Here is a 70,715-nt window from a genome sequence, read left to right as displayed (position 1 = left end):
GATTCTTACCTTGTTTCCTTGTGAGTGCTTTTACTTCACCATTAAGTATTGAAAAATGTTTCCAGGAGTGTTCTGGGATTTTTATTTCAGTAGTTCAAGATGTTACTCCATTGTCTTCTAGCTCGAATTGTTTCTGATGCAAAATCAGTTGTCATTCTTGGTTTTTTACTCCTTATATGCAAATGTATGTTTTGTAGTACTATTATTATTGATTTTTACACTTGAAAGAGCTTTTTCTTCCTTTAATTTTTCACTATTTGGCTCGTGTGGAGTAACGTAAAGGTTTTATGTTTGGTGTTCTATGAGTACTTAGGTTATAGTTCTTCACCAAAATTGGGGGAGGAGGAGTGTGTTATTCATGCTTCAAAATCTTCGACTGCCCCATCTCCATCCTTCTGGCCCTGAACAATTTAGTTGTGCAACCGCTCCCCACTCACTGCTATTCTTACTCTTTTAACATTTTTCCATTCTCTACTTCCTTGTGTGTAACTTGTAGTGTCCTATTTATCCCTTTGTGTGTGTGTGTGTGTGTGTGTGTGTGTGTGTACTCATGCACACATGCACATATACCCATGAGCACATACTGTGTGCCATGTCATGCTTGTGGAAATCAGAGGACAGTTCATGAGCGTTGGTTCTCTACCTCCATGTGGGCCATGGGGGATGGACTCATAAGGTCAGGCTGGGAAGCAAGTACCTTTACCTGCTGTCTCATCTCTTAGGCCCCCACTGCGACTTTTTTAGAACTAGAATGCCTATTATTGTCATTTTTCTTCAACACTGTATTTCTTCATCTGTTATGTCCTTTTCTTTCTATCACTGGAGATATTGAGCAGAACTATTATGACATATATTAACATGGGAATCCTAGCTTTCACACTACTCATTAGTGGCAAGAGAAACAGAGAGAGTAGTTAAGAGACTATTGAAATGATTTGTGCAAGAGCTGTTGGTACCTGAGACCCATACAGCAGTCAAGAAAGGAACAAGTGACAGTGACAGTGACAGGCATCTCACATGGTGAGCTGGGTGGGATGACAGACACCTGATCAATACGATGGCAACAATCCCCTAAAAGAAAGTTTTGGCACAGCGCCAAAGTGGGACATATCTAGGGGTCTAAAAAGGTTGATATATAAAAGAAGTTTGGGACTAAACCAAGATTATGTATTCTTGCACTACAGACATGAGAAAGATCCTTGGAGGGATTGCTCAGAGTAACCTCCTCTTACCACTGAGGGGTTTACTCCAATCCATATGGCAAATGTCCACACTGGGAATTAAACCTGTGGTTCTACATTAAATGCAGAGGCTCCAAGTGTCATTTCTTCCTTGCTTCTAGGGTGCCAGGCCCATGGGATGCCAACACTCCGCTCAGAGGAGGCAGTCTAAGTTGGGGTCTCAGCTCCTGTTTCTCTGGGTGAAAATAGTAGAGGCTGGAACAGAGGCTGTAACCCCAGAGGCTGTCAAACTCTGGACAACTAGATGCCACTGGGAACCTCTAAGAGTTGGGAACAGGGGCTCCCATCCTCCTGTGCACCCGGATGCCGCTGGGAACCACAAGAAGTTGGAAATGGGGGCCCATGGGCCTTTGATGAGCCCAGGGCAGGGGTAATCCACCTTAGTTCAGAGTGAGTGTCAGGAACACAGACAGGCCTTCGACAGTACAACTAGGCAAGGCTCTGTAAGATGAAGGCCTCCCCATCCCCAGCAGTCCTTGATAAAGGAAACAGTCCTTGGTTGTCCAAACTGCCTTATTTATGGTGGACGAGGATGCAAACAGCTTACACAGGGTGAACCAGAGTTTAAATATCCTTTTGTAGAAAGGGATGCCTAGGAAGGGATGTTCATTGACTAAACACACGGTGCCCCTAGATACCTCATTAACATGGAGAACTCTAGGCTCTATGCTACATGAGAGGTTCTTATGGTTCTCTTAGCAGGGTGTCATGATCATGTGCTCTAGAACAGGAATCTGGTCAGGAGCTAGTTCGAACTCCTGCCATTCTCAATTAAGAGTTTTATCGGGATTCTGAACTTTGAAAGTTCATCTGTCTGATGGCATGGTCCATTGCCCCACAAAATCTACGTGACATGTATTTCCTTCTATGTTGCCATGGGACCTGGGAATTAGAGTAACTTAGAAGCAATGAGGTCTGGAGGGGAATACAGAAGGAGTGCTGACTTCACATTACTGCCAACCTACCACTACAGAGTCACCTTGCATATATTTAACACTTTGCTTTTGTAAAGTAGGCACCACCAAGAATATGTACCTAGAAATGGGGGTAGACCACAGAGCTATCTAAAGCCTGATTACCAGTGAACGACTTCTGCAGGAGCTAAGATCCTTCTGCAGTGGGTCCTAGCTGGAGTGCGGACACAGATGAAGGACGAGCGCTTTTCAACTATGGTCTTATGTTTGTATAGGAAACAGACCAGACCTGCCTAGTGAACTGAGCTCAATTTCAACCCTGGTGATTCCACTGCAGACGAAGCTGGCAGAGTAGAGCCTTCATTTCCTCTCTATGGGTAAGGAGATTTTGTATAGCACAAGCAGCGTGTCTTAAAGAGGGCTTCTAGGTGAAGAGGTGGCTCAGTCAGAGAAATACTTGCTATGCAAGCATAGGGACCTGAGTCTGAGCCCGAGCATCCACATGAACAGCTGAGCATGGCACAGAATGCCTGCAACTCCAGCACTGGAGATGCAAAGACAAAGATACCTGGGAGTTTCTAGCTAGCCATTCTTTCCAAGACCACTGAGAGATCTCTCTCAAAAATGCAAGGTGCAGAGTGGTTGACAAAGATATCTGATGCTGCCCTCTGGCTCCCACATATACACATGAACACACACACACACACTCTCACACATACACACACACATTCATACACACAAACATACACACACTCACACATATACACACACTCACACACACACTCACTCACACATACACACACTCACCACTCACACACACACTCACATATACACAGTCACTCACACTCACTCACACATACATACACACACACCACACACTCACTCATACACACACACTCACTCATACACACACACTCACTCATACACACACACTCACTCATACACACACACTCACTCATACACACACACTCAAACATACACTCACTCACACACACACTCACATATACACACACTCACTCACACACACACACACATTCACATATACACACACTCACTCACACACACACACACTCACAAAGACCACACAGCAGTTTAGACAGAACCAACCTGGGCTTCCTGACCACAGAGAGTCATAAACAATTTCTAACCAATATAGGAAATTTCTATCCAAGGATCTCTATTTCCCATTCTTTTACCTCCTACAGCGGCCCACCAAACCCTGGCCTCGAAGATCTTCAGTTTATGCTGCTGGGACTGTGAGGAACCTGTTATTGAAAGCACCAAGGTTCCAAGCCAAGAGATCCAGCCACCAACCTTCAGTAGGTATCAGACAATAACACCCTGCCTGGCCTCCCTGAACCTCAGTTTAACACCTTCCTCCTAAGACCCCAGATTTCCTTCTTTTTATATTTATTTTTATTTTTTGAGATAATTACACCATTTTCACCTTTCTTTTTGTCCCTTCAAACCCTCTCCATAGCCCTCCTTGTTCTCTTTCATATCCATGGCCTTTTTTTCATTGTTACATATAAGTATGTACATATATTCCTAAATACGTAAGTAGAAACTGCTCAGTCTGCATTCTACTACTTCTATGTATGTTTTCAGGGTTGATCACTTGGTATTAAATACCTTTTGTAGAAAGGGATGCCTAGGAAGGGTTGTCTCAGGAAGACTTATTTCTCCAGTCCTCAGCATCCCCTAGTTGCCTATAGTTCTTAGTGCAGGGTCGAGGCTGTGGACTTTCCCCCATCACTTGGATATGGTTACTGGTGTCTTCTTTGTTCAGCCATGTTTGTGTAGTCATGTGGCAGAGACTTTATCATGTAGCTTCTGACATTACTCAGAAACACAACCCCACAGCTAACCCCCTGAACTCTGTTTCTTGGAGTCTTTTCATCCCGTCTTCCATGATGCTCCCTAGCCTCAGGTTCACGAGTGGTTTTATAACTATTCTGTTCAACTTTTGAGTGAAAGAAAGTGCAAGCTAAAATGAGATGAAGGATAGGTAGCTAGTAACATACCCGACAGACAAGGGAGCTCAAGTTTGCTGCCTAAAGTGTGGACTGAGGTCTTGCATCACCTGAGAGCTTCTTGGAAGGCATCCTTAGGGCTGAGGATGTAGCTCTGTTGATAAGAGGGCTTGCTTAGCAAGCCTGAAATCCTAGGTCCAATGCTAACACCACGTTAAAAGCAAACAGAGTGAGGTGACACATATCTATAAACTTGGGAGGTGGAGTAGGGAGATGAGAAGTTCAAGACCATCCTCCACTACTTAGTGAGCTGTAGATCAGCTCAGGTTATATGAGACCCTGCCTCAAAATAAAATAAAGTGCATCTTCGAACCTTGTTGCTGACCTGTTCAATCAGAAGCTGTGTTTTGGCATGGTCTCTAGGTAAATCTGGATACACTTTGTAATTTAAGGAACAAGGCTAATGGCATATAAGATGACATTAAAGTTCTCTGCCTTTGGATCTGACACACCTCTTTGAGTCTCAGTTCTGTCACAGGGGTTGAACAAGTCACCTAATCTGTCTGTGCCTCAGCTATCCAATCCTTTAAAACGGGAATATACACTTTATAATAATACACTTGAGGAATCAGAGGAGTGGTGATAGAGTAGGAATGGGTGGGCATGGGAAGACTAGAATAAAATCTTCTGCTAAGAAGCCTTGAAGTTCTGATGGCTTACAAAATGAATGTGTATTTCTTCCTCACTGAAGTCCAGGACATACCACCATTCCTTCTCATCTCATCCTCTGAAATAAGAGACCCCCATGATTCTGTATCAGGGAAGGAGAGGAAAACAGAGAAGGTATCTCAGCCCCCAGTTTATAACACAGACTTCTTTGGTGGCCTAGGACAGAAAAGACAGGGATCAAATCCAGTGATGTCCAAGGGGAAAAAAGGATTATTATCAAAAGTAGGCAAAGCTAAGACTCACTGGGACACAGTAAGACAGAGTTATGGTGGAAATCTGTCACAGTCCTACTCAGATGAAATGAAACAAGAGGCAGAGGCGAATCCTCTTGGTAGGAACATACGGAAGCCCATGGGAGCTTTTAAAATGCTTCTGAAAATAGTTTCATGCTAAAAATGAAGATCAAAACCTTAAAAATGCAACCTCCCTTTCCTAAGAGTGACAGTGTTCAATCTCTGATTCGGCAGCGTGTGGGCAGCACTGTTCAACTCTAGGTGAGTCCCCCACCATGCCTCAGTGGGCTTAGGACGAGCATCTCTCAACCTGCACTGCAGCTCTGAGGTGGGCACTATCATCCAAAACAACTGTGCCATAAGCAGAGTCAGTTCGCTCATTATACAGCCAGGGACAAAGCTGTCACACCTGCCCCAGAGGGCTTAGCCTGTCTCAGATGTTCTGTTACTGCTCTGGAAGTACATAAAGGCTCTCACATAATGCATTCCTATCTTAATAGGAGTAAAACTTGAAGGAAAATGTCTACACGCACACTAGTCAATTGGTGTCTTTTTTTTTTAGAATTATTAATTGTATGTATAGGAGTACACTGTAGTTGTCTTCAGACACACAAGAAAAGGGAATCAGATCCCATTACAGATGGTTGAGAGCCACCATGTGGTTGCTGGGAATTGAACTCAGGACCTCTGGAAGAGCAGCCAGTGCTCTTAACCACTGAGCCACTCTCCAATGCCAACAAGTCTTGACTTATCCATAAAGGTGAATACAACTACTACTTTTTAATGTACTGACATGGGGAAAATGTATATAATGTATATGAAGGAAATGAACCACGTACATAGGACAGGCAATCCAATAAGCTACGGTAAAAATATGCTTAAGGAAAAACTGTGTGTCTGGGAGGAGAGGAGTTGGAAGCATTTTTCCTTTTTGAAACAGATACACGTGTTGAATTTAAAAGTAAGAAACAAGAAAAAAGTTGATGCTTTAAAAAAATACATATTTTTAGGGCAGGCGAGATTACTCAGTGGTTATGAGCACTGGCTGCTCTTCCAAAAGACCCAGCTTCAAGTCTCATTACACACATAACAGCTTACAACTGTTTGTAATCCAGTTGCAGGACTCTGACAGTCTCAAAACAGATATACATGCAGGCTAAACACCGTTGTGCATAAAATACATGAATAAATAAACCATTTTTTAACAATATGTATTTTTTAAGTTCAGCATCTGTTCAAAGAAGAAACAGATTCAGATTTTTCCCTATCCCATAATATCCACCATTCACCTATGTGGTGCTTCAGTTGGTTCAATACCCTCACTTCTATGATTGGCTCAGCCTTCCCATACGACTTCCATGGAATTCTCTTGTCAGATTTGCTGAAGACTGAGAAGAATGAGCTATGCGAACAAAACCTCAAGGGACCTAAGGCACAGGCCTTTGTTGGCCAAGAAAAGAACTTCACCTCCACCAGCAATGATTATGAAGGTGAGTCCCCAAAAGAGGTCTTGCTAGTGACCTCTGGGAAAGGGGGCTCTGTCCTGATGACCAGGTCCTAAGGGTATGTGAGCCAGCTGTGTTCACACTCCAGAAGATGCTGTGGAGGCCACAGAGTCTGAGTCTAGCCATTCTTTTCCAAGTTAGGCACTACATTAGAAGGTGCTGGTCTGGAAGGAAAGACATTCCACGACCATGCACTCGTACTCTTATGGGCACCATGCTATGGTCTTGACTCTGTATTTCGTGTGAGTCTACTTAATTCCTACTTTGGAGGCTACACACTGAGTTCTAGAGTGGCAGGTCCACACTGGTACTGGTCTCTGTTTCCCCAAAACCAACCGGGTACATGTCAAATGAGCAATAAGTTAAAATGCTAGTGGGCTGAGCAGAGCTCACTTGGGCTGACATGTCTCTGGGTCACAGAAGAACAAATGTCCAACCTTGAACAATGGCACAACCATAAGAAAAAAGATAGCCATATTGAGGGAAATTCATCCTGGACCCAGATGGTCTGACGCAGCCTCTATTCTCAAGGGGCCGTTGATAGACAAGGATCACTTAGACCTTCTCACTGTAGAACTTACCTATAGGTCAAGCCCCTGTCGCAAACATGAGTCCATTGAAGGGTAAATTCTCCTACAAGAGCACACATACCTATTCTATTTAAATGGAGGGCAAGGAGCTGAGATCCTCTCTGGTTCATCCATGATCAAGTAGATTAAGATCCACACTGGGAAGGGGACTTGGCAGCAGCCTACCAGGGGACACCATCTAAGCCAGGATGGGCCCAAGTGTCCTGTGTTCCTAGGTCTTGTGCTTTGCAAGACCTTCTGTTGACAGTGGCTCCACCATGCAGAGTAATACCAGGCCCAGTGACTAAGCTGCAGAGGGCCTGGGTGCCCGTGGAACTCATGCAGTTCATCCAACTCTAGCTCAAAGGCCTTCACCCAACAGCATGCTTTCCTTCTTTCAGAGCTGACTGCATACAATATACAAAAAGGATACCCTAAAAAAAATCTAAACCGCTACTACCAGGAACACTGGGCCTTCCAACCGTGCATCATCGGGAGACCCTGAGGGTTCTAGTGGCACCACACGGGCTCTGAGCTGTGCAGCTGCTGGAGGGTCTCCATGAGGATGAAGAAGGCAGTGGACAGGAGTCATGAAGACTGATTCAGAAACTCCACCACAAGGAGGGAAGAGGTCTGAGCCATCCCTGTGCCACCAGCACGAGTCACCCCAGCTCCTGACAGCCAGGGAGGGGGGCTGCCTGCAATTAAAGTCCTTGTTTGCATCAGAGGACATGTCTCTCCTCTCTGGTCCTTCTCATAGTTTTCTTTTATTGGATATTTTTTATTTAAATTTAAAATGTATTCCCTTTCCTGAACATAAGCCCCCTATCCCATCCCCCTCCCCTTCTTCTATAAGGGTGTTCTCCTCCCCATCCACCCTCCCTCCCTGCCTCTCCTGCCAACATACCCCTACACTGGGGGGTCCAACCTTGGCAAGATCAAGATCAAGGGCTTCTCCTCCCACTGGTGCCCAACAAGGCCATCCTCTGCTACATATGCAGTTGGAGCCATGGGTCAATCCACGCATAGTCTTTGGGTAGTAGTTTAGTCCCTCAGAGCTCCAGTTGGTTGGCATTGTTGTTCTTGTGGGGTTGCAAGCCCCTCCAGCTCTTTTAATCCTTATAGTTATCAGTTCTTATGTTGTCGCTTCTAAATAACTTACAAAAGATTCAACTTTGTGAGTAACTTTTGAAATAATTTCAAACGTACAAGAAAGTTGTCTCAATAGGAAAATAATTAGGGGAAAAGGGGGAAAGAAAAATTATTCTCATACTATACCATATTTATATTTTTTTCTGTGAATGGTCTGAGAGTAAGCATCTTGCCCTTTTGCCTAAATCCTTCATAGAGAACTTCTTATAGGCAAGAACATCCTCCTTTAATTCCAGCAAGTACCAAACACCAAAACATCTCCTACTAAAACAAAGTCCAAAGTCCATCAATTGTCCCAAAATGCGCCCTAGCCTTTTCTCCCAGGGCTACGGGTTCCACAAAGTCCTTATGAGTTTCACACATTTCAAAGATTCAGGCACAAGTGTGTCTCAGTTCAAAATGCTCTGATATTTTTATTGAATCAGAGTCAAGCTTCCCATCTGGAGTCCTCCCCAGTAGTTGGCACCAGCAGGCACTGGGCACACAGAATCCCACAAGACTGAAAATTCACATTGCTTGCCATAAAGATTCGGTGTGGAGCTCAGTGACAGGTCACTGAGCCAGTGTGTAGAGGCCTTGGAGTTGATTAAAACTAAAGTCACTTGTTTGATTCAGTTCCTCCTATCAAGTTCTTCCACTTTATTGGTCTGTAATTTTTCTTTCCAAAAGATTTATTAGTTTGCCTTTGTTAACTTTTGTTCTCTAGTGTGGTTTCTGGGTTTAATCTTAGACAGTCTTTATTACTGTTGTAGTATTTGTCTTTTAATTTTTGTTACATTCAATTGTTTGTTTAATGGGAGGGGCCATGCTAGGATCTACAAGTGGAGGTCAGAATACAACTTGCAAGAGTCAGTTCTCTCCTTCCGTGATGGGTCAGGGATTGAACTCAAGTGGTCAGGCTGGGTAGCAAGCATCACTTTTACCTCCTGAGCCATCTAATCTGTCATACTCTTCTTGCTTCTTGCCCTGGGGATTTTTTTCATTCATTCCTCATAGAAGTGTTTAAAGTATGTGGTGGGCCCTTCATCCAAGGATGTCTTTCCTGTTTCCTGGAACGTGTGAGCATGTTCCTTCACATCATAGATGAGGATTACAGCATAGAAAGACTGCTAATGTGCAAAGCCTTTGGGTGAAGACGATCCAAGTTATCTAATGGACCTAGTCCAGTCAATAGGGACTGTCTTCTAGCACCTCTGAGCATGTTCCTGACCCAGCAGAAGCCAGGACAGAATGAGAAGTGTCAACAGCAAGTTATACAGATACTCTCTGCCAGGCTGACAAAGAACTAGAACAAAAGAGCAGACAGTGCCTAACCTGATAAAATGTCCAGCCTCTGACTCTGTGTGCCTCAGTTTCCTAATTTGTAATATGAGTACAGCAATAGTGTCTACTGGAGCACGAGGCAATCCTGAGCCTGAATTCCCCTCCCTGATGTATCTGCTTCACTGCACTGTTCTGACTGGCTCTTTCAGGATGGCATGACTTTGGGTCATAAAAGGACAGATGTCCAACCTAGCACAGTGGCGCAGACACAGAGATGAAAGGCAGCCTTGTTAAGAAGAGTCCAGGTGGCCTCGCACAGAAAACTGAGCAGGTGGGCCAGTGGCCAAGACTTAGACTTGTGTTTACATAGTATATCTAGCTCTCTCAGAAGAAGAATACATCCTAGCTAGCCTACTAATCCAAGGACAGAAGATACCCCTTCCAACAACCTTACACTGTGGACAGTGGAACGAACCACTGCAGAGAACTTAGCAGGCAGCCTCCCTCCACCTTGCCTTATGGTCCAGTTCAGAACCCCTGTCATCAACATTCCCCAGTACCCAGCTCTGTGACATCACAATCTTCTGCCCACACAGACAGCAGGTGACAGAAGCTTAAAGGTAAGAGAGGGGGTGAACTTTCCACACAAAAGGAATGACAATGTCCCCACACTCCTGTACACCAATGTACTTGCCACCAATGCAGACATTAGCTCTGGGGGCCTGTACCACTGTTTTCCCTTTTGGCTCCTGGCTTCCCACCTATGCTAGATGACCCCAAAGGATTCCCCAACCCTAGAAGCCTATTGGCTTGACCTAAACAGTGACCTTGTTTCACCTGGTCAATGTGGTGTGGGGTCTCTAAAGACATCAAGCTCACAGTCTATTGCAGACAAGACAAAGGGTCTTCTCTTTGGCCTCTACATCCAACTAAGAGGGATATAGGTGGTGCAAAAAAAAACAGGTCATATGTCCCTTGTGTCGCCATCTTTTGGTGACATATGTACTTACTGTGTACAAGATGCCATGCTAAGTACTTTGGAACTGCATGCCCCACAATCTTCACATCATTGGGCACAGGTTTTATCACCCCATTGCCCAGAGAGGTAAGCTGAGCTTCAAGAAAACTGCTCTAGATCCCACAGCTAGGTGTTATAGAAATTAATATCCTATATCCTCTTAAGTAAAAAGTGTGTATGCTTAACCAGGATGTTACTCTGAGTCTTCAGGTGGAGCCTTGCTATGAAAGTTCCCCACCATCAGTTTTCAGAGGACCATGTTCTGAAATGGAATGAGAGTAATGGAAGAGAAAGTGAAGCCACTGAAGTCCTGCTATTCCTCTTGGCTGTGACACCTGGACAAGTCACAATTCTAAGCCTGGGTTCCCCCTGAAAACAGTGGGATACAATCCTGCATCACATATACAGAAGAGACAAATGAAAAACAAGCCTCAGATGTCAAAGGACCTGCCCTAGATGATCAATGGACATCAGTATGCCTGGCACTGAGACTGATTCTCTTCCCATTAACTTGAATGGCAAAGACATAAATGAGGCTGGAGTAAAAACCCACTGGCCGAAGGAAGACTGGAAAGGATTGAGTGTCACTCAACAGAGAAGGTCCAGGCATTAATTCAACAAGGAGTAGACACCCACTCTTGCCCTGAGTTATGGTATGACCAGGGATCCAAAGGTCATGTTGATTTATCCCTGTCTCTGAGAGCAGAAACATCACTCCTGTTCACTGCAGGATTCTCAGGACTTCACGCAGGACTTGGCACCAGTAAATCCTCCATAAATATTTGTCTGCAAGTACCCATGGATTCTTTGCCTGCTTTTGCACAGGACCAGAGCAGGATAAATCCAAGTTCGCTCATCCCACCAATGTCCATGAAACTAGGCACAATGGGAGCCACACTCAGAATACCACAGGCCTTGGCAGAGGGCCTGAGCTCATACAAATGACTAAATTCTAGGTGAGGCTAGAATACAATAAAGCTGTGAGCAGTGGAACAAGGGTCCCGACAGTGAAAGAAGTAAGGTGAGCAGGCCAGACAGGGTTAGAGAAGGAAGCCTGTAAACAAAGGCTTGAAGTGCTAGGGAGGTTGGGAAGGGGGGAGCACTGCTCTGTGGACATTTGCTGACAGAACATGAAGCAGAACAAGAAGAGCAAGTGTTCCTGCCTGCTGGAACTGAGGGGAAGGGAAAGAGGAGGAGACAGCCCTGGTCAGATAGGTAAAGGCAAGGTGAAGGCACTTACTTCTCCAGAGGAGACCCAGGGAAGGACAGGTTCTTACCCTGTGTGGTGCAGGAGGCTGCTCTATTTTGTTTTTTCTATTGTCATGAGAAACAAGCACAAGCAAAAGCAATATGGGGAGAAAACAGTTTATTTTAGTTTACAGATTTACATTTCATCCTCAAGGGAAATCAAGGTAGGAGGGCCTCTTCGGGGACAACTGAAGCCAGAAATATGGAGAGCTGCTGCTTACTGGATTGCTTCCCCCCACTTTAGTTGGGCTAGCTTTCTTTCACAATCCAGGATCACCTCTCCAAGGGTGGCACTGCACACACATTTGCTGGACCCTCCTACACCAACTATCAGTCAAGAAAATGCCCCAACAGTTGGCCTGCAGGCCAGTCTGATGGGAACGATTCCTTAATGTTCTGTGTTCCCAAGTATGTCAAATTGACAGCCATCACTGGAGGTACTAGCAGGTTGTGTGGACAGAAGTGACATACTCTGACTCATTCAAAGAAAACCAACTGGAAGGAGCAAGAGCAGTCAATGCAGTAACCCAGGGAGTGAGGTGAGAGGGGTAGGGGGACGGGAAAGGTAGGTGAGAAGCCAGAGCCAGAGCCCAGCAGTGATACCAGAGAATAGACCTAGTGTGCTGTGATTGACATTCAACAACTACATCAGAAATTTCCAAAGTGGATCCTGTGAGATCATGGGCCTGCCCCTTTAAGATTCTGGTCACCCAGAGGCCACATCCCATGGCTTGAAATCAGGACTGACCACCCCTACACTCTCAATCTCCACCCCTTACCTCCATCACTGTGGAAACAGAGAATTAAGAAGTCCCACTGTGCCTAATAGCCTCTAATTTCTAGTCTTGCCTGCTACCTGGTACCTCAATGTGTTTTGTCACATAGGCATAGACTATGTTGACTTCACTTTCACACAGTGTGAACCTTCCTGCTACCCCCAAAAGGATAGAAAGTCAGTTATTGGACTTTTCCCTGAATTGTCTCTGGGCCTCCCTGCATCACATTGTCCATGGTGGTGCGCTCTCTCTCTCTCTCTCTCTCTCTCTCTCTCTCTCTCTCTCTCTCTCTCTCTCTCTCTCTCTCTCTGATATTGTTCTCAATGGAGCTTCTTCCCAGGTTTTAAAGGGAAGCCTCTCTCTCTCTCCCTTTAAAGACCTATCATGCAGTATCTGACAGAATCTCTGTGCCTTTCTAATGTTCTCCCACATCAAGGCTCAATAGTAGACCACATGGTCTTGAAGCCATCTCTCCTAATACAGTCAATTCATGAAGGCATTTTCACGCCAGTTCTTTTCCTAAACCAGCCAACCTGTCTGTCATCCTTTTTCTCTAACACAGCTTATTCACAGACAAGAGGGATCTAGAACAGGACATGACAGAGAGAGGGGAGACTGAAAATAAGCTAGATTTACAACCTTGGGACATCAGAGCCTTGGGAAGATGATATAGTTAACCAGCTATGTTGCTGGTGTGACCCTTAGTTCAGAGACAGGGATGAGCTAGCCCTCAGACACATAGCAATTAACAGTGAGGCAAGGACTCTGTGAGCTTCACAATCCTGCTCCCTTGAACCTAGGCCCAATTGGAATAAAATGAAATGAAGGAGGGCATGAGAAAAGGGGACAGTGGGCAGAGGGACTGATCATGAACACCCATTGTCACCACCACAGCTTCAATGGACAAGGAAACTGGTGTTCCTCCGGATTAAACTGTTTTTCTTGCTTTTCTGATGAGAAATGAAGTCTCAGATACCACAGGCCCACCCAGTGCACACCCTTCAAAAGCAGGAGATAACTCTCCTAAAAACCTGTGCACACTCAGCATGCACTAAAGTTCTCTGTCCTCTGATCTGGCAAAATGAACAGACACGTGTCACCTAGAGTCCTGGCTCATTCAGGAAAGAGCCCAGCCAGTGAGCTGTAAGAAACACCACCCCCATCACCACCCGCTGACTGAAGGAGGAGCACCAGGGTACAGTCTTGTCACCCTTCTACAGACAGGTGAACTTTGGACAGTGAAGAAGGGTGACCGGCCCTCAGAGTGGAGGAACTGGACAGTTGGAGTTGCTTCAGGAGGCCACAGGAAACCAAAGAGCCCAGGTGCCAGTGGCTGGGTGGGGGCACCAGTGTGACCCACTGCTTAAACAACAATGGGCTTCTGGAGTTGGAGCTGCACAGCCAGGTACCCAATACCTTTTCCTCTTTCCAACACCGCCAAAGCATGGCATCCAACATCTTCTGTTGCTGTTACAAGGCCAGTGATTCAACTAGCAACAGTGCCAGTCACCTCTCTACAAGAGTGGCCCAACAGAATCACCCACTGTGGGGCAGATGCTTCATAACACCAGACAGAAGAACTGGTAAGCTTGAAGAAAGCTCGAAAACCCTGGGTAAATCTCATAACTGAGAATGGCAGGTGTTAGAACCAGATCCCTGCCAGGCTCTACCTGTCCTGGAACATGTAACCATGACACCCCCACTAAGAGAACCGTGACAACGGGTCACATAGCATAAAAACCTAGAGTTCTCCATGTTAATGAGGGATCTAGATAGGCTCTGAGATTTTAGCCAATGAGTTTCCCTTCCTGGGCATCACTTCCTACAAAAGGTATTTAATCCCTGGTTCACCCTGTGTGAGATGTAGTCATTCACATATGCCATGAATAAAGCAGTTTGGACAAGCAAGGACTATCTTCCATGAAGGATCACCACAGGGGAGGCCTTCATTGTAAAGAGCCTGACCTAAACTCCCAAAGACCTCTCTTCCAGGCCCTCTGTACTTTTGGCACTCACTTGGAACCAAACTGGACCCCCCTCCCATCCTGGGCTCAGCCATCCCTTCCTGACTGATGCATAGGGGAAGCATGGACCTGTTCCCAACCCCTCATGCTCCCCTCACGCTCCCCTCACAGTCTGGGTACACAGGAGACTGAGAACTACAGCATCTGTCTCGGAACCCTCTGTTTCTCACCCAGGAGAACATAGCCTAAGACTCCTATCTTGAACTGCATTTTGCCTTCCCTAAAGGCATGCCAGTAGCACTTCAGAATCCCAGCTGGGAGGCAGACACGCAGCCTGGCAACCAACGATCCTTCAGTAGGTCCACATGTAGGACAGTGGGCACAAGTCTGAGTTACTTCTGGGGAATTCAGTCTTCCTGGCCACTTCTTGCTAGGACTTCTTACTAAGTTTCTTTGAGACTTTGTGGGCACAGAAGGGAATTAGTTACACAAACCTGAAACTAAACTATCTACAGACTAAAGTGGGTGTTTGATATTAGCTATTGGGTCATCTTAATCAAGATCCCTGACTACCATCCGACTGAAAACTTTGAAATCTGCTACTTTGGGAACTTGAGTGTGATGCTGACAGCCTTCTTTCTCTACAAAGTGGAAATGACATCTACTGTACAGGCTGTTGGAAGGTAAACACATAAGCACTAGACTGTGGTCTGTAAAAGTATCTTTTATTCACCTGATGCAACTGTCTTCTCGGAGACCTCTCTCTGACTTAGGCTTAGTCCTGGATGCATCTAGCCTCCATAGAATCTTATCAAGGTCTAGAATGTTTTCAGCCTCTGAGACTTAATGCTGAATAAGCTCACCCTTTCAACCTTTTTCTGAATTCTGGCTAGATGGTCAACTCAGCTGTTCTAGCACAAAACTCCTCTTCATTCAGACTGATCAAACTTGACTAAATTTCTCTGCTTGGCTTCATACTAACTCTGGCAATCTGTTCTAATCTTCTGGTTCTTTCTCATTCTCTGGCTTGTTCTGTCTTTACCTGTGTCTAGCTTGCTCTCTTGACACAACCTGTCAATTGTCCAGGTAAAACTATGTTCTCCCACCCTCCACTGTTCCCTCTTAAGTAGCTCCTCTTTTTCTCTTTGTTCTTGTGAGAGTTGGGCATACCCTATTTTGTCAAATCTTTCTCTAATGTGTCACTTTGTCTGCCATTCAATTAGACATCACTTTCAAACATGGGTACTTCCTTCTACAAACTAACTTTACCTTCATTGTTTGGGATTAAAGATGTGTACTAAATGCATGTCTGTGATCCAACCAGAGGAAATAGAGGATTAAAGATTGCTGAACTAAATCCCTCTACAGTAGACCAAACAGCAAAGGCACAAGCTATTTGCGTATATATTAGTCAAAATCAGTTCGGTTACACTGTGGTAACAAGCCATCAAATCTCAAGTGTTTCACATAATTTGGGATCATTTTTTAATTCAAACCAGCAGAGTTTAATGTTTTTGTTTGAGGAATTGTTTTATTTGAAATGGGGTATCATGAAGCCTAGGCTAGCCTGAGAATCACTATTTAGCTGAGGCTTGACTTTATTAGCGTGCTTTCTATTATTGTGATAAAGACCATGGCAAAAGCAAGTTGGAGAGGAAAGAGTTTATCTCAGCCCACCGCTTACAGTCCATCACTCAGGGAAGTCAGGGCAGGAATTGGAGGCAGGAACCTGGAGATAGGAACTGAAGCTGAGTCTATGGAGGAGTGCTGCTCATTGACTTGCTCTCCATGGCTTGCTCAGTCTGTTTTCTTATACAGTCCTGGACCACCTGCCCAGCAGTGGCACTAGTGCCACTGGTTGGGTCCTCCCATATCAATCAGTAACCAAGAAAACATCCTACAGATTTGCTGACAGGCCAACCTTATGGAGGCATTTCCTTAGTTAAGATTCCCTCTCTCTAAATAACGGTAGCTTGTGTCAACTTGACAGAAACTAAGTAAGAAGATCACCTGGAACTTCTGATCCCCCTGCCTTCATCTCCATGTGTTAAGATTACAGATATGCACGTCATACCCATTTAATGCAATGGTGGTGGTTGAACCCAGGTCTTCCTGCATGCTAAGCAAGCACTCTACTAACTAAGCTGGGGCGTGATTATCCATAATAAAAGCTCTATCCAAGATGTTTGCTCCTCCATTCTTTCAGGTATGAACAGAAATGCTCCTCAAAGGGGTATTCAAAGGAGACACTCATTCAACCTCTCAAACAACTGGATTAAGCTATGCAGCCTCAGGAGACCCTGAAGGTTCTAGAGGCAGCAGGCCATGGTCTCTGAGCTGTGCAGCTGCTGGAGGGTCTCCATGAGGATGAAGAAGGCAGTGGACAGGAGTCATGAAGACTGATTCAGAAACTCCACCGCAAGGAGGGAAGAGGTCTGAGCCATCCCTGTGCCACCAGCACGAGTCACCCCAGCTCCTGACAGCCAGGGAGGGGGGCTGCCTGCAATTAAAGTCCTTGTTTGCATCAGAGGATGTGTCTCTCCTCTTCGACCACTTCTCACCCTACTTCTGAGAGGCCCATAGATGTGGAATAAGTTTGACCTGCCATCTTTTGTAGGTTTACTATTCTACAACATTTAAGTTCCTCTCAAATACCCAGGAGAGCAACATAGTTGGGCAGATGGATACCACTGTAAACATCTCAAGCCAGAGGGCACGATTCCATTCACATACTGTGAGACCCATCTGTGCTCAAGACCACATTGAACAGTGCTGCTGATCATGGAGAACCCCGTCAGCAGCCCCAGCACACTGTCAAATGCAGGAGAGCCCCAGTGGCTTCCTTCTCAAACAATACAATAGGGTAACTGTGGAAGCAAAGGAAGAAAGAACATTTTAGCCCTGACCTTGGGGTTCAGTGAAGGCTTCTTGGAGGAGTCAGTACTGGGAGTCTCTGAAAGCTGAAAGGGAACTGGGCAATCCAAGAAGAAACCAAATCAGAAAAATCTGGGGAACAGACCTGGGAAGGGTACAAGGGTCAGAAGCTTCAATGTCTGTATTGACTCAAGTAAAAGCCTGCACCAGGGTGTGGTGGTAGGAGAAATAGCCAGGCAACAAAAGCTTTGTGTCCAAGAATGCCCTGAAGGTGATGAGGGGCCAGAGCTGCAGAGGGACCCAGCCAGGTGGATGGTTTTTTACAGTAGTGGGTGTCTGTCCCTTCAGTCTCTTGCAATAGTAGATCATAAACAGATGGTGCAGACGCATGCAACAGGAATATGTGGGCTGCCCGTGATCCTGGGGTCGGGAGAGTGAGAGTGAGCACCAACAGACACAGTGGCTAGGGGTGCACTTCCTTATACTAGGCTCCTTCTCACTGTGTCCTCACGTGACAGAAGGGACAAAGAGTCCCTTGAGCTTTTATAAGGGCACTAATCCTAACCCCTTCTCAAAGGGCCCCCAACAACTATGTCACTAATGGAGTTAGGACTTGAACATGAAGCTGGGATAAGGCCCAGCAGATGGTAACAAGATGAATAGGAAGTCAATACCCTGCATTCGCACACCCGGCGCTTGTCCCGTTTTGAGAGGCAGATAAAGGAACGTACTGTTTGTGTCACTCAACTGTGTTCACATCTACGCTGAAAATTGTATGGTGTTTCTCAATGCTATAACAAAATGCCTGACACAGGCAGCAGAAAGGGGTTATCTTGACATAAGAGCCCATCGCACCAGTACCAGGATGAGGCAGCTAGCCACTGCATCCACAGGATGGGGACAAGGTGAAGGCTGGTCCTTGGCTCACTTGTATTTACCATATTTAGTCGACAAGCTCAGACCCTGGGATGCTACTGCTCACATTCATGGTGGGTCTTCCCTCCTCCTTTGAATGGACCAAGCGTGTGTTTCCCTGGTGCCTCTAAATCCATCAAATTATAGGTAGAGATTAACCATCACAGGAAGCCAGGCACTCTGCAGTGTGAATGGTGGGTTTGAGTGCAGTCATGCAAAGGACATGGAAAGCCTGACTTCAGCCCCCCTGTGCTGGGCACCCCTCTACGTGCTCTAAGATAGCAGTTCAGTCCATACAATAAGCCAACAAGGTTGGCAAACTACCCAGGTTTTACATCCTAGCAAACTGGCCTAGAGGGAGTAAATTATAGCTTGAAGTTTGCTGATAGTGAGTGGCAGGCTGAGATTCAGACTCTTAATCCCTCCAGTCATGTTGCCCCCATCAATGAGAGGATGACATCCAGACATTATTCTTGTCCCCAGATTGACTGCTCACTGCCTGCCTTCAAAAATGGAGCTGTGAGTTTTTAACAATTTTTTTTGTTGACAGTTGGTGCAATGACCTTTGCTTTGTCAACAGCTGAAGCTGGATATACTGAAGGAAAGGACTTGCTTTCCTGGTTCCAGAATGGTTGCTTGCTTTGTGGGTTCTTGCAACTTCTCCTGCTTTCAGGATGCTTCATCTTGGATGACCTATTGGGTCGGGGTTTGGCAACAAATGGGAACTGAAGACACTGGGCAAACATTTCTCCTTGTGTCCCTTACAAGTGGAGCCTCTCCAATGAAAAATCTTCCAGTAATGGTACCCAAGAAGGCATGTTTCTAAAGCATCCTGCCAATAAATTTCTCTGTCACAACAAAGGCTCTGGCTCCGGCTCCCAATTCTAGGTCTGTGATTTGGCCCTCACTCCTCAATCCTCTATCTGCTGCTCATGCATTCAAGATGTCTAGCACTACTCCTTCCTTACCACCATCTTTTCCTGGTGCTGACAGTTATTAACACTACAAGATCCCACATTCAAACTACTGTGTGGTATTAGACCTAACTAACACAGAAATAAATCCAGAGGCTGCCCCAACAGATGGGAAAACCTCACAGGCATGATCTGGGACAACAGCAGCACAGGAAGCTGGAGGAGCAGCCCAGGTCACCATGTTTCTTGGCTATATCTGACCAATTCTAACTCAGACCATGTGGGAAGGAGAAACAGAATGAGGTTCACATAGTGTTGGCATCAAGTTGACAAGATATTATTTAACTCTTAGAGGATTCTATGGGGGAAAGGAGGATGGAGGGGAGGACCACTGAAGAGGAGGATGGAGAGAGAAGGAGAAAGATGGATGAAAGAAGACAAGGAGAAAGACGAATGCCAACAATGTGAGAGTGAGGAATGGTGATATGGGCTTGTAATCCCAGTATTCCTGACACAGGAGGGGGCGATTTATAGACCAGTTTGGGGTATATAGCAAGGCCCTACCCAAAACAAGCAGGGATGTAGGGAATATTTAGAAGACAAACCAGAATAACAGCTGTAGAGAGTGTAAGTCATCGGTTTATGACCTGTGGGGAGAGCTAGCAGCTGTCTGTGGTATAGTCCACTCCCTGCGCCTCAGTGAGGACCAGCTTCCTCTTCCTCTACAGTTCTCATGATCAATCCCCTGGATCCATCCAACCAGTGGTGAGAGGCATTCTGCACCATTTCATTTCCCAGGCCATGCTTTCTCCTTTCCTCAGCACACCTCAGACCCTGTTTCTGACTTGCATCCTGCAACGGATGGTGGGTGCTCTGAACAACAAAGAAACTTGTTTCAGTTGAGAAGCCCCTCCACAGAAGGCATGTGAAAAGGTGTTCATCCTGTGATTCTGCCAAAGGGCCCTTAGCATGAGTGCTGTACATTTTTGGATTTTTCAAATAACAGTAAAAAGATTCATGGAAGTCAGAAAAGCCTGATCTATCCGATTATGGGAAAGCAACCTAAACTTGACCAAATCTCCTCACTCACAGCAGCGTACAAAGGAAGTTTCCCAACCAGGAAGCAAAACCAGGATATTCCCTCCTTCTGTCCTCCTTTGGCTTTATCCTGGGACTCCTCCTAGCTAACTCCTTAAGAAAGGAAATGGGAGGTACATAATGGGGCTGGGGATTTAGCTCAGTGGTAGAGCACTTACCTAGGAAGCGCAAGGCCCTGGGTTCGGTCCCCAGCTCCGAAAAAAAAAAAAAAAGAAAGGAAATGGGAGGTACATAAATCCTTGTTTACAGGTGGCCAAAATGGTGATGTAGAAAACGCCCAAGTAACTAACAGGGAAGCTCCAAGAATGAAGAAATCCCTGTGGCAAGCTTGTACCATAAGGCAGTAAGAGCCACAAACCCGGAGAGATATCTGCAAGCACAACACTGAGTAAAAGGACCGTGGCTTGAAGTATATAAAGAACTACGAGGATTAAACAACATGAAAACAACCCATTTTAAGAGGAGCCTAAGTTCTTTACAGGCATTCCACTGAAAGACACGCAGGTGATAAACAAGCCCATCCCATGAATATATGCCTCAACGCTGTGTGTCTGTGGAAAAATGGAAGCTAGAACAAGAAGCCAGAACACCATACCTGTCAATATGGCCAAGACTTGGAAACCAACACCACCAAATGCTGCCAAAGAAACAGAACAAGAACTCTTACCCACAGCTACCAGTGATGCAGAATGGCTTAGGAAACACAAAAGTCAGCTTAACAGCTTCTTACTAAACTAATTATACTTTTGTTACAAAATTCAACAACCAGCCATTGTTTAATCCTAGCACTCAGGAGGCAGGGACAGGCAAATCTCTGGGTTCAAGGCCAGCCTGATCTACAAAGGCAGCTCCTGGACAGCCAAGGATACAAGGAGAAACTATGTCTCAAAAAACTAAGATAGATAGATAGATAGATAGATAGATAGATAGATAGATAGATAGATAGATAGATCCTTGAGAGCCAGAAAGTTAAAATGCTGTGTGGATGTTTCTAATAGCTTTTATTCATAATTATCAAAACCCATGAGTGCCCTTAAGTAGGCAAGTGGGTGGAGGAGCATGTCCAGAAAACAGAAAATAAATCAGTTGGGTGTGGCATTTAATCCCAGCACTCAGGAGGCAGAGGCAGGTGACCTTCTGTGAGTTTGAGGCCAGCCTAGTCTACATAGTGAGGCCATCCAGGATTACAAGAGCCAGTCATCTCTATTCTTGGCCACTGTTTTAAAATAATATATAGTTTAACATTTTCATACATAATCTACATACTGTTAGACTCACCATTTTGAAATGACCCATTACATGATCATACAGCAGCCACTCCCCATCCTCCCTCTCAGCCTCTGACAAACATCAATGCACTTTCTGTCTTTGGATTTTCCCATGCTGGATATCTCATGTCTGGAATAATGCAGTGAGCCGTATTTTTGTTGTGTAGCATGTTTGCAGGGTTTATCCATGCTGTGATATGCATCAAAGTTGTTCCTTTGATGGCTGAGTAGTAGTACTCTGCACACTTGATGCCACATTTTGTTTGTTTTTTCTTTTTTTTCGGAGCTGGGGACCGAACTCAGAGCCTTGCGCATGCTAGGCAAGTGCTCTACCACTGAGCTAAATCCCCAACCCCTGATGCCACATTTTGTATCTTTGCCTTCTGTGTTGCTTGTACTCTAGCTATGAAGAGTAATGCTGTTGTAAATAATCTTGTACACTTTTATATAGATGGGTATTTCCTAATAGCCTATATTTGATATTCATTTCTATCAAGTTTTGCTTTTGTAAAAGGCTTTTTATTTACCTGTGTGTTTGTGTATATGCCACATGTGGCCAGAAGAGGGTGTTGGATCCCTTGGGGTTAGAGTACGAAGCAGTTAAGAGGCTTGTGAGTCACCTGATATGGGTGCAGGAACCATATTGGAGTGCTCTGAAAGCCAAGGGGAGTTTTCAAGTTTCTTTCTTGATGTTTATATAAATTTAAGGATGCTGCAACTTCTCCACAAGTTGTACCTTTTGACCTTGTGAAGCATCACCCTTTATGTCTCCAAAGTTTTTGTCTTTATTTTGGTAGATGACATTTCTATAGCCATTTTAGTTCAAGGCAAACTGAGAAAACAGTGATTTCTTGAGTACCCTGTGTTGAGCAGCACAACCTGAGGACCGAAATTTGAAATTTTTTTTGTTTGATTTTTTTTATATTTATGGGTGTTTTGCCTGTATTATTTCTGTGCACCACTTGCATGCCTGATACCCATTGAGTCCAGAAAAGGGTGTCAGATCCTCCGTCTGGAACTGGAGTTACAGATAGTTGTTAGTGACCAAATGGGCCCAGCACCCATGATTCAAAAGCCAGGCATAGTGCAATAGGAGGAAATAGGATTGCTGGACCTTGCTGACTCACCAAGCTCTAACTAAATTCTGTGAGAGACCTAGTCTCAAGGGAATATGGAAGAGAATGAGAAAGCAGGACACTTGATGTCCCCTTCTGACTCTGATACTCATATGCACAGGAACATCCACCCTATCACATACATGCACACACATACACACCATGTTGTCAGAAGTCAAGACGGGTAGGGATGTAGCTCAGGTGGTAGGGTGCTTGCCTAGCATGAAGAAGACCCAGTTTCACCCCAGCACTGCTCGCACAGATAATCTTGGCATCTAGAAAGTTAGAGCACAATTAGGAATTCAAGGTCATCCTCAGCTACACAGACAGTGTGAGACCACCTCTCAGTTAAATGAAACCCTAACTTTAAAAATATAGAGAGAGAAATAAATGCAAACTCTACAAGTCATGGCTGGAGTTTTCTCTTACTGGTCACAGGCAGAACAAACTAACTTAAATAACCTGTTAAAAACGTGTGTTTGTGTTGGTGTAGAAAACCATCTGGCAGCTACTAAGAGGAAAAGAGGCATCACTGAGGCCAGGATGTGGCTCAGAGACAGCATGTGCTCGGTACTTGTACGTCCAAGAGGCCTGACTTTGAGCCCTAGCAACACGGAGAGATGAAATGAAGCCTCTCAGTGGCTGAATCCACCAGGAGACAAACAGGCCTGGCAGGTTTTGTAACAATGGCTCCATCCGTCCCCTCATTACACAACCCTGTCCTGACAGATGAGGAAGTGAGAGACGCAGAGAAGGCTAGCATCTGACCCAAGGTCATCAGCTTGCTCCCAGCCTCCCTTCGCCACAACATGGTCCCTTACGGAACTTGAGATTTGATAAATCTTTATTTGCATACATAACCCTGAGGTACTGGAATAATTGAGCATGAGGCAAGAGTCAAACACATATGAGCACCTACTGTATACCAGACAACAAGAATAAATGAGAAATGGCGACAGGTTATGGAGTTCCTGCTCCGGCTTTGTGACAGCTTTGGTGTTGCAAGCACTGAAGGTTGTTGCTATTCAGGTTGAAACATCTGGAGGATGTGCTTTCCTCCCCGGTGTCTGAAGGGACAGAGACAAGATGGCAGGCAGGACTTGGCTTTGACTGTTCCTACCTGCATGGCGGTTTGTCCATGGTTCCTGCCTCTTATGGGTATTGAGCCTTAAGACTTAGGAGCACTCGGCTGTAGAGATGGTGCTGAAGTAAGGGCATAAACCACTCTTACTGAGGACCTCAGTTTAACTCCCAGACCTCACCTGCACAGGGATAGGATTAAAGATATTTTTTCAAAAAAAAAAAAAAAAAAAAGGCTGGATGGCTCATCCTCATGACGACTTTGTGAAGCAGGTGAGACACGTGGATTTTACAAATGAGGAAACCGAGGCACACACAAAGAAGGTCTACTGTGGGCTCACCCCATAAGTCCCATCCGGCAGGCAGGAAAACTGTGGAAGGACCATACCAAGCCTCCATGAGCAACTCTCTCACTCACCAAACAGTTTTAGTTTCCACCATCATGCTCAAGAGTCTGTGAACAGAGGACAAGCACAGGCTTCCCTTGATCAACTTCACAGTGACATTTTCTGTGGCTCAAAAGACAGTGAATAACTGCACTGAGCAAAGCTGCCATGACACATGGCTGGGGGACTCCTCCATCTTGGACACAAAGAATGCAAGGAAGTAGGGCATGTCTCACCCAGAAAATCTCCTGAGCTGTGCCACTGTGGTTCACTGCATCAATCTATAAAGGAATCATTGGACACACAGAGAAGCAGTGCACTCAGCCATGGTCACGCAGCCCTGGATGTGGCAGGTGTGCAACAAGAATCCAGGTTACTATTTTAGGTCAGTCCCCACCAAGGACCCCTCAGTTTGGGGGCAGGAGAGCACTTTGTGCACGGAGGTAAGAATAACAAACAGCACAAGCTGGAAATCACCAAAATCATCCAGCTGTAGAGATGGGCAAACAGAGGGTGCACAAATAGAGTGACACAGCTGCAGACCAGACCTCTGGTCCATCACGACCTGGGCCTTACCATTCAACCATGTCTTCCAGAAGCATTTGCCACAATGGGTGGAGAGGGCAAGGCGACCAATCCATGGGACTTTTCAAAATTGTTTTTTTTTTCTAAACAAGTCCAAGTCATTCCCAAAAGGAAGGTGGGTGCAGTGTTGGACCTTGAGGAGTTTACAGTCTTGATAGAAAAAGAGGTATGTACAGGAGAAACACTGAATAACATAAAACATCCATAAGGGGGGCAGTTCCATCAGAATTTCAGTGAGACAGAAAGCAGCAGGAAGGATATGAAAAGTAGGGTTTTGAAGGATGAATAAGAGTCCAACAGGAATGAATGCATATGCCAGCCAGTTCCAGGAAGAGTTCCAACTTATAATGATGATTTGTGGAGGACAAAAACCACAAAGGCTGGTTCATGGAGCAGGACCTTTACACGAGTCCAGGGCTCTGGGCATAGGGCTGTAGACAGTCTTCCAACTTTGGGAAAGTCGCTGAGTTCTTCACATAAACCCAGAGTGTCTAATCATACCTCATTCCAGAACAATGTTAGTGTCAGAAAACACCACTGCTGCTTGGCAGAAGAGAAACACATTCACAAGCAGCAAGCCAGTGCAAAGTCACTGAGTATAACAGGAGCTTCTTTTCCAGTGCCCCTTGTTGATGGTCATCTGCCAGGCTTTTGTCTCCTCACCCATCCTCCAACCCTAGCCCTCTCTAACCTTGGTGCTAACAGACAACAATCCCAGACGGTACTGTCACTCACAAGCTAGCTCACCCTTCCAAGAATCTTCCCTCACATTGAGGGCAGGTAGGTTGTGACCGGCAGACTGAGGCACCGCTGAAAGATGGGCGTCTCCTTGGAGCCTTGGTCTCACTTTCTGACCCCAGGGTCAGGCACTTGCCCTGTGGAGTCAGCTGCAGGTCCCTAGGCCTTGACAGGCAACAGACAGTATCCTCCATCCAGGCTGCAAGGCCAGCCACCAGCTCAGCCACCAGATTCAGCAAGGCCAGGACAGAGTATGATGCCAAGAAGACATCTGGTGTGCACTTGATGACCCAAAGGCCTACATGACTGACACTTGAGAAAGTGTCTCCAAACGCTGACCTCATCTGAGCTCACTGGTGGCCATGCTGGGCTCCTGACTCCTCCCCTACTTCTTAGTCTTGGAGGAAGATGAACACCTTCATCCCTAGGTCACCTGGCCAGGAATGGGCAACATCCTGTGCCCAAAATGTGTACTTCTATGAGCTGGCAGGGGCATGGGATCCTTGCAGAGTCCATGTGTCGTGTTCCCATTGGCTGAGGGAGCTGAGAGGTCACCAGGAGCCGGGTGTAGTAGCCACCAAACACTGCCAGCAGTTGCCGGGCCATCTCCTGAAAGAGTTGGGGGTTGGGGGTGAGAAGAAGCATGAGCCCTACAGGCAAACCTGAGGGTAAGGGAGTAGGCACATGAGAAGCCCAAACCATCATCCTACTCTAGGCCCAGGAAGGAAGCTCAATAGGAAGAACGAGCCAGACCTGCTGGGGGCTCTTAGAAGATGCAGCCTGGTACAGAACCCTGACTCGGAAACTCAGTGGCTCGGAGCTGTTGTAGCCTTGACTCCATCATCCCCAAGGGGGCCTCGCTAATAAGACACACAAGGACTAAGGGTTCTGCTCAGAAGCAAACCATGCATTTAGCATGCCTGATGCCCTTGGTGCCATCCCAAACACCAGGAATGTACAATTGCAGGGAACTGGAGAAATGCCACTCCCATGCCACCTGCTTTCTGAAGACCATGAGTCTGTTAAGGTCCATGAGGTCAGACCAACTCACTTAAAGAAAATCACAAATTGGGGCCAGATGGGGGCAAAGTGTCCCATGCTAGGAGACCTTCAGTCATACATGGTGCCTGATAGATACCTTTCTACCAGACATAGTAAGAGTTGCTTATGAAAACTGGTTTACCACAGTAAATGAATGAATTAATTAAAATAAAATACTGCGAATGAAGGAGGAAGTGGTCCCAGGTTCTGGAGAAGGCAGAAGGGAAGTTGGTGTGAAATGAGTGTGGGTCCAGGAGAGGAAGCATGCAGAAGACGGATGGTGATGAAAGCCATGTGACACACAACAGAGATGGCAGACCTCATGCACACATCTTACATAAATGACAAAGCAGAAAGAAGAAACTTCAAGTGGGATGCCATGCATTCTCTTAGCACACGTGGTCTCTTGAGTATCACTCACTGAGTGACCAATTGGGAATGCAGGGAAGAGGCTTAAATCCCTCACTTGTGTCCAAAACACTGTGGGCTCCCTGGAGGCTGAGCGTGAGGAGCAGGTAATTATAACCAGGTGCTGAGCTCAAGGACACGAAGAATCCCAGCTCCTCCCCCTGGCTCCTGGACAAGTCCCTGCCTGGCTGAGGGACTGTCTTCACTGCTAACATGTTCTGTGGAGAGGTGGGGTGAGGCTTAGGAGCAAAAGACTCTCAGTCCCCATAGTAAACATCACTGGATCCATCAGCGGTATTACATAGCAGAAGCCAGGCTCACTCCTACAATCTCAGCATTTGGAGGCTAAGACAGACGAGTTATTATAAAGTCAAAGCCAGCCTGGACTTCAGACTGAGTCATGGCTAGCTTGGGCTACAGAGTGAGACTCTGCCTCAAAACAACATCAGAAAAACAAAAGCAGTTCATTCCAAATTGCTCCGCAGGACTGGCCTTTTCTTAAGTCGTCTTTTACGTTAGGCTGGAGGATATTGAAGATGCAAACAATGTACTCTCACTAACCCAGACTGGCCCCATCAACTTAGTCCCAAATCAGTAAGAGAAGAACCCATGCTCTACAGTCCAGCCAGCCCAGCTGGTGAACGGAGACTGCGCAGGACGCTTCTGCACTCAGCTCTCCTGTCTTCTCCTTTGTTCTGGGAGCCTGGCAAGTCTTGCTCTCCCCATCAAAGAAGAAAAAGTGAAGCAGACCAGGAATATGCTGAAGAATGCTTTGCAAGATAAAAATCTTTAAAAATGTGAGAGGTTGTTCTGACTACACCTGTCACAGACGGGGCTCTTCCAGACACAGATGATCTAGCTGCCCACAGTGAGGTTTAAGGAGACATTACATTTTCTCCAGCTAACTGATAAGCTACTTTCAAAACATTCATGCACATGCACACACACATACTTGACAAAAAATTATGTTTCTATGGGTTTAAGCAAATTGGAAAGAATCATTTGAAAAGCCCATATTTAATGGGTTACTGCATGTCAAGTCAGACACATAGCTGCCTGAATAAAGCACATTGCCTTATCAGTCTTCTCTGCTCTGAAAACATGAAGCGATAGATACTGCCATTATTTTTTCTCTTGAATATCGTGGTGTGGAGCCCCAGACTCCCAGACATGCAGAAGAGGAGGCCCGGGCTGGGCGGGGCGGGGCCGGGTGGAGACTTTCTAAAGCCCTGGAATGGAAATGACCCTCAACACTCCGAATGTCACCTGAGGTCACTCCTACTGAATGCTCTCATAGTTTACAGGTCTGCCAGCAAGGAGCCAGACCACACACACAGCCCAAGAGCAGAGCCTGGCAGGGCTGTGGGGCTGGTGAAACCAGAACTCAAAGTATTCACATAGATCCAAATGGTGACAAGGATTAAGTTGTTGGGTCTGTGAATGATGAATGGGTGATGATAGAGATGGACAGATGGATGGGGGGGGTGGATGGATGGACCGATGGATGGACGGACAGATGGATGGATGGACGAATACATGGATATGTGGGTGGGTGGATGGATGGATGGATGGATGGATGGGAAGACAGATGGACCGATGGATGGGTGGATGGATGAATGGATGGATATATGATGGATGGATGGATGAATAGATGGATGAATAAATGGATAGATGGATGCATGCATGAACAATGTTGGATAGTCAGACGACTACATAAACGTCTCCCTGTGTAGCCTTAGACCTGCAATTCTCCAGCTCATGAGTGTTGCATTACAGGCAATGTCCAGCAATGGACATTTAAAAGTTTAGTATTTATCCAAACTGATGATAGGTTATAGCTCATCAACATGCAACAACCCTCACAGTGTAGCTGACAACAAGAATGGCCAAGGTATTAAAAATGCAACCAGAAGTCCCAGTAGGTACAAAATAATTCCCTTGACTATGTTTTAAAGTACTGGGATAAAGATGAAGCCTGCCATCCAGTCAGCTGGGAGGTTATGGGTTAACCCTCCAGGCTATATAGCAAAACTCTGTCTCAAAAACGAAAGTGTCAGCAAACAATGACAATGAAGTAGAAGAAGAAGAAGAAAGAAGAAGAAAGAAGAAGAAAGAAGAAGAAAGAAGAAAGAAGAAGAAGAAGAAGAAGAAGAAGAAGAAGAAGAAGAAGAAGAAGAAGAAGAAGAAGAAGAAGAAGAAGAAGAAGAAGAAGAAGAAGAGGAGAAAGAGGAAGGAAGAAGGAGCAGGAAGAAAGGGAGGGGGAGGGGAAGGGAGGGGAGGGGAAGGAGAGGAAGAGGAAGAGGGAGGAAGAGGAGGAGGAGGGGGAAGAGGAAGGAGGAGGAAGAAGAAAAGATAACTTTGACCTAGAAGATTTGAAAGGCCTCTAGCAACTCAGAGAAGCTATAACCCCAGGGCCTAAAACCTGAGCCATCACTGGACCATGATCACATGGGGGCCCACAAGGGAGGACCTCACTGACTACCACAGCACCATTACCTCTGGCTCAGCCTCTGGAACAAGCTGATAGAGTTCAGTCTGTGTGAGTGGTCTCTCCTGAGGACCAGGAGTTCTGGGCAGGAGGGGAGAATCTTCCAAGTCCTCAGGCCTTTCCACCACGGGGCTCACTCCAGTCTCCATGACAACACATAGCTGGCTTAATCTGCTTCTCAGCAAGGACTACAAAGAAACAAGAAGTGCACAAGTATGTTCTAAGTCTGCAGGCTTTGACCAGCCAGAGAGCCCGACACTGACCTCAGTGAGCCCAACACTGACCTCAGTGAGCCCAACACTGACCTCAGTGAGCCACACCAGTGAGATCGCACTATTCCCCACAAAAGCAGGGTCCTGGGCAACTGCTGAAGGTCTCTGCCCCCATGCTTACATTTGGTCATCCCAGCCTGGAATCGGAGTGTCTATTGGGGGCTGTAGTGAACAAACTTGGGGACAAGCCCTGCCTGAAACCACAGGCTCTGACCTGCCAGGAGCAGAATGACACCACAATCCTGACCTTAGGAGGTTGAGATCCCAGGAAATGGCTGATCCTAGGAAAGGAGCTGGCGGCCATCTTACCTCCTGACTCCTCTTCATTTCTTGGACATGATCGGACAAGAACTGCACACAGTTCTCCAGGTCAAAGTAGACAAACCAGAGCTGTGGAGAGAAGCAGCAGTGGCCTGACCTTGAGCTTCTAACCCCAAGACCATCCCCAGTTCCTCCCAGTCCTCACCCACCCTCTGATAACCACATGGCACACGTGCTGTCTGGCAGGAACAATGTGACTACAGCCCATCTGTATGGCTGGCAGACAGAAAAGCTGGTTGTACTGGGACTCAAACTCGGAAGAGAATGCCAGGTAGGCACACTACCACTAAGCCACATGGCCAACCCAGAAAAATGGCTTTGCAAGCAAATTCAGAATATGTCCGACCATGGACGAAATGGCTGGGCCCCATCTCCCACAGAGCATCCCAGAAGACTCCAACCCCCCTTGGCCATCACATGTCCATTGGGGTGGGAATAGTACCTTTGCCCTCGGTAGGATGGGTACCATTCTGTCCTAAACCCAAATACACAAAGGAGAAAGTCCTCACAAATGAGATCTCTACTGCCAGGTTCAAGGCTGTCGATACAAGTGTTCTCAGTGGAAGAATGCAGGCAAAAAGGCATCCCGGTCCATATCCCCAACTTCTCCTTCCACCTCAGCCTCAGCAGCCCCCAAGGTTATCCTTAGGCCAAAACCTTCCGTGTCCATTGAGATGCCTTGATTATGCCACACACATGAGAATCAAGTTCTGCAGAAAAGTTGAACGCTGAGTCTAACACCTGCGTTCACTACCTTGCTCCTTGCTCAGGGCGACTGATCCCAAAAACAAGGATCACAGCCCTCCTGTCAGACAGTCTCTTCCACCAGGCCACATGACTTTTTAAATCTTTTTATTGTTAAAAAAAAAATACTCAAACATGCACAGGAGACGGGAACCCTCCACCATCTTGCTTTAACAACTTGCTGCATGCCCACCCCTGTTGACTGTCTCCTCTTCCCTTGCCCTGCACATCACCCAGCACCCCTGAGGATTCCGAAAGACCTCCAGATGCTGCAGCATCTCATTAAAGATGAAAAAAGCCGCTGTCTGAAAAGATGTCTCTTCATCAGTCATCAAACAACCACAAATTCAGCGGCATTCCAGGGTCCCTCCTGTGTGCTGAGAGGACACTAGGAAGGAGTGGCCGACTCAAGAGACAACAAAAGTTCTATATGAAGTGCCAGGAACCTCGTGCCAGTATCTCAGGCAAGATACCTTTACACACCACACGAGCTATCCCAGGTGTGATCAGCTCCACAGAGCAAAGACCCCCAATTCTACCCAGAGAACACTGCCTGGCATGTGGAAGCTCTCAGCAAATGTCTGCCACACACTGGGCATCCCTGTCTTTCCCTTTGGAAAGGGCTGTGACCAATGAGGCATACGCATGCCAAGAAGGCACAGCCTGAGCCTCGACCCAGCTCTGCTTCCTGGCTCTGTAGACTGTGTTCCTTCCCTAAGCCTCACTACCTTCAGTTGTGGACTAAGAATAACGTGCAGCCCTGTCATGCAAGAAGCAAGATGAGATCTCGCCGGGGCTATAGATAAGACTCTCAGCTGCACTGCACACTGAGTACTTAGCACTGAAGCACTGAGCAGAGGCAGCCAGGATCAAATCCAGCTTCAGTCATGTCCCATAAAAGATGCCCTACTTGGGGCTGAGGATTTAGCTCAGTGGTAGAGCGCTTACCTAGGAAGCACAAGGCCCTGGGTTCGGTCCCCAGCTCCGAAAAAAAGAACCAAAAAAAAAAAAAAAAAAAAAAAAAAGATGCCCTACTTTAAGATCCTCCAAAGGCTTTAGGGAAAGAGAAAATCACTGAGCCACACACGTGAGCCCTTAGCATCGCACCAACTTCTCCAGGCTCATCTCTCCTCCCACGTCACTCAGTGCAAGCCTGGGCCACCATGAGCTCTCACTGTCCCTTTAAAGCCACTGTGTGCCTGTCATCCTATGGGTGTGTAAGCTCATATTGCATGGGGACTTTGGCTCCTACAGTGCTCAACTTCACGATTCAGTACAGAGGAGGAATCCTCAGGGAGACAATGGAGCAGGGAAGAGGAGAGAGCCACTCACAGCAGCGCAGCAGACACTGGACCCCACAATGCAGACCAGGAGGATACAAGGCCACCTGCGAGCAGGCCAGCGGGAGACACGGTACCTGTATCACACTCTGGCATCCCTCCACGGTATCTGTCACCCCCAGCAGCACTCGGTGTCTCAGAAGGGCTCCATTGGCAGCCACCAGCCTCAGGTCTGTGTTAGTGTTAGCCTAAAAGACAAGTGCCAGGCCCAAGGCTGACCTCCAAGACGCCAAGGAGTTCCTCAGCCCTGAACATCCCAGCTGTCCCTCTCCCAGAGGCCACACAACCTTCAAGCTCAAAAGAACTCTATTTTCCCCTATGGTAAATTCAGTGTGAGAGCTTCAGCCGAAGCCCAGCTCTGCTGCTTCCTGGCTGTAGTGCCTGTGCCTCTCCATTGAGTCTTACTGGCTTAGGTTGTAGATTAAGAAAAAAAGCACACCCCCACCTCCAGGGAGTGAGGAGAGTGCTCACTGAGGTGTGAAGGAAGCCTTTAGCCCAGGGCTAGGATGAAATTATAACGTAGTGGATATTTGAGGGAAGGTAAGGGACAGACAGTCTATTCTGTGTGGAAAGAGTCAGCTCTGTTAACAACACACCTACTTTTTTCTCAAGTTTAAGATCCCTGGGCCTCAGCTTTCAGCAAGCCATGAGTGAGACATGTTCTACGAAGCCATGTGCTAACAAGGCCCACTTCTAAAGCTCCCAGAAGAGTACCTGGCCCTTAGAGAAACTGTCTCCTTCTGCTCTCACCCAGAGCAGCCAATATCAAGTCTGCCACAGATGCTAAGGAGATCAGAGAAGGGAAAGGAGAGCAGGCCAGGAACCCAGAGTGATGGCCTGAAGAAGAGACCCTCAAAGGGCCTTCGAAGGCAATTACGGGACCAGTCAAACCCAAGGGTTCCCCAGAGCAGCAGGCCCCCAAAGGAAAACTGGAAATGTGCAGAGGCTGTTTCATAGGGTCACACAGAGACTGACAGTGCTGGCTGGCACTCACTGAAAGAAGGTCAGGGTTGCCAGCACATGAATGGCCCATGAAAAAATTCTATAGGCCAAGGGCATGTCCTCTGGTCTACCTGGGCATGGAAAAAGGTCACTGGACACGGAAGAGGTAGAAAATCTATCTAGAATTCTCCAGCCTGTCCTTTTAACTCTACTGCGCAGAAGGCTCTAGAGCTAGGGATGCTATGAGTTGCACTCCGGGGTGGGCCTGAGGAAGTCTCAGCTCTTGCACCACTCTCCTTCCTGTTCTTGAGAGGCTAATCACTCACCAAGTCAGAGTAGGAACCACAGAGAAAGCAAGAGATCTTGAGGCTCTTACAGACACTAAGTAATACGGGGTTAATAATCCTGTGAGGGGCACGATCAGGAAGGACAGGTCTGTAGGATCCCAGCACTCAGGAAGCAGAGGCGGATGGATCTCTGTGAGTTCAAGGCCACCCAGGTCTACAGAAGAGTTCCAGGACAGCCAGGACTATTTCAACACCCTGTTGCAAACTAAGAAATCTCAGGGGCTTGAGGTCTGTGAGTGGAGATCTAACGGAAGACCTGAGGGGAGATGTGTGGCTGAGATTAGTTCCTAAACCTCTCCCTGAGCTATTCTTACTGGTAAATGACATCAACAACAGTAACAATTACAACTTACTGAGCATTTATGCTACGCTAAGTACAACTGTGAGTGCTTCCCACATAAACAGTCCTTTAATCCTCACAATCTCCCTACAACAGAGACAGAGTTATCAAGCTGTTTTCAGATGAGGAAACTGAGGTCCAGAAGCGATGCAACTCTGCTCGCCCCGGGTCACAGAGCCAACAAATCACAGGAGGATTCAGGCCCTGAACACAGAGCACAATGGGTGCTCAGAGAATGGAGCTTGGTCCTAGGAAGATAGGGCCCTGGCAGGTTCAAGAGACCCAAGAGCATAGAGACTCACTTCTGGGCTTTGCACTGAGGCCCTTGGCTGCACCCATGAGCAGAAAGCAGGTGCTTCTCTGTGACCTGTGTCTAGTACCTCACCTGGCACTCCCTTGCTTCACAAATCCAGCTGTGTAAGAGCAGAAGGGGTGGAAAGGAGGACACACAGCCAGCAGGCACCCCTGAACTGGGAGAGCCATGGCAGCATTGTGACAAACCTGCCAGCTCTCCTCACTTCTACCCCTTTGGGCTGAGAGCTTGCTTTCTCCTCTTCTCAAAAGAAGTATTTCCCAGCAGGAGCCAGAGGCTCAATTTATTTTCACAGACCAAGCACAAGGGTTACAAAGGCCTAAACAGAGCCCAGGGGTAGCATTATCTTGTCAGACTCGAAGCAAAGCCCAACAAAGATCCTTTCAGAATGATTAAGCCATAAAGTCCCAATTTGTCCCTGTGAACGCAGGCATGAAATGGAATTTGGCAAATGAAGCCAAGCCAGGCAGGAGCGAGCACCTGCTAAGGACTTCAGAACAGCAAGCAGTGGTCCAGGGGCTCAGAACACAGGAACGGAGGTGCTTCTGCAGGCACCCAAAGACTACGTCCTGAGCTGGGCAAAACCAGCCTACAAAATATCCAACCCCTTCCCAAACTGTGAGTGCACGGTTAGACAGCATAGTGGAGCAGAGCAGAAACTACTCACCTGACCTTAGACTAGGGAGAGAGAAAGGGCCTTGCCATAGCCCAGTGAAGCTGGGAGAGGTTGAGAATTAAATATACCCCCAGGAGCCCTTCCAGTTTCTGGCCCAGGGACACTCACATTGGACTCCTAACTACAGGATTTTAAGGAAACAGCAGTGCTGGATGCCAAACACTGGGTGCTAAGAAGGTTACTTGGAATCTAAGCAGTCAAACCTTGAGTACTAGCCTGGTCACTTAGCAGCAGTGAGTCGGAAGCTGCTCCCAGAGCCTTTCTAAAGCCCTGCTCCCTATCTGTAAAAGTCTCTGGCCAGAGTCACAAGGCGTTACCATGGAAAGCCTTCGACAACCTACTTCCTGTGAGAAGTTTCGATACAGGCATATTCAGACACTAACCTGGGAGTGAATGGTACAGTGAGCTGGGAGGCAGGGATCCTCTCTCCAAAGGACCAGGGATCATGTATGTGGCTCTGAACCTTAGCTCTTCACTTAAAATGAGATCTAGGACAAGTTCCCTAACTCTCTAAGCTCACTACCTGACTCTCAAGTGGCTACTGAGAGTTAACCAAGTTCTGGTTGTCAGTGAATGAGACCCCAAGAGAAACAGCACCACCTTTCCAACCCTCATCTCCAGCCCTGGTACTACAGTGAGGTGGGCTATAACCTTCTCTCCCTGCCAATCAAAATTTATTGTGCTGGTCCAGGGAGAGGTGTGTGAGCAAGCTCAGCTAGCTAGAATCCTGGCAGGAATGCTGGCCACTGGGAACTGCTCTCAAAACAGTTGGCAGCCGGGAAGAAAAAAATCACCACCAACAACTATCTGCAGAACTGGGTAAGCAAAGAAAGAAGAGAGCAAAGAGCCTTTGCTCCTTGGCCAAGGGGCAAGTGACTTTGTACATCACATGCAACTGCCCCAGTGAGCAAGGCCAAAGCCACAAGGCCATCAGATAGCGAACTGAAAGCACTAAAGTGAGACAGAGTAACCTTTCAGGGGAGCAAGGGAGGAAAGGAGAAGGGAGGGGAGGGGAGAAAGAGCATGGGGGCACGAGCCAGTAACCTTTGCACTTATAGAAAGGATGAGTTTGGGGTCAACCGAGCCTACATAGCAAGGGTAGGGATGGTAAGAATCTGGTGTGTGTATGTGTGTGTTTGTGTGTGTGAGAGAGAAAGTGTGTGTGTGAGAGAGTGTGTATGTGTGTGCATGTGTTTGTGTGTGAGAGAGAGTGTGCATGTGTGAGAGTGTGTATGTGTGTGTATGTGTTTGTGTGTGTGAGTGTGTGTGTACGTGTGCATGTGTGCATGTGTGAGTGTGTGTGTGTAAGAGGGAGAGTGTGTGTGAGAGAGTGTGTATGTGTGTGGTGTGTGTGTGAGAGAATGTGTATATATGTATGTGCATGTGTGTGTGCACATGTGTGTGAGAGTGTGTATGTGTGTGTTTGAGTGTGTGTGTATTTGAGTTTGTGTGTGTGTGTGTGCACACGCGCACACATGTGTGGAAAAGAGCAGAAAATGTACAGCAGAGGACTTAGCTTCAAATATTTCTGTTAGTTATAGGTATGCAACCATGATGGTAGCTTAAAGAGCTGTTTGAGTTAAAACAAAGTATCAGACCACCCAGCGCTAGGAGGGAACAGACAGGGCCCCAGGCATCTCACCTTCCTCTGCTGCCTCTCAAAGACCAGCACAAGAGTCAGGGTCAGGCTGACAGCGGCCAGGGTCGCAAGCAGCACACCTGCCCACTGGTTGCCTAGGGCAAACATTTGGCTGGTGGAGTAGATGTTGGCCCACACCAACACATAGAACACCTGTAGAAGACAAGGACACCTGTAGAAGGCATGAAGCTGTCAGGGACAACAGCTCCACTCATAGGCACCCCTTTGGTTATCCCTGCCACCACTGGGGTCAAACAGCTTCCCAGGGGCCTGGAAGAAAACATGTCAAGCCGGGGATGGCTCCTACTCACTGCTTATTAGGTGAATCTTGACAACGGGCTGTAACTAGCCTAGCAGAAATGAAGACATTCTAAAGAGACACTCCTGTCTCTCAATCTGATTATCAGGCTGCAGAAACTATAGACTCCAAAGAAATGGGAATTCTGCTTGGAATCTCATGATGGGAAATGTCACATAGCTCTAATAATATGTCAGATTGCCTTAAAGGCTGAGACTGAAGCCCAGAGAATGATGGGTAGGTGATAGGCGGGGCCACATCTTGATCTGGCTGCTTAGATGTGTATGGCCTTGGCCTGTGTGCTTAAACTCTGTTCTCCCTTCAGGACCTCTGGAGTGTTTACCGAATCTCTTTGATGCTTTCCAATGTGGCCACATTGAATAAATCTCCCCTTTCTGCATTCCACTTTGAATTTGGTTCTTTTAGTTGGCCCGTTGAAGATGGGTGGTTGAACCTGACTTGGGGTTAAGATCGTGAGCCCTCAAGTTTGATAACAAGGTCAATCACTCCTAAATCCTCCTCAGCCCAATTTCAAATGAAACACAAAAGGGCAGGACTCTCTGGAAAGAATTCTGTGTCTAAACCCCACAGTAGCCCCTGCCTTGTAGTATGGCTTAGAATAAACTATGGCACCTCTCTAAGCCTCAGTTTCCCCATCTATAAACTGGGAATAACCATGCCTACTTCTCAGGGCCTTTCCAGGGCTAAGAAGGTAACATTTTATAGCCTGGTACTTCTAGGGAGTTGTTAAAAACTGACTCCCTCTTCCCCTTCTCCTGAAGGTGGGAGATGGAGGTCAGCTAGACCATGTGACCATGAACACATACAGAAGCCAGAGATCAGCGTGGTTAAGGGTTAAGCAGCAGAAGCTGGATAGTCTGGGCTCACACACAGTTTGGCCACAGACACACATGTTTCTGCATGTGCATATGAAGGCATAGGTATATGTTTCCAAGCATGTACACACACAGGTACATGCATGCATTTGTGTGTATGAACACTGTGAACAAAGAAGAAACCAAATCCCAGAGAGAAAAGTCTTGGCTAAGGACAAATGCTGAGTCGGGAGTCTGGTGCTCTATAGATTCCCAATCCCAACCCCCATCCTCTACTAACCCCTCCCACTTCAAATCCATGTCTTCGGTACTAGGCTTGCCCAGGCAACTGGGTTTCTCATCCCCTTATATGCCTCAGGTACACTACTGAATTTGGTATGCCTGAGGCCACGGTGGGGGCAATGCGGGCCTGCTTTACTACTCACCACAGCAAAGGCCAGCCTCATGGGCCTGGAGTTGTAGATGATGTACCTCCTCACTTGAGGCTCCAAAAGCGCACTCTCAGCCAAGCTCCTATACTGCTCAGCAGGGACCTATGCCAAGCAGGACGAAAAGGTCGTCAGTTGCAGGACAAACCACCCTCTACTTCCTTCCTGCCAGCAAGCAGTTCACAGGACTGCCCATGGGAGAAAGATAAGGCGCATCTAAGGCACCTCAGAGTGCAGACGAGGAGGCTCAGAGCATAGACTGGGAATCCTAGGGTAGGTCTAACTGCAGGAAGGTGACAACCTGAAAACCAGGGCAACCTGCAGAGGAACCACACAGCCTGACTCTCAACCTTCCAACAAGCATGGAGCAGCCTTGGGCAAGGCACAGGCCCTGAACCAAACTCTGTTCATGTCATTCAAGTACTGAGTGACTTGGGCCAAGTGACCCCTGCCCTGAACCTTAGTTCCTCTTCTCCAAAGTCAAGGGTGTGTGCACCGTCAGGCAGGGTGCATTTTCAGTGCTCAGGGGTCCTTGGCAGAGAGAAAAAAGCACAATGAGCATCGGGCACTCTGCTCACTGTTAGTGTCGCCATCTGACACTCTGCTCACACTCACCCCTCTGTCAGTGCCACCATCTGACACTCTGCTCACACTCCACCCACTGTCAGTGCCACCATCTGACACTCTGCTCACACTCACCCCACTGTCAGTGTCACCATCTGACACTCTGCTCACACTCCACCCACTGTCAGTGTCGCCATCTGACACTCTGCTCACACTCACCCCACTGTTAGTGTCACCATCTGACACTCTGCTCACACTCACCCCTCTGTCAGTGCCACCATCTGACACTCTGCTCACACTCCACCCACTGTCAGTGTCGCCATCTGACACTCTGCTCACACTCACCCCACTGTCAGTGCCACCATCTGACACTCTGCTCACACTCACCCCTCTGTCAGTGCCGCCATCTGACACTCTGCTCACACTCACCCCACTATCAGTGTCACCATCTGACACTCTGCTCACACTCGACCCACTGTCAGTGTCGCCATCTGACACTCTGCTCACACTCATCCCACTGTCAGTGTCGCCATCTGACACTCTGCTCACACTCACCCCTCTGTCAGTGCCACCATCTGACACTCTGCTCACACTCACCCCACTGTCAGTGTCACCATCTGACACTCTGCTCACACTCACCCCACTGTCAGTGCCACCATCTGACACTCTGCTCACACTCCACCCACTGTCAGTGTCGCCATCTGACACTCTGCTCACACTCCACCCACTGTCAGTGTCGCCATCTGACACTCTGCTCACACTCCACCCACTGTCAGTGTCGCCATCTGACACTCTGCTCACACTCATCCCACTGTCAGTGTCGCCATCTGACACTCTGCTCACACTCACCCCTCTGTCAGTGCCACCATCTGACACTCTGCTCACACTCACCCCACTGTCAGTGCCACCATCTGACACTCTGCTCACACTCACCCCACTGTCAGTGTCACCATCTGACACTCTGCTCACACTCCACCCACTGTCAGTGTCGCCATCTGACACTCTGCTCACACTCACCCCACTGTCAGTGTTGCCATCTGACACTCTGCTCACACTCACCCCTCTGTCAGTGCCACCATCTGACACTCTGCTCACACTCCACCCACTGTCAGTGTCACCATCTGACACTCTGCTCACACTCACCCCACTGTCAGTGCCACCATCTGACACTCTGCTCACACTCACCCCTCTGTCAGTGTCACCATCTGACACTCTGCTCACACTCCACCCACTGTCAGTGCCACCATCTGACACTCTGCTCACACTCACCCCACTGTCAGTGTCACCATCTGACACTCTGCTCACACTCCACCCACTGTCAGTGTCGCCATCTGACACTCTGCTCACACTCACCCCACTGTCAGTGTCGCCATCTGACACTCTGCTCACACTCACCCCTCTGTCAGTGCCACCATCTGACACTCTGCTCACACTCACCCCACTGTCAGTGTCACCATCTGACACTCTGCTCACACTCACCCCACTGTCAGTGTCGCCATCTGACACTCTGCTCACACTCCACCCACTGTCAGTGTCACCATCTGACACTCTGCTCACACTCACCCCACTGTCAGTGTCGCCATCTGACACTCTGCTCACACTCACCCCACTGTCAGTGCCACCATCTGACACTCTGCTCACACTCACCCCACTGTCAGTGTCACCATCTGACACTCTGCTCACACTCACCCCACTGTCAGTGTCGCCATCTGACACTCTGCTCACACTCCACCCACTGTCAGTGTCGCCATCTGACACTCTGCTCACACTCACCCCACTGTCAGTGTTGCCATCTGACACTCTGCTCACACTCCACCCACTGTCAGTGCCACCATCTGACACTCTGCTCACACTCGGGCCCTCTGTCAGTGCCACCATCTGACCCTTGCAAGAGTCCCAAGCACTAAGGGCACAGAACTTCCTGTCTAAACCAGAGTGTCTGCAGAGCACACAAGACCTATAGAATAGGAGCCACCAAAGGCTGAAGCCACTTAAGAATTCCATCTAAGGGTTGGGGATTTAGCTCAGTGGTAGAGCGCTTGCCTAGCAAACACAAAGCCCTGGGTTTCGAAAGCTCCAAAAAAAAAAGAAAAATAAAAAAATAAATAGGTGTGTTCAGGCCCTGTCCTTTCATTAAAAAAAAAAAGAATTCCATCTAGACATGGGACACCTCAGGGACTTGTGGGTAAAGGAGCTTGCCAGTGATGTGAGCCTAATGGTCTAAGTTCATTCCTCGGAATCCAGAGGAAGGTAGAGGGAAAGAGCAGACTCCAGAGTTATCTTCTGCCTTCCACACATGAACCCTGGCATGCACACACAAATACACACACGAAAACGCACACATACACACACAAACACACACACACACACACACACACATCCCCCCACCAACATATACATGATAACAATCATCGTCATAAGTACAATTCCACAAAAGCAGAAAAATGTCATCTAAGAACATAAAACAAAAAACACACAAGCTCTTCACTAATCTCAAGACAATAATTTAAGGAAGATGTGGAGTTTGAGGAGATGGTTCAGCGTGTGACTCTGCTCCCCAAGCATGAGGACTTGGGTGTGGATTCCTAGCATCCATGTTAGCTAGGTGCTTTGGGGAAATGCCTGGAAGCCGATGAGGTAGACCAGCAAGCTCCCATTCAGTGTCAGACCCTGTGTCGATAAACAAGCTGGAGAACAGACCAGGGAGACACAGTAACCTCCACGTGTACAGGCACGCACATATAAATGCATGCACATGCACACACCACACAAGAAAGGAAGGGAAGAAAGAAAGCAGGTAGAGAGAGAAGAGAGGAGGAGCTTGTCTGGAGCAGGAGGCTCAGTGCTGTCCGGAAAGTCTTTCGTGGCAGCATGTTAAACTCGGAAAGCTTTGGGCTGTACTGAGCTACCTGTGATTTCCTCGCCAGCCCAGGGAAGATTTTAAGCGAGAGAGCCACACCATTGCCCTCCACACCGACACTGAACACTAAGAGCCTGCTGCATCCCGGGATATCTGCAAATGCTCCTTGTTATCACACAGGGAATCCTGATGGACGTCCTACAGAAGAGGCATGAACATCACCCTCTCTTGCAGACAGAAGTGAAGCACAGAGAAGTTAAGTCTCCTTCCTAAAGTTGCACAGGCAGCGAGCAACAAGCCTGGATCCCATATCTGTGGGATTTAGGCCTGGATTCCCTATTAGAAGGTTACCACATCCATTATGTAGTAACTTCATGATCTTTCACAAATGCAGTTCTCTCCCCTATAATGCCTTCCTCCCTCCTGCCCAGCATACTTGAATTTGTCCTTCAACCACCCTGTCAAGGCCTAGTCTTCCATGAAGTTTCTGTGGCCACCCACACAGGGAAGTTCAAAACTTCCTCCTATGCCACCAGTGCTACGTATGGTCCTCTGCTGTGGCATCCGTGTCTGGCTGGCCTTGCTTACCTGACCCACGTCTGGCTCCTGCTGGGCAGTGCGAGCACTGAAGAGTTTAGCCAGCACAGGACCTAGACACAGTGGCCACCCCAACACATACATTCTGAGTTAACTCGCTGGGAAGAAAGGCTATCTCTAATGTTTTGTTTTTGTTTTTGTTTTTTCTATGCACAAGGCCATAGCCAGAGCAGGTAAAGAGTTAAGGAAATGTTTGTGAAGAGATTGATGGGTGGACAGATGCCAGGTGGACAGGCAGAAGAGCACAGACTCAATCGGCCAGCACTCACCTGAATGCCCCAGGCCTGCAGCTGTTCTTCTGCAACTCTCAGGTCAAAGGAGATGGGTGCACAGGTGTTGTCGATCCGGAGGACTGAGAGGACCTGGCCATTGTGTAGCTCTGTAAGCAGACCAGAGCGTCAGTGGGCCATGCAAGGAGAGCTCTGCAGGAGTTCAGAACTGAAGGCATCTACCTCAGGTTGGGAGCACCTTCTCGTGATGAGGGACATGGTAGCCGTTCCTAATCCCTAAGGACTTAGCTTGACTGGGAAGCCCTCAAGAAGCAGAACTCAGGCCCATATAGGTTAACTACATAGTTTATAACTTCCAAACACAAAAAGGCATCCCACAAAGAACGCATGGCAGGAGCCCAATGTCACATGGCACACGTAAATGGAGACTGAACAACCAACTTCATTAGGGACCTGGTGAGGTAGATGTTTAGTCAAGTTCTGAACTCGAAGTTTTGCTGAATAATTTAAGTCCCAGCAAGGTGCCAAATATCAGACTTGAATAGTTACCTTGAAATACCAGTCCCCAGATGGCCACTCCTTCATCCTGACCTGTGACTTTGCTACTGGCCAGATAAAGAGTAATAAGCAGGGCATAGGTCAGCTGGTCTCAAGCAGGGACAGCAGCCTGTATTAGCTCCCCACTGGGGCTGATGGAATCACAATGGTCCGTAAGAGGAAGCAGGGCATCAACACCTTTGCTAGCTTGTCCACAAGCGAAGTTGTACCACTGGGAAGGGGAAGGACACAGAGCCTTGTCTAGAGTTCCCAGACAGGACCAGGGTCCTACAGTGCCTCCACTGTGAGCTCAGGAAGAGCAGAGTTAGACTTCTGACTGCGGAATTGCCGGGATCCCACAGTGGCTTTCAAGCCCGGGCTAAATGTCAAACAGCCTCTGAATCCATGTAGAGCCCTCCAGCACACTTAACCATTAACCTTGTCCCCCACCCCCACTGTCTCGTTTGCACACGTGTGTGTGCGTGCATGTGTGCGTGTGTGCACACTCACGAAATTGTTCAATTATTCCATCAGGCTTTTGTTGGGACCATACTTCCATGCTGCTCTGTTCATCACAGGGCTACCTGAGCTGGCTTAGTGCCTTGCATATATGTGACACATAAATGAATTAGTATGTCAGGGCCTCTAATCCTCAACCTTGATAGATAATCCATAACTTGGATCCAGAGGGGAGTGCACCAACAACCTTAAGGATTCCTTCCATTCCATAAACTCTAGGTCCTATCCAAAATGGCTTTCAATTTTGGCCTCTCCCCTCTCTTTCTGAAAGGACTGTGGTACACAGAATAAACACAGGTCAACTCTTGAGGTAAACTTGCAAGGTCAACTGTTCCTTTCCTACAGATGGTCACAGCCACTGCAGGAGACAGTGGACCATGCAGATGACAGCCAGGATGCCATCTCAAATGGGTGAACTCCTAGGCCCAGTGAGGTCATTAATTTGGAAGCGAGCTGGTTAGAGCTCAAAAGTCCTGAGAAAACAACACTAAGCCTTTTAGCCTCCCATACCAGACAGAAGTAGAAGATTAAACTGAAGACTACCGGAATGGAAGGGTGCACAGAAAAGAAACAGGGAGCAGCTAAGGAGACCCTCGTTCAAGAGCTAGAGCCCCCACTATGTGCTTGCTCCGAGGGTCCTAAGAGGTGGATGCTGTTCACAAGGAAACAGCAGCCGAGCCTCCGGAAAGCAGAAAAGTTTAGGTTGACTTGAGGGTAGGGAGATAGAGCAAGCAAGAGGAAGAGACAATGACCAAAACACAGCTATCATTCAGTGGGATCTCCCATCGGTTCCCTCTTGCCACAGAGGAGTAGCCTCCCCCAGGAGAGTCTGGAACCTTCAGCCAGCCACACCCTGGGCTCCACAAGCACTGGCCCAAACACCACAGAAACCTTTCACACAATCTCTTGTTTGCCTTTCTATGAGGAGTCCCCGGATCTCTGTACTTGGAAATGCTTGCTTTACATCTAGGCTCAGCAAAGCTGAGAGAGAAGGGGGAGGAGTATATGGAGACTGAACAAAGAGGCAAGGGGGGCTTGCTAGGATTTGGCAGAGTGATGCCATTCAAGTCCTGAAGGAAAAAATACTGCATCCCATCCCATTCTATAGCAGCATGTACAGGAATTTAAATTGTTTTCTTAATGACACAGTCATAAGCCCCTCTGTGCAACCCTCACATTCCTACAGAACACCCACAGTTTACAGTATTATTTCTCCTTGCTGCACCCAGCTACCGTCCACGCCTTCACTGACCACCACACTGACTGTGTCTCCAATGGAGCAGGTCTCCTGCTGGCTCTGCAGACACAGCAAGGGTGAGGCGATGCAGAGCCCTATCCTCTCTGAAGTTCCATTCTTGTAGGGAGGCCAGATACTCAATAGTTATCACCCAGATACCTAGTATACTCAATAAAATCTGCAGGGAGAATACACCAGAAAGTCCTGACTAAGGCTAAGCCACCAAATAATTTGTTGTAGCAAAGACGAATGGAGGCCTGAAGGATAAGTGAAAACTGAGTACCAAAAAGCATCATTGGTAGGAAGGAAGGAAGGAAGGAAGGAAGGAAGGAAGGAAGGAAAAACCCATCACGTGCAAAGGTCCTGAGACAGAATGCTCTACAAGAAGACAGCAGAGGGAACCAAAGCTGGCCTGGTAAATGGCGGATCTTCATGCTATGTCCACTGAGAAGCCCTGAGGCAGAATGTGCCACCAAGATATGCATCTGGAAAAGGTTCTCTGGAGGGTAGCAGAGAAAATGGAGCTAGGCGGTGGCAGTCAAGCTTAAGGTAGTGACAGGAGGCAGTGACAGTGAGAATGCGGTAGAAATGATAGAGAGTGGCCTCGTGCTGAATGACAAAGTCAACCAGCTCCATAGAGACCCCAGTTACAAAGTGTTGGAGCTCAGCACAGAATGGCACTTGGTGAGAAGGAAAGGGTGGGAGCCGGTCATGGCCTTACCTTCCCCCCAGCCAGGAGGGTTCCCCTGAGGCAGGGTGCTGCAGCCCAGGGTGGAGGTGGGCAGAGGACCAGCTGCCCCACCAGGATCTGAGGGAGGTTCACAAGCCATGGCAGACAGACAGCGGTCTAGCTTCTACTTCCTGTTTCTAGGGGTGCAGTTCACACCGGGCAGCGTCTCACCTCCACTTGCCTATGAGAAACAGCAAAAGAAAGAAGTTGAGCCGGGGCTCCCTGGCCCTCTGTGAGGCCAGAGTTGCTAAAGGCAAGGGAGGACCGTCAGGAGGCTAAATGCTGACTTTCCGATCTTGCTGAGGAAATTTCTCGGAGGGAGAAGAAGGAACTAAAACCTTCCTCAGGCCTCTGCTGAGAATTCCCCTACTAACATGGGGTCTTCTCCAGCTCAGCCAACCAGGCGCCACACATTCCTTCCTGAGATGCCCAGGCAAACAAGCGTGAGGCAGGTTATGGGAAGGCCTGTTTACATATACAGCTCCCTGTGAGGCTCTGCAAGGCACACAAACCGAAACCAGGGAACAGGAAACACAGATTACACGCAAAAAATCCTGACACCCATGAAGAGGAGAAGTAGCAGACAGTCTGGCTACACTCCAGTTCTCTAGAGAGGAGAGGTCCAGGTTCAGGATTCACACTGTGGCCCCACGGCCTCCTACTTTCGTGAACTTGGATACCTCTCTCATCCTCAGAGCTTCGAATAGGCTTCTTCAAATCTATCAGACCTCCCCACAGAGGCCCACTACCAAGAATGGATGGACGGAGCAGGGGAAGGCCATGGGGAACAGAAATCACACCCCATGAATATTAGCTCTTTAAATCCTTCAAGGGCAGTACCCTAAAGGCAGAGGCAGATCTAAGTGAATTCACCAGCCTGATCAACATGGTGAGCTCCAGGCCAGCCAGGGATACACAGTGAGACAAACAAAACAAAAAATAAAACCACTCTCAGTCCAGCCTCATGACCTGTGCTGAGAATCCCAGAATGCACAAGGCAGAGACAATAGGATCAAAAGTTAATGCCAGCCTGCGCTATACAGTGAGTTTCAGACAGGTGTAGGCTATGAGGGAAGGAAAAAAAAAAAAAAAAAAAAAACCCCTCCTTTTAAAAAGAAAGGTAATTTCTCCTGGTGTGAACCGTTTACAGACAGCTGAGGACCGTTTACTGAAGCCAGAGTTTGGTCTCTGGGGCTCTCAGGTGTGCAAAGCCAGCATGGAAACACGGGCAGCTAAACGCTTGTCTGAGAAAGGACCACGAGGAGAGCAAGCTTTGCATTTAGCGCTGCAGGATTCCGGAGGCACAGCCAAGGCTGCCAGCCTCCCTCCCTCCGGTGGTCCAGAGGCACAGCAGGCCATCCCTTCAGCCGCTTTCATCAGCCAAAGAGGGGATGCTCCTCATGGGGGCTTCCTGGCTGACTTCCTGAGCCGCCAATCTGCTTCAACCCGTGACATGTGTCCCATGAAAAATCATGTTCCATCAATGCCACTCATGGCGCGTCAGTCCTGCAGAAAGTCCTCTAGACATGTGGGGGCCAGTCCTCTAGAACATTCATCTTGCTACCAAGGAAGGTGACGTTGGGGAAGTTAGGAAACATCCAGATGACACAGACCTGCTGGAATCCAAACTGGCCCCAAACCCCACTGCCCACTGACCTTCAGGGAGGCACTGAGCCTTCTGGCCTCTTCGCTGTGTAGCTCAAGGCTTCAACAGGAGCAGTTACACGAGGCTGGGATGACCTGCAAAGTGGGAGTGTGGGGATTCCTGTTCGGAACAGAAGGATCTGGGGTCAGGGGGATGACTCCACAGGTAAAAGCACTTGCTGCACAAGCCCTGGTTCCCCAAGTTCTACCCCAAGGTGCCCCCATGGAAAAAGCAGGTGAGGAGGCAGGAGTGTCTACAACGGCAGTGTTCCCCTGGTGCCAGAGTGTCTACAACGGCAGTGTTCCCCTGGTGTTCAGTACTCTGCCCACAGCCCAGGTTCCGTTCTTTCCTCAACATGGTTTTCCTGTTTATGGTCAAGACATGCTCCTTCCAAAGCTATCAGTAGAAGGAGAGTTGTAGAAGATTCTAGCATGTGGCTCCAGGGTCTCAGCCCACAGCACCCGAGCTCTCATATCTGTGGGCCTGGTCTGGCTTCCTTGCAGCTAATTCATGAAATCACCTTTGAGTGGATCAGAAGAAAGCATGTTTCCTAGACATGATACAGAAACAAATTCCAGTCAGCCTGCAAGACTTCTAATGGGACGACAGGGTCTCCTCGTCCTCAGCCCAATTCACAACAGCAGTCTCAAACAAAGTACTTACCAGCCTACTTTATCGTACCTCCTCCTTCTATACACCCAACAGGCACAAAAACCGTGAAACAGATGCAAGGTTGTGCTCCCCTGCTGCCTCTGATCAACTTCTAGGCCACCAGGCAGATACAACCTTGACATCTGTACTCCTGGCGGAGGACTCAGGCCCTCTCAGTGAAGCCTCACAGTACTGGAGTGTTCAAAAGGCCGGGAGGAGCTGACACAGGCTGGAGTTGCTCAAGCCTGAGGCTGCACAGAAGGATCCACTGGTTGCAAAATCCCACAAAAGCAGCATTGTGTTGGGGGCAGAAATCACAGCACCCACATCAGCCCCCTCAGCTGCCCACAGAGAACCAATCAGCAGAGCCACACACCCAAGGTTGTGTGTGTTGGCTAAAAGTAACCTGCCCAGCCCAACTACTTCCCATCTGGGTGGCCTTGAGCAAGGTACTCTCCTTTGCCTCTGTTTCCTAGAGAGGAGACAAGGACAGAAACTTAGGATTGTCCTATGGTTCCATGTTCACAAGATTCACACTTAGAAAAAGGTTGATTACTGCAAGAAGGCAGTAACCGCAAACGTTCCCTGAGAAGCCTCTAGGGTCAGACCCTGGACTGTAAAACCAGGAGTACAACACCAAGCGTTTGCTCAGCCCTCCCCTTCAGGAATCACCATCCTCTGGGGAAAATGCACTGAGAGAGAACTGCCAGGGAGGTGAGGAGGAAACCAGGCAGCAAAGGCGAGCAACTTCGATAGAGGACGAACTAGATGTTCCTAGGCTGAACCAAGGAGGAGACTGAAAGGAGCCATGCAGAACTAAATGGATTTGAACCAGAGGTCAGAATGGGTCCAGCCCCACCCCCACCCCAAGTAGATCCTCATCCAGCAATGAAGCTACAAGGCTGAGAGGGTGCAGGCAGGCCCCCAAGGGAAAATGCTAACCATTTACCACCCCCCTCAGCCCCGCTCCAGTCTTCAGCACACAAGTCAGGGAGCCCTACACGAAGGTAAGCAAAGCCCAGGGGGAGCAAGTGCCTGCTGAGACTCCTGACAGTCCCTTTGGGAACCCGCCTTGCAGCCAGATTTTCCAGTCGCGGTCTGTGCAGACTCAAGCCCCCAGAGGTGCTAACTCTGCATAGTGCCTGCCAGCCTCACCAACAACTGAGCGCCTAACATCCTGAAAGGAAAGAAAAAAACGGCTTTCCTTCTTCTCAGCTTCGTTAATAACACTGCAAGTCCAACACATCAGAGAAGCAGCAGTCCCCAAAAGTTTAGGGCAGAAAAACCTGGCTAGACAAGGGGTCCAAACACCCCATTTCAATGATGAGAACATTAAGCCCCGGAAGAGAAAGCTGACTATCCAAGGTCAGGGAGCAAAACCCGGAGGGAGCCAAAACAGAAAGCCGGCTCGGCGCCGCGCGGCCCGGCGTCTCCCACCGTACCTGGCCTCGGCCTTAGGCAGCTGGCTCCCGGGTCTCTGCCCTCTGGCCTTAGGGTTCCTTCACCCCAGAAATCACCCGCCCTGCCCTGCAGATCCCACGCCTGACGCGTGGGGCGGGAAAAGATCACCCGAGCCTTAGCGGAGGGACGCGCACGCAGGCCCCGCGGCCCCAACCCCCGAGCGCGGGCGCGCGGGCACGCGAGTACGCGCACGGCCCGCGCACACTCACCGCCTAGCTGCCGCCCGGGGACGCGCAGGGTCAAAGGTTCCACGCCCTTTCTGCGCCGCGGCGTCCGGGCGCCGCCGCCCCCGTCGCCCCCGCACGCCCTTCGGGCGCGCCACCCCAGCCGGTCTCTTCCGCCGAATTACCCCGTAGGGGGCACGTCTCTCAGGCCGAGCCCGGAGCGTTTCATCAGCCACGCTCCCCCAGGGCGCCAGTAGGAGCCCTGTGCCCGCCACGTGCATGAGATCTGGGCTCGTCCCTGCCGTGAAGGAGCGGGGTGGGGGGGCCTGTCCCGAGTGACACAGTCATGGGATCTGATGCATGAGGCACACTCGGGACCAGAAGTTTCTCTCTAGGCTTGTTTTTAATGAAAAACGATGTTCAGTATTGAAAGCGTCGGTGTAGTCCCCACTTCTTAATTGTCTGGTAAATTAAACTTTGTGTCTGCGTTTTCTTTAAAACTAGTTATGACTGTGCCATGAAATTGTGTGAAATTTCAACAAAATAATGTATGAGGTGTTCAAAAACCCACATTTGTTCACCCTGCTCCTTAAGATTTAAGAGGATCTGTGATGGTCTGCTTCTTTTTCCAAGTGAATCACTAGTCTTGGGTTCACCTTGGTTGGTTGGTCTGACACCAACAGACGTGGCTAACCGCGAGTGCATGTTTATATATAAAGGGAGCAGATTCTATTAGCCACCAAACACTGTCTTTTAACAAAGACCCTGGGTACTTAGTTGCTGCACCAATGGCCTTGTTTCTTTTTAAGGGGATCGGATGCATATGTGGTTCTCACCCTTGCTTGCAGGAAGGACTAGGACAGTACAGGCCTCTCTACAAGTGGTCTTCCACACACAGAGAAACACATACACACTTCTTCGTTCAACAGTTACTATGAAACTCTTGAGGACTTCCAGACCACAGGACTTACATATGCCTGCAGGATGTTTCAAAGCAGCAAGAAAGAATTGAAAAGCCAAATTAGCATATCCCATGCAGGTGCCCCTGGGGACAAGTGAGGATCAAGAAGGCAGGCTGCTGGGGCTGGGGATTTAGCTCAGTGGTAGAGCGCTTACCTAGGAAGCGCAAGGCCCTGGGTTCGGTCCCCAGCTCCGAAAAAAAAAAGAACCAAAAAAAAAAAAAAAAAAAGAAGGCAGGCTGCTGAAAACGAAGTTATCTGTGAGCAAATCAGCGCTGAGTACCTGCTCAGTGCCAGCATTGCCCTGGGCAGTAGAGAACAGTTCATGGAAGCTTCCTGTGTAGTATGATCAACTTGCTAATACTAATTTAGAGGCCTGGGAACAAAAGACCCAAGGGTGCTGAGACTTCTAAATTCTGACAGGCTATTGAAAAAGAAACAGCAACAAGCTGCGGCCTAGCCCCACCCCCGCCCCGCCTCCAATCCCGCCTCTGAAGCAACCCTCCTCGGTGACAACAGAGATGCCCTTCTGCCTTTCCAGTAGTCTCACTCTCCACACTCCAGCAGTTTTATGCTGACCCATCAGCCTCCTGCAGGTACACAAACAGAGGATTCGGAAAGCTTCGGACAGAGCTGCACTAGTGCACTATGTAGCAGCCTGGGCGCTTGGGCAGCTCTGCCCTCTCATTCAGGAAAGTCAGTGGCACCTGCTGACGTCAAGGGTCAGACGTTGAGCTTACAAAGTGTTCTGACAAGCAAGGGGCACCCTTGCAGCAACACAAGTATCTTACCTGAAACCCTGGGGTGGGGGATCCTCATGCAAGGGGGAAGGACCATGAAATGCAAGGACATCACAATTCAGTGAAACATACTGCACAGCTGACTTCAGTAGTGACTGTTTGATGGAGTCTCGGGCGTTTGTGGTGATTTCAATGTGCACCATCTGCAGCCTACCCCGGATGAATTGCTGCCCTCTCCCCAAACCCCAAGCTCCATAAATAGAGCACCTCTCACTTCCTCCTGCTCTCCACTCTTTCACTTCCAGATCTCAGTGCTTGCCTCAGCTTCTTCCCTCTCCACCTGGAAGATTAGTACCAAGCCCATTCTCATCACCTGACTGGCCCATTCTTGGGTCTTGGGTGACAGGGCCCTAGGCCAAGGGCTGTCCTCCTTAACCTGGTTTTTGTTCAGCCTACTTACCCCTGTTATGACCATTGCCTCATTCTTTCCCTGAGAGAACAAAACTTCCAGTCCTAGGGCCATTACTGCCAGTGCCAACCCACAGCCCTTTGTTAAACACATCTTAATACATGAAGTAAGAGAATGCACTTCTCCCAGGACCTGGCAATGCAGCAGCAGATGGGACTGGAGGGAGCTTCAGCCAGCATCTGAAAAGCTAACTGGTCTGCCAATTACATTCTGACTTTCTAGCTTTCTTGCCATGGGCTGAAGAAACTGATCAGATCACACATCAGCTCTGGCTAGAAGTCTGGGAGTCACAAATCAATTGCAGCCTTTGCCACTGATTATCTGTATCCTTGAATAACTGAACTTTAATCCTTCTAAGCCTATCTCCTGATTTACACAACAGAAGTAATACTACTGTAGACACAGCGACAGGCATTATGTATATCAACACCTTAAATTAGTATTTATATGCTGCTATACATGAACTACTCAAAAACTTACTTACGAAAGTGTTTCTTATAAAAGATGCCACCACTAGTGACTCCATATCTGTTCAACGCTTGGTAGGGGCGTGACCTGTGCCTACTATGAGACATGACAGCAGGTGAAAGCACAGAACTAGACACAGAGCTACCGCTCTTGCCAAGTGTGCTGGGAGGCAAACAACAAGCCATTTGTGAGAAAACTGTGTCAAAACCAGAAGAGAAACTCCTCCTCAGTACCTGTCAGGAAAGACAACAATCCCTCCAGGGTCCTCAAGCTGCAGAATGCTAAGTGCCAGGGACAGGTACAAGGGACATGGAGTGGGGCCACAGACACAAACTGTATAGCTGGGCAGAGGATTCAGCTGGAGCGTGGTTCTCTTTTCATCCTTAAAATCACAGAAGAGGGCAAGCAATCCGTGGTGGTTTGAATAGGAACATCCTCCATAGAATTGTTTTTGAATGTTTGACCCATAGGGAGTGGCACGATTGAATGTGGACCTGTTAAACTAAGTGTGGATTTAAGGAAGGTTCAGTGTGACAGTCTCTCCCGGCTGCCAGAGGATCAAGATAAAGAACTTTCAGCTCCCTTTCTAGCATGTCTGCCTGCAGGCTGCTGTTTCCCACTATGACATCAATGGACTAAACCTCTGAATCTGTAAGCCAGACTTAATTAAATGTTTTCCTTTAGAAGACTTGCCTTGGTCATTGTAGTGGTTTGAATGTTTGGCCTAGGGAGTGGCACTATTTGGAGGTGTGACCTTGGAGTAGGTGTGTCACTGTGGGCATGGGCTTTGAGATCCTCTTTCTAGCCACCTGGAAGCTAGTCTTCTCCTGTTTGACTTCAGAACAAGAGGAAGAACTCTCAGCTCCTCCTGCACCAGGCCTGTCTGGATGCTGCCATTCTTCCACCTTGATGATAATGACTGACCCTCTGAACCTGTAAACCAGGCCCAATTAAATAAGAGTTGCCTTGGTTATGGTGTCTGTTCACAGCAGTAAAACCCTAAGACAGTCATGGTTTCTCTTCCCAGCAATGAAATCCTAAGACACAGCCCCCTCGTGGGCACTGGACTATCAGCCCAGCTTCTCCTCTGGTGTTATCAGCAGCTGCTGCCATCTGGTCTAGAATGCTGCCACTTTTCTCTTTTATTTCCAAGTAGAAAAGGTTGGAGGTGGGCGGCTCCTGTCAGTCATTCCTCCCAACAAAGTAAACACATCCTCAAGTTCACACTATGCAGAAGCTAGCCAGAACCACTTGACATTAAGAGACAGAGAAGCAAATGTTGACACAATACTCTGGCCAGCATCTTCTCCCCAAAACACTAGCCAAATCTTTTCATACAGACAGTGCTCAGTCTGCCCGTTTACACAGGCAGGAGACAAAGAACAAAGCACAAAGCTAAAACTACCTGGTGCACAAGCTTTTTACAGTAACTCCAAAACCACTGAAGTGATAGGAGACAAATTGACAGGAAAAAAAAACAAAAACAAAAAAAAAACCAAAAAACTATGCTTGGCATCTGCCACATTGATCCTAAAGGAGAGGGGATGGAAATGACGTAGAACTCATGAAAGCTCCAACATGTGGAAGGACAGCTTCAGCTAACTTTTAGTGCCATCAATCATCCTGAGTGGCAACAGGTTCAATGTTCCCAGAAATGCAGAATGCTTGTTGCAGGCTTCGTTCCCCTGGCCTCAGGGCAGATGAATGGAGATAATAGTATACAAAACAAGGCTAACTTGGGAGCTTGGCAGCTTCTGGCTTGCAACACACAATGCTGCTCTGAACTGACTCTGTCCCTTTCTTGTTCCATGACCTGACATTCTGCAAGCCTCTAGGCCTGAGTTTTCTCATGCATGGTGCATGAGATCACATCTCTAGTCTGCAGAATCTGAAGGCCTCAAAACAAAATGAACTTCCAGACTAGCTGCTTGCAGAGATTAGGATGTGTGGAGTGTAAATTACTTCATCTCTCTTGAGTTATCACCAATGTAAAGTGAGAGTGGCCATTCAGGAACTGTTAAGATTACTGTTACCCAATCCAACTGTAAGCTATTTTATGCCTTCCATCAGAAAGGCTTTAACTAAGACTAAGATAGGGCATCAACAGAATGCCCTCATGTTTGCAACACGTGATTGGGAAATCCTTTCCGGGAAACTGCACAGTTACCCAGAGGAACTGATGACCATCCCTTTTCGGGGAAGGGATGCACATAGAAAAGATACAGAACAAGACATACAGAAAGCTCAGCAAAGACTACACGAGAGTTACAGGCGTAAATGCTTAAAGGCACTGAAGATATTGGCTGTACCACACACACCCTTGCCTGGTTCCTCAATTCCCCATACCTCAAATCTGGTCAAAGTTGCCAAGGGGTACACTGAAGGGCTGGAGAGATAGCTCAACAGTTAGGTGCACTGGCTGCTGCTCTCCCAGAGGACCAAAGCTCAGTTTCTGATTTTGAAGATTTTAAATATTAAAAAAATTTTCAATAGTAAATTCATTAATATAAATGCAAATATTCTTAATGCATTGGCTATCGTGTAGAAGGCTCCTAAATTAACCATAGCAGAAACATTTCTTCACTGTCCACAGACCCTCATTCTTCAGTCCCCTTGAAGCCATGTTGAATCAAAAGGAGGCAAGTGATCAGGTGTTGTCTGAGGCCTGAAGCTCTGAAGAACTGGCTCTCATTTTTTTCTTTCTACCTCTGCAATGGTGCAGACTGTGTGCTGAGGTAAGAATGAGCCTCATCACCCACTCACCACATGTCCAACAGCTGCCCCAAAGAAACCCAACTTGTATCAAATTTTTAAGAAGTAGGTCTTTGTTGTATTTCTGAAACAGGAAACATTTGCTGAGCACCTAGAATGTTCTAGGCACCATATGCAGTACTTTAATGTATTTTTAATACATCTTTTCTTGTTACTGTAGAACAGAAGTTCTGATTTGGGGGTACTTCTGGCACACAGGAGCTATGGCAATGTCCAGTGACATTTTTGATTGTCACTACTGAGGTGTTCCTAGTAGCATCCAGTGGATGAAGAGCAAGACATTGCTAAACACCCTTGTAATGAATGCTACACTAACCAAAGGAATCTCCTCCCTTTGAAGCCCAGAACTCTCTCCAAGTCACTAAGGTATCTTTTTCCAGATTTACACAGTTTTATATATATGTGCATCTATATATATAACCCACATTTCATTTCCTTTTGTGCAAAAAAATGGGGACAAACCCCACACAATGCTCAGTTGTGTGCATCTTGGGTTCCTTCTGCACCAGAACCCATACACCCATCCATCTCTGGTGGTTGACCAGCCTTTCAGATGCTAATTTCTCAGTACACCACCACAGAAACCTTCGAGCTTTTGAGCAAGCTAGCTCATGGCCCCACACTTGATTCCACTGGCCTAGAAGGAATCTGAGCACCTACAAATTGCCTGGAAACATCAATCAGGATTTCAGCCTAGAGGAAATGGCACTTCCAGTGACAAGACCTCCAGACACCCTATCACCCCTCCTAGATACCATGTCTCACTATGCTATTCCCTTCCCCATCAGCACTTGACATCAACTCCCTTGAACCACCTGCACCATCAACCACACATCATCTCTCTCACGGCCACTCTTCATAGCACTTAGGTATGGTTCCTCTCCCGAAAAATCACCAAGCCCTAGCCTGCTCGTTTACCTGTGCCTCTCAACTGACCACTAATTCTAATAATACAGGATAAAGAACCTGAGCAACAAGGGTAAGAACATGAAGGCTCAGCTTACAGTGACGGCACACACCTTTAATCCCAGCACTCCAAAGGCAAGCAACAGGCAGTGAGTTTGAGGCCAGCTTGGTCTGCGTAGTGAGTTCTAGGTCATCCAAGAGTACATAGGAAGATGCTGTCTGAAAACAAAATCAAGGCTGAGGACGTGTTTGTATGTGATTGATTCCCAGTACCACGGCACACAGGTCTAAACCAGTGAGTTCCAGTGCTGCTGCATGCTCCTCCAGTTTCAGTGAAGCAACAGGTGACAAGAGGGGGACATTAGAAGCATTACACCTAACTGTTGGAGACTGAAGTCTTAAACAAAATGATGTGTTGAAACACATTTAGGAAGAGAGACAGAACAAAAGGCCAATCAACTTCATTATTATTTGGAAGAGATGGGCTGGAGAAATTAAATGTGGGTTTCCATTGTGGATGGTAGGCTATGTACTAGGACACAGTAGTGACCTCACTAAAGAAACATAGAGGACCAAGAACCAAACCTTGGGCAAAGACAGAGAACCAAGCAGCATGCCACTATGAAGATGCAAAATAAAAAGGTGCCATCCAGAGACTGCCACCAGATCAAGTAGCAGCCCACCTTTCTCCACCTGCACAGCTGATCAACAAGCAGCTCCAGTGTGGTGTTTTAACAGGACAATGGGAAAGCTGAGGCAGTAAACCTTTGAAGGCTTGAAACATTTTTTAAAAAGACACAGGAACATAATGGTGACCAGATACCAGAAGTGGCCTAGAAAAAAAAGAACCGTCAAGATACAGAAAATAACATGTGCCTACTATCTCAAACTGCTGCAGGAAAAGGAGAGTCCCTAATGCCTTTCTGTTTCTACCCACCACAAATTACTCTGCAACCAAAGAAAAGCCTATGTACTGGCTGGTTTTGTGTGTCAATTTGACACAAGCTGAAGTTATCACAGAGAAAGGAGCCTCCCTTGAGGAAATGCCTCTATGAGATCCAGCTGTAAGGCATTTTCTCAACTAGTGATCAAGGGGGGAGGACCCAGCCCATTGTGGGTAGTGCCATCCCTGGACTGGTGGTCCTGGGTTCTGTAAGAGAGCAGGCTGAGCAAGCCAGGGGCAGCAAGTCAGTAACATCCCTCCATGGCCTTTGCATCAGCTCCTGCTTCCTGGCCTGCTCGAGTTCCAGTCCTTACTTCCTTTGGTGATGAACAGCAATGTGAAAGTGTAAGCTGAATAAACACTTTCCTCCCCAACTTGCTTCTTAGTTATGATGTTTGTGCAGGAATAGAAACCCTGATTAAGACAAACCCCATAAGAAGAACAACATTATCAACCAACCAGATACCCCAGAGCTCCCAGGGACTAAACCACCAACCAAAGAGTACACAAGAAGCGACCCATGTCTCCAACTGCATATGTAGCAGAGGATGGCCTTGTCAGGCATCAATGGGAGGAGAGGCCCTTGGTCCTGTGAAGGCTCAATGCTTCAGTGTAAGGGAATACCAAGACAAGGAGGTGGGAGGGAGTGGGTGGGTGGATGGGGGCGCACCCTCATAGAAGCAGGGAGAGGGGGAATGGGATAGGATTTTCTGGAGGGGAAGTCAGGAAAGGGAAAACATTTGAAACATAAATAAAATATCCAATAAAAGAAAAGAAAAAAAAGAAGATTGCCGGCTCTTTAGTTGCTTGCTGCTTTCTAAATCAGAGGGTGAAACCACAAGCAATTTCATTCCCAATAAAATAAACACCTTGAGTATTTATAATAAGGTATGCATTTGCATCCAAAAAAAAAAAAAAAGAAATTCTGCTCAACATCTGGGTCAAGATATACTTTGTATTATCAAGAAGAGGAGCCAGGAGGATGAAAGGCAAGACAAAGTTTTACTTTTAAATGATTACAAGCACACCAAATAACATGTAACAAGCTGAGTCCTAGCATCTAGTGACTTGGGTTAGGATGTACTAACAGCAACCTGGACAAGCATATCATTGTCCTAAATGATCCAGGATAGAGCACTATATGGCTGGCTGCTTCTTAGGAATTACAAATGGCTACTTACTACTTTTTCATAGATAACGCCCCTGACCTTTAAGAAAGTAGAAGGGAGCAATTCACTCCCTTTCTTTCTTCAAAGAATTTTTTTTTTTACTAGACTAATAAAAGAAAAGTCAACATTGATAACCATTACTTGCACGAACACACAGGAAGGTGACATATACTTCTTATAGATACACAAGGTAAGAAGATGAAACTTCAGGTACGTAGTAAATCTGTACAAAAAGCTAGATTTGATACTCTCAAAAAGTGAAGGGTCCTACAACAGTATAGAGACATAATTTAATGTCTTCCAGAATACAATTCGAGCTCTGCAGGTTTCCTATTCCACGGGGACAGATCCCATGCCAACCCACAGAGCAGGCGCGTCTGCCTCCTATCCATTTATGCGGTAGTTTTCATGGATTTCTGGCCGGATGTCACACACAAAGGCCAAGAGGTTATCCAGGACTTCATCTCTGTTCTGCTCAAAGTAGTTCTGGAGGATGGTCATCTTCTCCTGGGTCTCCTTTTCCACCTCACTGCTACAACTGCCATGGGACCCCAATGCCTGCAAGGGAGGAGATAGGATACAAGGGGACATCAGGAAGAGTCTCCAGTTGAGTCATCTAACAAGCAACCTGCTAGGACTATGGAAAAGCCCCAGCTCCTTAATGCGAGAATGCAACACATCAGTGGCAGGCATAGTAACCTGTGAGAAAAGCTGTGTGAAGAAACAGGTCCACTCCACCAGCACTCACTGCTACCCACAGTACACAGTCCTGAGTAAAGAACAGAACCAACCTAAAGATTCAACAACTATGGCACTGCCCACACTGGTGCACACCTGTGATCCCAGCTACTTTAGGTAAAAGCAGAACTGCTTGAGCACAAGAGGAAAAATAGAAAACAAAGACGGCAAAGATGGACTCAATTCAGTCTCTGGTAACAACAGTAGCACCACTACCAGCAACTGCATGCATGAGCACACCACAACCTAACAACTGAGAGTGGTTATAAACTATGAAGCATCTATACAGGAGAATATAGGTCAGCAATGACTATAAAATATGCAGTTTATAGGCAAATAATACAAATCACCAATGTTGGCATTTGTTTTTTTTTTTTTTTGTTTTTGTTTTTGTCTTTTTTGATGTGGCTTTAAAAGTGCAAAGACAGACATTGGAAAGACTGCTCAGCAGTTAAAAGTAGGTACTACTCCTGCAGAGGACTCAGTTGGTTCCCAGCACCCACATGGTGGCTCTCAACCATTTATAACTCAGGCTCCAGGGAAGCCAATGCCCTCAACCTCTAAATCTTTCGCCTGGATATTCAACAAGGCAAACTGTGAACCACTGTTAACTGTATGGACACCACATAGCTCTGTTCCCCACTTCCCGCTTCTACAAGCTCCTCTGCATCCTTTTTCCCCCACCAGCATCCACCTCTGTCCATCACTTTATGATCACAGCTGCCTACTACAGTGAGGGGCAGGTCCCATTTCACGCTCATTTAGATTTTCACAGCAGTGTTCACAGCTGTAGGCTTGTAGAACTTGTAGAGCTTGTAAGCTAAATTCTATGAAGGCAGGGATCGAAACTACTGTTCCTGCTCGATCTGCCAGCATCTAACATGGTACTACCTGGCATATGTCAAGTGCCTACAAGAATGCTAAACATATAAATGAAAATTATAATTTGATATAGTAAGTAAATAAACGTGACTATCCCAAGAGACAAACCATGCAACAAACAGGGACAGGGTGGGAATAGGGGCTAGGTGGTAGAGAATCTGCTTGTATGCAAAGGCCAAATCTAATACTCGCTCCCCCGGTACCACCAAAAACAAACCCCCAAACCCTCAAAGCTGCACTAGCAGCTCTGAGCTATGCTGGCTATTTTCAGATCTGCACAAGAAAGGAAGGCAATAGTGAAGACAGAGAGAGGCCCACCGCAGCTTCCTTGGCCTTGAACTCCTTCTCCCTCTGCAGACGGTACTGTTCAATTTCAGCCTGGGCTTCTTCTTTGGCCTGCTTCAGTCTCCGGTTCTTTCCTGTTTGCAAAGAAGAGAAAGACATCAAGAAGTGTCTCAAGGCAGAACTGCAAGTAATGACTTTCAGCAGTCCAGAAAGAAGCTAATTTAAACACCAGAGAAGTACAAAGGAAAGAGGGAACGCAGATCTAAACAACGTAGGTTCTGTCTCCAGCCTTTAAGTGGAGACAAAACAGGAATGTCCTTTAGAGCTGTGAGCAGTGTATGAGGTCCTCAGTCCAGTGTCCAGAACTGCACACAATACAACACACAACACACACACACACACACACACACACACACACACACACACACAAACACTCTCTCTCTCTCTCTCTCTCTCTCTCTCTCTCTCTCAAAAGGAAACCTGTGAAAACAAAAGAAAATACAGTGGAATGTCACATCGTAGTCTCAAGCTCATTAATAAAAACCTGTTAACATTAAGATAGGTGACAGCCATCTCGGGAGCTCTTCCATACCTCAAATAGTGAATAGCTACCTGTGTTGCTTCAGGCTCTCTTCAGGAGTTTGCTAAGAACTAATGTACTCAAAGGATATCACTTAGAATGCAGCTAAGAAAAGAGATGACATAATTCTGCAAACTGGGCACCAGGGTTGTGGCAGAGGCAAAGCCACAACGAGGGGTAATGGTAAATGCTATACTAGAGTACACACCACACAGCTGGGAGAGGAAGAGAAATGGGGGCTCTGGTCTCCGGAAGATAGCCAGTCATCATTGCTCTGAATTCTCTCTCTCTCTCTCTCTCTCTCTCTCTCTCTCTCACACACACACACACACACACACACACACCACCAACAATAGCAAAATTGAGACAGGGTCTCTCTATGTAGCCTTAGATGTCCTGAAATTCACTATTCACAGACCAAATAGGCCTGAAACTAGCAGAGATCTGCCTGCCTGTCTCCCAAGTACTGGGGTTAAAGACATTTACCACTATGCCCAGTTTCACTAACAGAGTTCTAGAAGACCAACCTAAATACATTATAGCAAAGGAAGCATGCATCTAAAATTCAAGCTTTGTAAGACATATTATCAACTGTCCAAAGCACACTCTACCCAAGTGGACCTATCAAAGTCTCTGACTGGAGAATTCTGGGCCTGTAATGTCTCTATGGCATCAGCATTGTCTGGCCAGTCTGAAACAGCCTCTCCCTACACACCCCAAGGATTATTTCCCCAAGCCTACATTTAAATACAGTACTTATTTCAGCTCACTCTTCGTGTGCTAGGCCCAATCCTTCAGATAGTCCTCCCCTATCAGCTACATGGGCTACATTTAAAGCCAAAAACCTTTTCCAAACCACATCTATCAAAGACAGTATGGTCCAACCATTATTCAGGAACTCCAAGGTAATTTCACAATTCACTATTCCCAACTCGCATAGCTCAATGAACCAGTCCCCAAGACAAGACCACCAATGCCTTTTGGCAAAACATCCTCAAAGTTGTTTTGACACTGAAAATCATTACTACTGGACCAGTAGATCACACAAACATAAACACACAACTCCGAGTGCTGGAAGTACTCACACTGGGTAAGCACTCCACCACTCAACAACAGGTCCAGTTCCCAGAGATATTTTTTCCTCCTCCTACTGTTTGGGATTAGACTCCCATAGAGTTATCAGCCCTAACTGTCTTTTAAACCATACCTTTCTCAGACCTAACAAATGGGAGCTGAGGTCTTGTTTCACATGAAATGTCCCAAAGTAATAATTTCATGAAAAGCTTAGGCTTGATTATTTCACAACATACACCGTCCCTTCTCAGTTTCTGTGTGTATATGTTTTTTTTCCTGGTTTCTAGGGACAAGATTTCTCTGGCTGTCCTGGAACTCACTCTGTAGACCAGGGTGGCCTCAAACCCAGTGATCTACCTGCCTCTGCCTCTAAACGCTGAGATTACTGCTTTTCCTTCCCAGTGCTTAACTGAGCAAGTCAAATGTGATCACAGATCAAGAAAGAGGATAGTTCTCAAATTTTAGCTCTTTTCAATGCCTCTCTTCCCAACCACTGAAAAATATTAAAATGTGAATTAGCTGTAAGCTAACCCCTCTAAAACAAAACAAACTCCTTCAGCAAAAAACAGCTATCTCATATACATATGCAGCCAAGTAAGGTTTAAAATCTCCCAGGAGCTTGGTCATTCCCGCTACAGTCCAAGCATTTGCTCTTGTACTTCCTCCAGTTTCACAGAATTCCCAACACACACACCTGCTACTACTGCTGCTGAGTCATCACTGGACAAACTGACAAGTCATTCTGGAAATTCTGGATCAAGAGCATGGCAACACAGGACTTTCTAGCCACCTGTGAAGAAAAGGCTTCTCACCACCCCAGCATTCTCACAGAAAATGTCTCCTAGGAAACACCTAACTCCTACCAGGGCCACATTTCAAATCTACTTGGAGGTGAGCATGGTGGCACATGCCTTTCAGGCCAGCACTGGGGGGACAGAGGCAGGCAGATCTCTGAGAGGTCTCAGTCCACCAGCAGTATGTAAGACATGTGTACTATGAGTTTTGTACCAGAAAAAAACCTCCTTGCATGAGGAAGGCCTCTCTACCCAGAGTCTGGTCAAATCATCTTCTGAGTCTCATTTTACCCACCTGCAGAACAGGAGTAAATGCAGTGTCTCTTACCTTGGAAAACTGGACTCATAAAGTTCCTGGGACACAGTTTCCAGTTTCCAAAGACTTATTCTAGTGGTGGGGCCATGTAAACCAACAGTTTACTATATATAATAAATATATAGTGAGGGAAGGAGCAACTGCTGCTTACATTCTGAAATCCAAAACTAACCATCAGAGCAAACGATATGCAAACGCTTCTAGGGACATCAATGAAGCTGACTTTAGGACTCACGTTGACACAGTACGGCTGAAAGAGGCTAGCTATCTCACGGGGACATTATTAGGAAAGAATACAGAAGCTTGATTGATGAAAACACTTCCTTTAATCCATTATAAAATACCAGCTCTATTCTGCAGGTACTGGGAGTGCTGAGTGGAAGGAAAGGTGTGAGGGAAGATATATTTGCATTTTAAGCAGGTTACTGCAATGGGGGAAAAAATGAGCTGCAGAACATTATTGGCTTCTTCCACTCCTTGGTCCCAGTTTGACACATGTGGTAAACTGACTTTTCTGGCCATCTTGTCCCTCTCAACATTGGCCTTTCACTGCTACACAAATCCTAACTGGTATGTGCGCCTCCGCTGGAACAAGAAATACCCTGTGATGGCGATGAACTGGGCACTTCTTTAGTACATTCTCAGGGGAACAAAAACAAAAAACAAACAAAAAGGGAATGACCGAGTTAGGCAGTCACATGAACTCAGCTGGTCCAACTATGGTACCAAAGAAAAAGATAGAGGGGGGTCAGGTTAGAGAGGCTGGGCGAAAGGTTTAAAGTGACGAACGAGAAGAGAGGCGGCCAGGATGACTTAGGTTCGTAGACTCGACGGCCGTGGCCGTCGCTCCCGTGGGTGGGCCACAGTCAGAAGCAAGGGATCAGGTGGGAGCATAGTTTCTGTGGGGTGGCCCACTTCACGCACTGCACCCCGAAAAGAGCACGAACCCACTACTGTCCCCACAGGCATCTGTGGTCCTGCCTCGCGGCTTCCAGGAACCGCCAGGACAGCTTCTGGCCCCGACACTGTCTCCCGGCCTCCGCCCGCGGCCTAGCCGCCGTCCCCCGTCTAGCAACCCGCCCCGTCCCGGAGCTCACGCTTGCGGGCCTCGGACACCTTCTCGGCCGCCCGCTTCTCAGCCTGCAGTAGCTGCTGGATGCCCTGCGACTGACTCGCCATTGCTGCGGGAACTTTCGGCCGAGAGAACGGCCTAAGTCAACGGCTCAAACACACGTAGAAGGCCCTAACCCACCACCCAGAATCTGCGCCTGCGCAACTGATCGGAGCTCCGCCCCGCCGTCCAATGACCCGCCCTGGCAGGGCAGCTGACTCCTTTTGAATCCCGTGACTCCCAGGAGATGGGGCGGGGCGAGACGGGGCGGGGCGGGGCGGAGCGAGGAGGGAAATGCCAAGCTGTTTCACTATGCCTGTGCCTGCTACTTTGGGATAACTGCTCTTGCTCCTTCACTTTTGCAGCTGTCAATGGCTGTTTTTCAGCTAGTATTATCCCAGTGGCAGTCCTTCCATATGGTTAGTTCCCTCTTCCCGTAATTAGTAGTGTGCCCACGTTGAAGTCGAGAAACAAGGACCCAAACCCTGATTACTTACCCCCACTTTTTACCCAGCTAGACTTCCTACCTTTCTGGAACTTTCTTTGGATCCTATCAGGAAGCAGCACTAAGCATAGTGGTACAGGCTGCAAACCCAGCACACCCCAATCAAGATGCTGAGGCAAAAGGATTGAGTTGAAGGCCTGACTAGATTGCGTAGTGAGACCGTGTTTGGGGAAAAATAAAATAAAAGCAGGTAGTGAAGCTGTGGCACTTGCCTTTAGCCCCAGCAACAGGGAGGCAGAGGCAGATTTAAGGCAGGCCTGATCTACAGAGTGAGTCCCAGGACAGCCAGAGCTACCCAGAGAAACCCTGTCACAAAAAACCAAAAAGAAAAAACTCTATCAAAGAGAAGTTTAGGAAGCTCTGGCCAGTTCTGGAGGGAAATCTGAAGCCTTAGGTTCAGACACGAGCAAATACTCAGGGGCCCTCAAGCAGGAACTCAGCCTGAAGTCATCTACTAATCCCTGGGACTTGTGGGCCAGTCGTCATCCTTTCTTGTGGTGCTAGGGATAGAACCTAGGCCCTCGAGCATTGGAGGCGAGTCCCCTCATCCCTCTGAGCTGTATCCCTAGACCTCCCATCCCTTTCTGAGCCAAGCTCAGGAATAGTGCTGTTTTCTGTAAGTGTTAATGGAAGCACAGTAGGCATGCACACCTCTTTTGATCCTAGAGGCAGATCCTGGAGACAGAGTGGACAGCTCAGAGTACAGACATTTACCTCAAAACCTAACCCTGTGAGTTCTATTTCAGGAACCCACGTGGAGGAAGGAGAGAAACAATTCCTGCAAGCTATCTTCTGACCTGCACAAACACAGTGACATATGTATGCATTACCACCATCCACCCATGCAATTTTGAAAAACTAAGACATTCATTTAAACAAATAATTATAGCACAATAGATGAAGGAAATTTGCAAAGAGTTTCAAGACGTGTTTGTTAATGAAGATAAACAGTGTGAACAGCCATGAAGAGGCAGTGAGTGGATGTGAAGGCTCTCCCAAGGACAAGATCTAAAATGAGATCCTAGGGCTGTGTCAGCAGCACAGGGCTGCTTATAACCCTCATCTACTGTAGACAGAAAACACAACTCCTGTTCCGAAGAGAACACAAGAGACCCTGATATTTTGAACCCAATGTGATCATGGCCCAGGAAGGACAGATTCAGATTCCCCTGAACGGCATGAGGGAGAGGTTACGTTTATGGTCAGAGACCAAAGCAAGGTCGTAAATTCATTTACCTAATACATGTACTCAATGTATTTACCTAATACATGGGTGTTCACAACAGATAGACAGCTTATGGAAGTATTGGGAAATCTCTTCAATGGGTTCCCCATGCTGTTTTCTAATACCCTTAGCTAAGGTTGGAGTAGGCCAGTACATTGAAAACATTCCATCTAGCGGTCACAGAGCTGTCAGGGCAAATGTGGAGGTTATAGAAAATGGCTATTAAGGAAGCTAAAGATAGGCCAAGATGACTTTAGCCCTACCTCTGAAAACTCATGTCTCTCTTCAGTCATGGACCTCCAGTCTGTCAGTCTTCAGGACCTTCCACTCTTCTGTGGCTTCTTCAGAGGTCACCACTATCATGTGCCAGGCCTTCCTTCCGTTCCCAGGGGACAGGGCAGGCAAGGTAGGAATTGGGGCTTGCATTTGCACTGTGCCACGTTCTGGAATGACTCCTGCCAGTAAGTTCAGAAGTGCTATGAAGTAACAGTCTCATTTGATTATGTCCAAACGGAAGCTCAGCACGTTAAGTAATTTGTCCACAGTCACATTCCTGTTGACTGCCAAATGGGATGCCTGCCTCTTGTCAAGCCGCAGACTGACATCTCAGGCCAGCTGCACTCTTCTGCAGGATTCCTGTGGGCTTTGGAAAGGATCAGGTGACCTCTTAGAGTCTGTGAAATGCTGAGAACATAAAGTAACGCCAAGATATTTTTTTCTAGAAATCCCTCTGTCCTGGAAGGTGAGAGCAGTTTGGTGATTCGAAGCTTTTTCACTTGATTCAGGTTGGAAACAGCATAATAACCAGGACATGACTAGTCTCTAGGACCTTTAAATCCAGGCAATGCTTTTTAGGAAGATTGACCAATGTTTGTGTTCCCAGAAAACACAATATACTCAGGCATAACATGCACTGTAGAGGTGGAAGAAAAACTAAAAGAGATGATTGAGGAAAAAATGACACAAATGTCCACTGACAAACAAGTGGATAAATGAATGTGGCTTATTGTAACCATAGAAAAGTACTCAGTCATGAGTCAATGAGATGACACAGCAAGGACTAGGACAAGCCTGAGAACTGAGTTTCATCCCCTCAGTGGTGGAAGCAGACAACAGACTCCCAGAGTTGTCCTCTGACCTCCACACAAATGCTGTGGCATGTGCACACCCACATATGAACGAGAGAGAGAGAGAGAGAGAGAGAGAGAGAGAGAGAGATTGTAAAATTTTTGACAGGGTCTCATTATCTCTGTGTAAACCAGATTGGCCTCAAATTCAGAGACATCCACTCACCTCTTTCTGCCTACTGAGTACTTGGACATAATTCATGCACCACCATGCCCAGCATGCATTTTCATTATGACATACATTTTATTATTTATTATATTACACAGAGTTTATTATTTATTTGACTGTGTGTGCCTGTAAGTGAAATAAATCTCCCCTCCCCCTGAGTTGTTTCTTGTCTCAGCCATTTGATCCTAACACTGAGAAAAGTAACTAATAATTCCCAGCATGTTGGCAGAAGATGGCTGCCATCACCCAAGCCAGCCACAGCTATACTAACAACACCCATTGCTGGAGTCCAGCTCAGGACATGCCACGGGTGCTTTATGAGCCACACCATGCAGTGTTCCTTCAGGTTGAACTAGGTCCACTCGTGCCTCACAGGAAGAGAGCCTGTCTATCTTGTTCTGTTATTCCAGCTGGTGACAGTGATCTTGCTGTAGGTTTTGGCAGGGAGACCTGGGGACACTCGGCAGCCCAGTGAGTCACACAGTTCTTGTGTGCTGACACCTATCATGTCCTTCCAAACTCGTGACTCTTAACTACTTCCTCTCCTCTGAGCCAGCATTCTAACATCTAAGGAGGAGCTGCAACCTAAAGTGCAAGGTCATTGATTGCTAAATAATCTTTACAGAAGCCAGAACATCTGGGAACCGTAAAACAAAGAACAGCGTGTATGATGCAACCCTTGGTCTTTAGTTCTACATATCAGCTAATGGGGCCCGTAAATTTCTGTAGGTTTATCCTACAGAAAACTAACTTAACAGTTTTAAGAAGGCACACATGGGAACTAGTCCCAGAGAGTTGAGGTCAGAGAATGATCTGACAAGGAATAGACAGAAAAAGAAAAGAGGAGGCATGGCCTTCCTGTCCACTGCCCTCTGCTCTGTCTTTCTTTTCCCATAAAAGCCCTTTATGCCTGAGTCCTCCAGGACAGAACCTCTCCATCTTCCAGGATGACCCTTAAATAAACCTGCTTCCCACCATCACTTCCCAAGAATTGGTTTTAAAGTGGTGAGTAGACCAGGCTTGGGTCAGGTACCAGCAGCATGATTGATTGTAGCCAATGAGTGGAATCGATCCGTAAGTAAACAAAACATGGTGTGGGCTGAGAACAGAATGTTAGTCAATGTTAGAAGGAAGGCAATTTTGATCCATGCTGCAATTTGGAGGAAGCATAAGGACTGTGTGCTAAGTGAAATAAGTCAGTCACAAAAGAGGAAATACTTTACTTGTACACGTGGCCAAACTCAGGCAGACGGAGAAGAGAACGACTGTCTCCTGGATCTGTGGGGAAAGAGGAATGGGATCTTACTGTTCATCATGAAAATACCCTGGATGTTAGGGGCTGGAAAGATGTCTCGGCAGTTAAGAGCACTTGACGCCTGTCTTAGGGTTTTTATTGCTGAGATGAAATACCATGGCCAAAAATTTGGGGAGGAAAGGGTTTGTTTGGCTTACATTTCCACGTTGTAGACCATCACTGAAAGAAGCCAAGACAGGAACTCCAACGTGGCAGGAACTGATGCAGAGGCCATGGAGGAGTGCTCCTCATGGCTTGCTCAGCCTACTTATAGAGCCCACCACCAGCCCAGCGTAGTATCACTCACAGTGGGCTAGACCATTGTTTCTCAATCCGTGGGTCACAACCCATTTAGGGGTCAGGGTCAGCTTATGACTATCAGAAAACACTGATTTTACATTATGTTTCATAACAAAAACAAAATTATAGTTCTAATGCAGTGATGACCGTGAAGTTACGGTTGGGGGTCTCCACAGCACGAGGAACTGGTAACGAGTCACAGCAATGGGAAGATTGAGAACCACTGAGCTGGGCATTTTCACATCAATCACTAGTTAGGAAAATGCTCTACAAGCTCAACTATAGGCCAATCTTATGGAATTATTTTCTGAATTGAGCCTCCCTCCTCTCTAATGACTCTAGCATGGGTCAAGTTGACATAAAACTAGCTAGCACGTCCTTGTAGGGGATCCAGGTTCAGCTCCTAGGACCCACTTCGCAGTTCACAATCGTCTGTAACTCCACTCCCAAAGAATCCAATGCCCTCTTGCCTCTTCTAGCACGAGGCATGCATACAGACCATGTTCACACATACAGGCAAATCACTCATCCACGCAAAATAAAACAATCTCCAACATCATCAAAACAAAAAGTTCTGGAGCTTAATGCTACAAGAACAGTATGTGTGCCTGATGTCACTGAATACACGTTACAAACTCATTAAGATGAAGCCAGATGTGATAACAAAGGTCTTTCATTCCAGTAATTCCAGCACCCAGGCAGCAGTGACAGGCGATCTCTGTGAGGCCAAAGCCAGCCTTGTCTACATAGAGAATCCCAGAATTCTAGCCAGAGCTATGTAGCGAGACCCTGTCTCAAAAGTTATGCCCGCTTAAGGACCTCCACAAGGCCCTACACCCACAGGTTCTAGATACTATGTGGTAGTGCTACCGCAAGAACAAGCCTTTCCCATATGAGTCTGTATGAAACATTGAGCCAAAACCCATTCAGAGCTGTGTCAGAGGATCTGGGGTAACTAAGGATTACTGGTACTCGATTGGGGAGGTGGGAATCCTGTGGGGCAGAACCTTTCACCTGTAGGCACTAACTTCCAGGAGAGGGTCTTATTGATGAACAATGAATAGGACATGCAGGTGGCATCCCAAAACAATGGCAGACAAATGAGAGGAAATATTCTATCCACATTTGGCATCAGCAGTGCAAAACAGTGGGAGCGGAGGAAAGGGATTTCTCCTTTGACTGCTAAAAGTCTTGAGACGCCCTGAATTTGCTGCCTTTTCAAACAGTGTACTCACGAGGCAGAGCTTCCCACGAGGGTGTCATGCTTTGCTTACTGGATCCTGCACCCTTGGGGTACAGAAGCTCTCATCACACACCAGGTTCTCTGGATCTTTGTAGGGGTCTCAGGCTTTTTCCACCTTCAGTGTCTATTAACCAGCTGCAGAGGAGTGGCCATAAACTTTCCTCAGAGAGCAGCATCCAACATGTGGCACTATGGAATTGGTTCACAAATGCCCGGACCAATTTGGTGTGAGATAATTCTGAGGTATGTGTTTTGTCCTGGGTTTCCACTCAGGGAATTAAACTCCAGTCACCCAGTACAGTGTCTGGGCAAACACAGCAGATTCCTCTTATCTGTGGGTGACACATTACAAGTCCCACAGTGGTTGCCCAAAACTTTATGTAATAGTGGACTTTATGGTTCTTTTCCCTCTAAATTCTTGTAACAGAAGTCTATTTATAAATTAGGCATAATAAGAGATTAACAGAAGTAACTAGTAATGAAATAGTAATCTTAATACATAATAGAGGTTAGGCAAATAACTCTGTCCCTTCCAAAATATATTTTCATACTGTCTTTCTTTTTAGGATTGCCTTTACTATGATGAAACACCATGGCCAAAGCAACTTGAGGAGGAAAAGGTTTATTTTGGCTTATACTTCCACACTGTAGTCTGCTATTGAAAGAAGCTAGAATGGGAACTCAAACAGGTCAGGAACCTGGAGGCAGGAGCTGATGCACAGGACATGACGGGACACTGCTTACTCTCAGCATTGCTCTTCATGGCTTACTCATCCTGCTTTCTTATGGAACCCAGAACCCCCAGCCCAGGGATGACATCACCCACAATGGGCTGAGTCCTCACCCATTAATCACTGAGAAAATGCATGTAGCCAGATCTTATGGAGGCATCTTCTCAATCAAGGTTCCCTCCTTTTGGATGACTCTAGCTTGGGTCAAGGTTGGCGTAAGCCCAGCCAACACACTGACCTTGTCCTTCTGAGATGGTATGAGATGACACAATGCACCATGATTAAGATGATGTGAAGACAGGCTCTAGGCACTGTGGTGATTTGAATAGGAATGGCCCCATAGTTTCATGTGTTTGAATGTTTTAGCATAGAGTGTTGGGGGCTGGGCTGGTGCTGCTTGTAGTCATATATTTAATTCTGTACCCCAAGGTCTGGTTGCCCCAAGATGAGCAAATTCCCATGTGTACCAGCCTTTGTTGTGCAAACCTTACTCCCCAATTTAAAACCATTGGTTAAATAAAAATGGCTACAACCAATTACTGATGAGAATAGAGAGAGGTGGAGTTTGAGTTACTAGGCTTGGGGTTGTAGGTAGGGACCTAGAAGGATAAAGGAGAGAGAGAGAGAGAGAATGAGTGTGTAGGAGGAGAAGAGGAAGAAAACAGGAGGTATCCATGAGTCATGGTGCACCAGCAGCATGAGCCCAAGTGAAATACCTCCTCAGGACTC

General features: G+C 47.3%; 3 protein-coding genes and 1 long non-coding RNA gene across 13 annotated transcripts in view; 2 read left to right on the top strand and 2 right to left on the bottom strand.

Moving 5' to 3' along the window:
• Window positions 1-7,887, top strand: part of Tex48 (testis expressed 48) — a 16,505-nt gene extending 8,618 nt beyond the window's left edge. The window contains exons 2-5 of the mRNA NM_001399330.1: window positions 2,431-2,532; window positions 3,361-3,474; window positions 6,467-6,580; window positions 7,566-7,887. Coding sequence (NP_001386259.1) covers window positions 2,529-2,532; window positions 3,361-3,474; window positions 6,467-6,580; window positions 7,566-7,669 — 336 coding nt within the window. The 5' untranslated portion in view covers window positions 2,431-2,528 and the 3' untranslated portion in view covers window positions 7,670-7,887. The remainder of the gene's footprint in view (window positions 1-2,430; window positions 2,533-3,360; window positions 3,475-6,466; window positions 6,581-7,565) is intronic.
• An 826-nt stretch (window positions 7,888-8,713) lies between these two features.
• On the top strand, window positions 8,714-17,114 carry LOC102553131 (uncharacterized). Its single transcript, XR_354069.5, has 3 exons — window positions 8,714-10,199; window positions 10,808-14,204; window positions 16,792-17,114. It is a non-coding gene; the product is annotated as an uncharacterized LOC102553131 (long non-coding RNA).
• Window positions 17,115-23,595: 6,481 nt separating this feature from the next.
• Tmem268 (transmembrane protein 268) lies at window positions 23,596-50,252 on the bottom strand. 10 transcript variants are annotated; one of them, XM_063287354.1, is made up of 11 exons: window positions 49,004-49,218; window positions 47,574-48,738; window positions 46,922-47,460; window positions 45,257-45,446; window positions 42,282-42,391; window positions 37,989-38,096; window positions 36,433-36,582; window positions 32,250-32,360; window positions 30,077-30,157; window positions 29,504-29,683; window positions 23,596-26,167 (listed from the first exon to the last, which is right to left on the bottom strand). In XM_063287354.1, exons 4-11 carry the CDS (start codon window positions 45,363-45,365, stop codon window positions 25,988-25,990), a joined length of 1,029 nt encoding a protein of 342 aa, XP_063143424.1. In that variant the 5' UTR covers window positions 45,366-45,446; window positions 46,922-47,460; window positions 47,574-48,738; window positions 49,004-49,218; the 3' UTR covers window positions 23,596-25,987. The 10 variants fall into 10 exon arrangements, with proteins under 10 accessions (XP_063143424.1, XP_017448742.1, XP_038965403.1 ...); XM_017593253.3 differs by lacking the exons at window positions 47,574-48,738; window positions 49,004-49,218 and adding an exon at window positions 49,232-50,252 and having other exon boundaries at window positions 46,922-47,030; XM_039109475.2 differs by lacking the exons at window positions 47,574-48,738; window positions 49,004-49,218 and adding an exon at window positions 49,232-50,252 and having other exon boundaries at window positions 46,922-47,005.
• Window positions 50,253-57,426: 7,174 nt separating this feature from the next.
• On the bottom strand, window positions 57,427-63,607 carry Atp6v1g1 (ATPase H+ transporting V1 subunit G1). Its single transcript, NM_001106660.1, has 3 exons — window positions 63,379-63,607; window positions 59,551-59,651; window positions 57,427-58,170 (listed from the first exon to the last, which is right to left on the bottom strand). The coding sequence occupies exons 1-3, from the start codon at window positions 63,458-63,460 to the stop codon at window positions 57,997-57,999; spliced, it is 357 nt and encodes a 118-aa protein (NP_001100130.1). The 5' UTR covers window positions 63,461-63,607; the 3' UTR covers window positions 57,427-57,996.
• Between the last annotated feature and the right edge of the window lie 7,108 nt (window positions 63,608-70,715).

The sequence above is a fragment of the Rattus norvegicus genome, chromosome 5 (assembly GCF_036323735.1).
Source record: "Rattus norvegicus strain BN/NHsdMcwi chromosome 5, GRCr8, whole genome shotgun sequence".
NCBI lineage: Eukaryota > Metazoa > Chordata > Mammalia > Rodentia > Muridae > Rattus > Rattus norvegicus.
This window is presented reverse-complemented; position numbering and strand designations above follow the sequence as displayed.

Excerpts from the sequence above, each read along its gene's own strand:
- Atp6v1g1 (NM_001106660.1), bottom strand. The coding sequence starts at position 63,460 with ATGGCGAGTCAGTCGCAGGGCATCCAGCAGCTACTGCAGGCTGAGAAG. Across the intron at positions 59,652-63,378 it reads GGTGTCCGAGGCCCGCAAGC|GAAAGAACCGGAGACTGAAG; the intron begins GTGAGCTCCGGG and ends CTTTGCAAACAG. Across the intron at positions 58,171-59,550 it reads TCAAGGCCAAGGAAGCTGCG|GCATTGGGGTCCCATGGCAG; the intron begins GTGGGCCTCTCT and ends CCTCCCTTGCAG.
- Tmem268 (XM_017593253.3), bottom strand. The coding sequence starts at position 45,365 with ATGGCTTGTGAACCTCCCTCAGATCCTGGTGGGGCAGCTGGTCCTCTG. Across the intron at positions 42,392-45,256 it reads CCCTCCTGGCTGGGGGGAAG|AGCTACACAATGGCCAGGTC; the intron begins GTAAGGCCATGA and ends GTCTGCTTACAG. Across the intron at positions 26,168-29,503 it reads TTCCAGAGGCTGAGCCAGAG|GAGATGGCCCGGCAACTGCT; the intron begins GTAATGGTGCTG and ends CAACTCTTTCAG.